The following is a 72,089-nucleotide window of genomic DNA, read 5'->3' as shown; positions in this document are numbered from 1 at the left end:
TGTGACCAGGTTATCTACATTCTGGGCAGGCCTCTGTTCCCTGCTGTTGAACGGCTTCTCAGTGGTGCCCAGTGGGCCTTTTGTCCTTGGAGAGGCAGTATACTCTCTTCCAAATGTACTCCAGGAAGGGGAATGTTCTCTCCCAGTCCGATCCAGGGGATCCCCACACCATGACATCTTGCATGAACACTAGAAGCTGTTCTCTCCCTGACTCTCCTCCACTCTCTCTAACTCCTTTCTGCAAAAAGGGCTCTCTTCTGTCCATGGCACCAGGGCTCTTCTCTTCCCCAGTTCATGTCTCCTAACCTTGCATCTGCCACATTCTCTCTCTTATTATGCAGGATGTTCTCTTAATCCTCAGATTGATTTCCTAGTTGTTCAAAATGATTTGATGTTGATCTAGCTCTGTTCAAGGGATGAGGCAAGCCCAGGGCCCTCCTCCTACTCCACCATCATTACTCCTCCCACAGATGTTTTACAGTCTTGGTGTGGCATAGCTTTTCTTTTGTCATAGCCAATAATACTGTAATATTCAAATTACAGATTAGGTATAATTATTCAACTGTGGGTACAATTTCTTTCTTTTCTTAAGATCCAGTTTTTCATTCATTCATTTATTTAAAATGTTTGTTAAATTCCCATTTTGTGTCAGGCAGTGTGCTAGATCCTCAAATTAATACAATTAAGGATACAAACACAATGATTTCTTTATAGTAAAATCCCCATCAATTCTTTGCTAGATGAAATAATGTTTTCATATGAATATTTGATGTATTTTGTTCAAACTTCATCCTTGTAGTACATCCTTTCTAAGTGTTGAGTGAGGCAGGTAGAGATTGCAAATCAATAAAGTAGAGTTAAATATATCAATACAACTAAGATGACCAAAGATTGGTGTCAGAAGCTACAGTATGAAGCAAAAGAATAAAAATTCAGATGATCATTGTTCAGTGAGAACTTGGTCTAGTCCAACAATCATTGCTTGTAACTGTTTTTACTACTCTTATTTTTATTCTCTGCAGTTTGAAGCACAAGCAGAACCTCTCTGTTTAAGGTCTGGCACAAAGTGACACTTTCATATAAAGAAGAAAAAATGATTAGCATATTACCTTAAGTTAATTGGCAGTATAGGAAAACATCTGATGTTCCAACATCTTTGAGGGTTCCCTGTATTCCCATTTCATTAAAAGGCATATACTTTTTTGGATAGATATACAGCAGGATAGATATACAACAAAAATTATACATATCCATTATTACAATTATATCCTATTACATTATTACAATTACATAATTACAATTATCAAGTGAAATTTCATGAATAAGCATCATGTTTTCCAAGTAATGCTTGCAGAGCTCACTTCACTTTTACATGAAAATAGATTACATTAGTGTATGAAAATCAGTACACAGTGATAGATGAATAAAGATGTGAATATAATGCAATATTACTCAGCCATAAAAAAAGGAATGAAATTTTGCCGTTCATGACAATGTGGATAGACTCAAATGGTATTATGTTAAGTGAAATAAGCCAGAGACAAATACCATATGATTTCATTTATATGTTGAATTTGACAAACAAAACAAATGAACAAATAATAACAACAAAGAGAAACAGATTCATAGAGAACAAACTGGTGGTTGCCGGAGGGGAGGGGGTTGGAAGATGGGTAAAAAGTGGGGAAGGGGATTATGAAGTACAAACTTACAGTGTAATAAGTCATGAGGATAGAAAGTATAGTTAGGGAGTAGTTCCTGGGTGGCTCAATTGGTTAAGTATCTCTTTTTTTTATAAAGATTTTATTTGTTTATGAGAGAGAGAGAGAGAGAGAGAGAGAAAGAGAAATCACAAGCAAGGGGGAGGGTAGAGGCAGAAGCAGACTCCCCACTGATGCGAGACTCAATCCCAGGACCCTGAGATCATGATCTGAGCTGAAGGCAGATGCTTAACTGACTGAGCCACCCAGGTGCCCTCATCTGACTCTTGATCTCAGCTCAGGTCTTGATCTCAGGGCTGTGAGTTCAAGCCCTATGTTGAGTTCCACCCTGGGTGTGGAGCCTACTTAAAAAGAAAAAAAAATAAGTACAACATAGGGAATATAGTCAACAATATTTTAATATTCCTGTTGTGGTGAGCATTTTGTAGTGTATATAATTGTTTAATCACTATGTTGTACATCTGAAACTAATTTAATGTTATAGGTCAACTGTATTTCAATTAAAAATAAACCAAGTCCAAGTATAAATCTACAATTTCGTGTTCTTTTCATTTGATTATTGAAGTAATAAAACATGAACTTTCTTGATATTTCAGCAGGAACAAACTTTGCAATATTTCCAGGGTGAAAATTAAGGGTGAAATTAGATGAAATCGAAGTTCAGAGATGAACAAGATGACACATGCCTAGAAAGATTTATGAAGAATTATTAAACAAGGAAAACTAAATTTGGAAAACCTGGAAAAGCAGATGCCTAACTAGAAGTATAATTATATACAGATATTTGATAGATGTCAAAGGAGAGAGAAGTGACACGTAAAAGCCAAGAATACAGAGAATTAACAATGTCATGTTGATTTAAAACAAAACAAAACAAAAATTAAAAGGAAAACTAAAAGGGAAAGCTAATGAAATAATCTGATATTAAAATTTTTTGCTAGATTGTAAGATGCCAAATATGTTTTTTATTATGTGTTGGTAGTAAGTACCAAAATTACAGTAACAATTACCTCTAAGACACAATGTTAGCATGCTCCCTATTACTTTAAGAAGCAAAAAATGAGGCAATTGAGCAGAGATGGGCATTGTACATCAATAATCACTTTTCAGAAGTATGACTTTGGGAGATGTTAAACAACCTCAGTACTCCAATTTTCAATAACTGTATCTCTTAACATTGGATTCCATGACTAGAGTAGGATGGATAATTGGAAGATGATTTTCTTCTTTTTCTGTTTTATTTTTAATTGAAGTACAGTTGAATAGGGAGTAGAAGTTTCCTCTGGGGATGATGACACTGTTCTCAAACTTATTGTGGTGATTGTTGTACAACTGTGTGAATATACTAAAAGCCATTGAATTATTAATTTTAAATGGGTTAACTGTATGGTATGTGAATAATGTCAAAATGAAGCTGTTATTTTTTTTAAGAGTATATTCTAAGCCTAAGTAGAAAGCAGAGGAGACATGGTAGAAGGAAGAGAAGCTATCAGAATAGTGTATTTTTTCCTGATGTGACACACTGAAAATCTAAGCAAGTGTAAATAAAGTAACACACATAAGACTTAGCATATTTTGAAAAGACAAAAGATGTTTCTCTTTTGAAAAATCAGAAATGAGTTTGTACTTTGGCATTTCTCCTATACAAAATACTGCGTTCTTATAGACGAATCTGTGCCTCTCATAATAGTTGAAAGCTGAACTTCATCTTTACTTAATTTCTAAAATTCACAAAATTTTGGTGATTATTGAAATCTGCTTGCAATTTTGCCGATTCTTTTCACCTATATAGTTGCATGTTACACAACATTGATTGTATATTCACAAAGTTGTACAATAATCACCACAATCAATTTGAGAATATTGTCATCATCCCCAGAGGAAACATCATATTTATTAGTAGCTATTCCTTATTTCCCCCAGATCTCTTAGCCCTTGGCAACCAGAGATCTACTTTTTGTCTATAGATTTGCCTATTCTGGACATTTCATATAAATGTAATTATACTATATATGGTCTTTTGTGACTTGTTTATTCTAGCTAGCAAAATGTTTTCAAGGCTCATTCATATTGTAGCATGTGTCAATATTTCATTTCTTTTTATTGCCAAATAGTTTTCCATTGCATAGATATTCAGCATTTTATTTTTTTCTACTGTGAATAATGCTACTGTAAATATTTACATGCAAATAATTTTTGTGTGACATGTTTTTTCATTTTCTCTTCATTATGTAACTAGGAATGAAATTTCTGGGTCATATGATAACTCTGTGTTTAATATTTAGAGGAACTGTGAGACTGTTTCAAAGGAGATGTACCATTTTACATTTTCAGTAGCAGTGAATGAGGGTTATGATTTCTTTACATCCTAACCAGCACTTGTTATTATTTGTCTTTTTGATGATAGCCATGCCATTGTGTGTGAAGTGATATATCATTGTGGTTTCAATTTGCATTTCCCTTATAGTTAATGATATTGTGCATTTTTTCATGTGCTTATAGGCCATTTGTATATCTGCTTTGGAGAAATGCTTATTTAGACATACTTTGACCAATTTTAATTGGGTTGTTTGTGTATTATTGATCTGTAAGAGTTCTTTATATATCCTAGATACAAGCTATGTATGATTGTAAATATTTTTTCCCATTCTGTGGGTGGTCTTTTCATTTCTTTGATGTTCTTTGAAGCATAGGCCTTTTATTCATTTTGAAGTCCTATTTATCTATTTTTTTCTTTTGTTGCTTGTGCTTTGATTTTAGTGTCATTTTTAAGAAACCATTGCCTGGTCCAAATTCACAAAGATTTATCCCTATGTTTTCTTCTAAGAGTTTAATAGGTCTATCTCTTACACTTCCATTTTGAATTAATTTTTGTATATGATGTGAGAGATGGGTACAACTTCATTGTTTTGAATGCAGATATTCAGTTATCTTAGCTCCATTTATTGAAAAGACTATTCTTCCTCCATTGAATTATTTTGGCAACCCTATTGAAAATCAGTAATATGTAATTGTGGAGGTTTATTTCTGGACTCTCCATCATATTCCATTAATCCATGTGTCTAGTTTTATACCCCTACCAAATTCTAATTTATCATAGCTTGGTTGTAAGTTTTGAAGTATAGAAGTGTGAATCTAAGTTTTATACTTCTTTCATTAAATTTATTCTTAAATATTTTATTCTTTTTGATGCTGTTGAAAGTTATTTTATAAATTTCATTTTTGAATGGTTTATTGCTAGTATGCAAAAATAGAACTGATGTTTCTTTTTTTTTTGGTATAATTTTTATTGGAGTTCGATTTGCCAACATATAGTAAAACACCCAGTGCTCATCCCGTCAAGTGCCCCCCTCAGTGCCCGTCACCCAGTCACTCCATGCCCCCACCTACCTCCCCTTCCACTACCCCTTGTTCGTTTCCCAGAGTTAGGAGTCTCTCACGTTCTGTCACCCTCTCTGATTTTTCCCACTCATTTTCTCTCCTTTCCCCTATAATCCCTTTCACTATTTTTTATATTCCCCATATGAGTGAAACCATATAATGTTTGTCCTTCTCCGATTGACTTACTTCACTCGCATAATACCCTCCAGTTCCATCCATGTCAAAGCAAATGGTGGGTATTCGTTGTTTCTAATGGCTAATATTCCATTGTGTGTGTATATATATATGATATATATATATATCACATCTTCTTTATCCATTCATCTTTTGATGGACACCAAGGATCCTTCCATGGTTTGACTATTATGGACATTGCTGCTATAAACATTGGGGTGCAGGTGTCTTGGATTTTCACTGCATCTTTATCTTTGGGGTAAATCCCCAGCAGTGCAATTGCTGGGTCATAGGGTAGCTCTATTTTTAACTCTTTGAGGAACCTCTACACAGTTTTCCAGAGTGGCTGTGCCAGTTCACTAACTATTGAAAGATATGAATTTAATGTCATTGTAATACCTATTCAGTCCCTGTTTTTGTGGATTATTTCTTTGGGCTTCCTCTTTCTTTTACAGGGTTCCCCTTAATATTTCTTGCAGAGCTGATTTGGTGGTCACATATTCTTTCAGTTTCTGCTTATCTTGGAAGCTTTTTATCTCTCCTTCTATTCTGAATGAGAGCCTTGCTGGATAGAGTATTCTTGGCTGCATGTTTTTCTAATTTAGTACCCCGAATATATCCTTCCAGCCCTTTCTGGCCTGCCAGGTCTCTATGGAGAGGTCTGCTATTAATCTAATATTTCTCTCCATATAAGGTAGGAATCTCTTGTTTCTCGCTGCTTTAAGGGTTTTCTCTTTATCTTTGGAATTTGCAACTTTCACTATTAAATGTCGAGGTGTTGAATGGTTTTTATTGATTTTGGTGGGGGGGATCTGAATGCCTCTCTCTATCTCCTGGATCTGAATGCCTGTTTCTCTCCTCAAATTAGGGAAGTTCTCAGCTATGATTTGTTCAAATATGCTTTCTTGCCCTCTGTCCCTCTCAGCACTCTCTGGAACTCCAATTATACATAGATTTTGACTTCTGAGGCTATCATCTATTTCCCTTAACCTTTCCTCATGATATTTTGTTTTTCTCTTTTATCCTCATCTTCCTTCCTTGCCATCAACTTGTCTTCTATGTCAAGGATTGTCGTCTATGTCACTCACTCTTTCTTCCACTTAATTAACCCTCATTGTTAGGACCTCCAGTTTGGATCGCATCTAATTTAATTGATTTTTAATAATGGTCTGATTATATCTAAATTCTGCAGTCATGAAGTCTCTTGAATCCTTTCTGCTTTCTTCCAGAGCCACCAGTAGCTTTATAATTGTGCTTCTGAATTGGCTTTCTGACATTCAATTGTAATCCAAATTCTAATTTTATGGCAGAGAGTACTGTTTCTGATTCTTCATTTTGTGGTGATTTCTTCCTTCTAGACTTTTTGCACAGTGCAGAGTGGCTGTTTGAACAGTCTGAGTTAAGAATATGAACCACGACCTAGGTAAATTTCACCCTAGATGATTCTGCTGAGGTCAGAAACTAGAAATTAAAAAAAAAAATCAGAATGATATAAAATAAAAGGAACACTAAAGTGAAAAACAAATTTTAAAACAAAGTAGTAGAAAGTAAAAGGCCAAGAATCCCAAAAAAAGGAGAAAAAAAGAAAAGAGAAAAAGAGAACAGAAAAAAAGCAAAAGTAAAGAGGAAAAAAAGAAAAGGAAAAGGGAGAAGAAAAAAAGGGGGGGACTTGGAGACAGTGGTGGTGACGAAGTTATGGTGGAGGGAGAATGTAGTCTACCTGAGGGGTCCTAGAGGGTGATCCTCTTGGTTCTGAGTATATTAAGTTCTGTATGTAGAAGATGCTCAGTCCCAAATTTATATAAACTAGAAATACTTGTAGAATGCCCCACCATTGACCACCAAAACATAAATGAGATAAAAGGAGGGGGCAGAATGGGAATGAAGAGAGAATGTAATCTCACAGAATGAAGCATCACGGTATACCACTTGGTTCTGGGTGCATGCTGGCCATGTTTTAGAAGGTATTAACTTCCACCATTGTAGAACAAAATGAGGTAGAGAAAACAAAAACACAAGACAAACCCCCCCAAACATATCTTGTATATCTCCCAAAATTAAGTTGAGTATGTTGAAGGGAATCTAGAAGTGGAAACTATATCTAAGACCTGTAATTGTAGAAATATGAGAGTCAAAAAGGAAGAAACTTAAAAATGAAGAGGTGGTAAAATATTGCAGTTAAGGTGGGAAAAGAGAAAAAAATTTGGAAATTTATAGTCTGGTATAAAAACGAGCTGTACTGGAAAAAGTAGGGCGGGGGGGGGTGGGGAGAAGGCAGGGTATCCTCTAGTTCTATATACTGTAGATCCCTCAACTTCCCCTGGACCTCTCCAGCTCTGCTTGGTCAAGAACTTGCTCTTCCCCTATCCTTCCACCTGGTCTTCTGGGGCAGGGGCCTGCTGTGCTGATTCTCAGGTGTGTACACTTGGGGGAGCTGCCCCGCACACCCCCCTCCCCCGCTGCCAGGTGCTGGGCTCAGTGGGAGCTGTTGACCTCCTGAGGCCCCTCTTCCCTAGTGGCCCCGCCCTGTCCCAGGCAAGAGGTGACACCAGGAAGAAACCACCACTGGCGGCGGTCAGCTCCCCAGCTCTGGAGGCAGCTCCCACAGTAACTACTGGCAGTCTCCCAGTCCGCACTGGCCTGGATGTTCCCAGGGTGGGAGGCGCTGACCTGCACAGCTTGGGGGCACCGGGCGGCAGGAGCGTCCTCACTGTCCTGTGCCCTCTCAGCCTCCCCCTGTGCTAAGGGGAGCGCAGGATCCTGGGCTGTGTCCCCCAGAGCCCTGAGATCTGGGGCCTGCGCTGCTGGAATCGGGCTCCCTGGTCTAGGCTCCCGAAGGCAGCAGGGCGCAGCCCCCTCTGCCCGGAGCCCCCGCGTGACCCACCGGCTTCTCCCCGAGGCCCCGCCGGGCACCCGCTCCAGCCCTTTACTGAGAGAATTGATGTTTCCATATTGGTCTAGTACCCTGCAACCTTAATGGATGCATGTATTAGTTCCAACCTTTTTTTTAGTGGATTCCATAGGATTTTCAATATATAAGATTGTATCATCTGCATTTTTTAATTCTTTGTTAACTTGGATGCCTTTTATTTCATTATTTTTCCTTTTTTTAAAAAAAGATTTTTATTTATTTATTCATGAGAGACACCTAGAGAGAGGCAGAGACATAGGCAGAGGGAGAAGCAGGCTCTCCACAGGGAGCCCGATGAGGGACTTGATCCCAGGACTCTGGGACCACACTCTGAGCCTAAGGCAGATGCTCAACCGCTGAGCCACCCAAGTTAATTATTTTTCCCAAGTAACCTGACTAGAACTTGTAGTATTATGTTTAATAGAAATAATAAGAGTGGCCATCCTTGTCTTGGTATTCTCATATTGTGGGCAAGCCAATCTTTCACAATTAAGTACCCTGTGATATTTTCGTAGCTATTTTATATATATTTTTTAGTGTTTTCATCTAGGGGGTGATGAAGGGGTGTTGAATATTGCCAAATCCTTTCCCTGTATTTATTGAAATGATATGTGGTTTTTGTCTTTTATTCTTTTGATAAAGGTGTATTATATTAGTTATGTCTTGGATGTTAATCCAACCTTGTGTTCATGAGATATATCTTATATGGTCATGGTATATATTACTTTTTATATGTTGTAGAATGTGGCTTGCTTGTGTTTTACTGACTTTTTCTTGGTGACAATAATCAGTTAATTTAGAATCCTATGCAAGGGTGATTTTTGAGGCCATTCCTTGAGGTTTGTTCTGACTCCAGGAGGGCTCTTCTTAGGTGTCTCTTTTCCTGCTAGTAAATTAGTTTGCATATGGTTTACTTTGAGGTTCTTAGTTACTAGCTTCCTTTTATTTGTTTACTACCAAAATCTCCATTATTGTCAAGAGCACCCATAGGTTTGAACTTTTTCAATCTCAGTCAGTTCTTTTGGGGAGAGCTTTGAATCTGTCTCTTTTTACAGACAACTTCTTCCCACTGGGAAAAATCTCTGTACCACTGTTCTGGAGCTGAGGACTGGCATAAAGGCCCTGCTTTGCAAGCAAAGTACTGGAGGGAGCAGTAGCCTTTGACCTTCCCTACTGCTTTCTCCTGGTGTGGAACTTCCACTCAATGAATGAGCTGGGGCAAGGGCCTCTAGTACCTGAGGATTTTTAGCCTGCAATGCTTAGGTTAGAGCTTTTGCTTATGATTTTCACCAGCTGTGATTGTTTTGCTGGAGGAATTGGTCCACTTTTCATCTCATCATTCCATAAATACTAGTGTGAGAATATTCTTGAGCTTGATTCTGACCATATAACTTTCTTTCTTGAATAATATTGCTTCTTTCTTACTCTATAAAAAAATTCTCATTTTCTAAATTGGGTGATGGGACATCTGCTTTCCAAGCCTTGTTTTCCATTTTTCTGCATGATAATCTGGGCACAGAGAATGACTGTTTTGAAAACACCTGTATCTTTTAGTATATGTACGTTTAAAATGAATCTTTCTACAATGCTCTTTTATCCACCTCTGTCAAAGAATTGTCAGTCTTTCATGGATCCTTCAAATACCACTTTATCCTTCATGAATCACTTTATAATCTCAGGAGGTAAAAGAAGTATTTCTATCACTGCCTATATTAGCAATTTGGAAGTCTTCCATAGACACATTCCATTAAAATTTGCTTTAGAATTATTTTCTGTCTGCTTTTCTAACATACTATTCTATGAGCTCTTTGTAGGCAAGATTTCTTTTTTATTGATACATTTCTACAATACTTGGCACAATTCTTTGCATATAATAGGATCTTAAATTTTTGTTGAATTCAAGTGAATAATTGTTCTGCCTCAAAGTACACATACTTTGCGCTCCTTAATCCTAAAACATAAAGCATTCAGAACTGATCATGGGGTAATTTAAATTTGCTTTTCATTAATTCTTTTACTGGGCTATTAAAACACTATATTTTGTCTTTTAATTCTGGGATCTAGCAAAAAGAACAAAGCTGGCCTTTCAGTCTTCACCATGACTGCAGCAACAGCATGGGTTGCAGGGTAGATTACATTGATTTACTGCTAAGTATATGGAGATTCGTGGACTAGTCATGTTAGATTGCAATGTTGCTTCTATTTGCAATAGATTCACTGAGTTAAGGGGAAAATAGAATCTTTTCCTCCTAGGAGCTTTAACAGATTATATTTACTTCTACCTCAGTTAAAATTAATTCTCATGAAAAAGTAAAATTTTCAAGGAATAGGTAGCATTAATAAGCACTGATTTACATTGATTCAATAATTTAGAGTATGAAATGTGGTTTGAGAAATGTTATGAGTATTCATAGTCATTTAGAGATTTTTGCCAGAGCTATTTGGAAATGTGAAATTGAAAACAGATGAGATTTGGACCTGATGGTAAACAGCCCTTAGATTTGCCATGAGACACCATAGTATGTATTTTCTTCTTCAATACAAAAGATAATGGGCAATTTTAGTATCATTTTGCACAATCTTATAGACTTGTTTTCTGATCTATACATTTCGTTTCTGTGGTAAGGCATGATTCATTTCAAATTCATGTTATACTTTATAATAGGTTTTTAAAAATTGGTTCATATTGTTTTGGTTTGTTTTGGTTTTTTCCTCATCTACTAAAATATATCAATGTAGAGTTATAACAAGGGACAATAAACACGTACATATACACAGACACACACCTACAGAAACACAAATAGAATACAAAATACTCAAAACCCTTAGGATCTTTCTAATATTATTCTAAAGTCATTTTTCACATTTCACCCTAAATCTGTGCTTGAACAACTTCATCAGAGAATACCTCTTTATGATGAGATCATGGTTTTTTTTTTCTGATTTATTGTCTTATGACAGTAATATAGCTCTTACATTCCCAGAATTGCCTTCCTAAAACTGGTAATTTTTGTTAGTGATATCTAATTGAGTTTTAAAAATGATTAAAACTGTGACTTTATAAATCAGGTGAAGTTGCTCCAACACATGCTATATATGTAATCCATAAATACAAGGTAACAATAAAAGTTTGGGGCTCAAGTAAAGCTCAGATTCAATTTAAAACAATAGTTCATTTTCTAAGAGAATTTCTACATGTCTTTTGCCTAACTACACAGTGCTAATAAATTCTGTTGTTTGTCTTTGTATATGTGTGTGTGTATTTACTTGTGTTTTACAAGAGAACTAGAAGTGATACAACATTGGTGGAGTTGAACCTCTTTGGATCTCCCAGCATCTGATGATATATGAGAAATTTTGCTTGTTGCCTATGTTACCTCCTAATGTTCTAGATTTATTTGACTGAACATTCTAGCTAGATACTGTTGTTCTTTTTCACTGTTTATTTGTATTCTTCTTTAAGCCAAGATCTAATTAGATGATCCAGCAACATGAACAAAGCTGGACTTTCAGTCTTTGCCATTGTTCAAATAATTATTAATTCAATTAAAATGAAATTATCATCTTAAAAGTCTTCATAACAAGAAAAAAATTTCCGTAACTATGTATGGTGATGGATGTTAATTACACCTATGAAGTGATTATTTTGCAATATATACAAATATCAAATTGTAACAAAACCCAAATTCGTCTGCTTGATGTGCAGGAAAGACAACAACTGAGGTATGGAGTATGCAGGGAGGAAAGGGTTTATTCAAGAGGCAGCATTGGTGGTCCCATTAACTCTTTGGTTACCAGTTTGAAAATCATTATGTTGTACATCTGAAACTAATATAATGTTATATGTCAACTATACCTCAAAAAATGAAGGCATATAAAAAGAAAAACCTGGACCTCAGTACCCTCTGACACCAGGTAACTTTTCTTTTCTTTCTTTCTTTCCTTTTTTTTTTTTAATATGTTTTATATCCTTGGAGCTGCCTTTCAAAGTAGCTAAAGTTCCTACCTCTCTACAGGTCTGGGAAACTGCTGGAGACACTCTGGATGTTGGAAGGAGAAAAGCTGATAAAGTTCAAAATTGACTAGACTGTGTCATAGTGGTCATGGAATATCTGTCTAGCTAAAGAGATGTCAGAAGAAAAGATTGAAAATAACCAGATCTTTCATAGGAAGCTTCCCTCCTTCCTCAGTGCTGACAATGGATGTCAAAGCAGATTGACCTGCACTCAGATTCCTGTTTATTAAGAAGTCAATATTCACATTCATGGATAAGAGTATGGATACTAAGCACTTAAAGAAGAGTTTCAACGCTTTGACAAATATCTCTGAGCATGTGAGTACATACACACACACACACACGTATAGTGAAAGCAAGATAGAGAGCAAGCATCTGTCTTACTGTTTCGCTGTCCTTATTCAGAAGAATGTGAGAAAACCATGTTTTCCTTAACCCTTCATATGTCCAAAGAACCAGACTTCAGGTTATCTGCTGCAGAATTTAGTACTTAATCACCCTTAATCAACCACTATCCACTATAATCAAATGTCTATTGAGTGCTCACTAAATTCAAGGGGTTTTGATACAACTTTGGGGTTGAATATTACATTTCCATATTTAAGCTTTCTTCTTCCTATATCTTTCATTTGTTATTTAAAATTAATCCTCTTAGTATTGCTCACATTTTGAGTTATCCCTATTGCAAATTTTCTTGACTTGTCTTTCCCACCTCTCACCTACCTGCTTCTAATTTTTGTCCCTCATTTTCTTTACATAAATTCATTCTGCAAAAGTTTTGTCAGGAAGCAACGTGGAATTTAGAATTCTAGAGGTCTATTTCAAAATTATTATTATAATTAATATATTAATACTATTTTATTATAGTTTCTTGAGCTTATGCCATATACCAGACATTGTAAAAAATGCTCTAAATATATTAGCTCATATAATCTCCATAAGAAAAAATATATCATAACAAGGGAATTATTTTTATTTTACCATCAGTTACATAAATATTATTCCTCTAGATCTTTATTTACTCAACTTAATAAACAGTCTTTATGTACATTTTGTATAAAGCAATGTATAAGTTACTGTTAAACAGTGATTGGCCTAATGATCTTTTTCTTAATAAGAAAAACAAATAAGCAGAAAACCACAATTATAATAGCAGATAATAAGTACAGTGGTAGAGATATACTTGGCGTCTCATAAGATAAAGATAGGGATGTCAGGAGAATGTTTTGGAGGACATAATATGCATTTCTTCTTGAAAGAGGAGTTAACCGGATAGACATGGTTGGTATGGATGTGGCCATGGGAAGTGTATCCCAAGTGAAAGGAAAATAATATTAAAGGTCTTGGAGACATGATACATATGACATTTTCAGGAAATTTGAAGGAAGACAATGAAAGAAGAGAGAACACCAGATCTTGTGCGCTGGTTAACAGCAGTTTCTTTCCCCCTCCCCCTCCAGCTTTATTGAAGTATAATCAACAGAAGACAGTGTGTAAATTTAAGGTGTACAAAGTGATGATTTGATAAACATATATTATGTGAAATGATCACCACGGTAAGTCAGTTAATGAGTTTCTGAAGTTATACAGCCTTGGTACAAATCCAAGTTCTATACATTGTTAACTGTTATTGAGTCTTTTTGAGCCTTAAATTTATATCTGTATAATTGAGATAGTTATAATACTTCTCTTATAAAGTTTTGTTAAGGATTAAATGAGGTAATAGCTTCAGAATTTTTTATAATAGCCTCTGTCATGTAGCAAATGCTATAGGAGTGTTGACTGCTATTATGCTCTACCAAAGAGACTAAACGGATATGCTCAGATTTTTGTTTAACAGAATATCTGTGGAATAACCAAGAAAAATAAACAGTGGGCCTCATAACTGCCCCCCAGTGAGACCAGACCAGTATAGTACATAGGTTAAGAATGTCGCATGCACCAACAAAGATAGAAATGTATGTGTATGGGGAAGAGGAATAGGTGTAGTTTGGGCCTGAATCAGGACATTTATTATATAGAAAAGAAAAATCTGTTCTGAAAAACTAGCTGTGTTGTGGTTCTGCTTACAGAAATAAGAAAAAAAGTAGGAAAAGGTTTTCTTTTGAATATCTTGTAATTCTCTTGTAGAGAATTTATATAACTTTTCAAAAGAAATTAAGATAGGAGGTCCTTAAAAGAAATAGTAAGATTGCAAAAAAAAAAAAAAAAGAAAAAAAAGAAATAGTAAGATTGCTGGTGGTGATGGTGATAATGATGGGGGAGATGGAGAATAGACAAGGAGTTGCTTTTAAAAGTTTGAATGGTTTAAATGAATATTTCTTAAATGCTGAAAGGGAAAGAATTAATAGAGGTTGAGAAAATAAGGATATCTTAATCTCTGCTTGAAGAAGTGAGAACATATAGAATCTAGAACACAGTTAGAAGGATTGTCACAGTCTTAAAGAATACTTCCTTCACTAGGACAGGAAGGAGAACTGGATGTGACTGCAGACATTTTAAGGAGATACACTACTGACACAGTAATCATTAGTCAGAAAGGTAAGCAATGCCTCCAGATGTTTCTTGCTGGGAAATTATCTGTTTAAAATCTGTATGTTGCTTGCCTGAGAAATAAAGGCTACTCACTAAACCTTTCCTAATTCCTCATATAAAACATCCAAAGGGAGGAGGATAGTTTATGAATAGGTTAGACTAAATAAGCTTTGCTTACTTTTAGAAATGGATGAAGGATTCAAATTTTAGTTTATCAGAGTTTTTTCTCTTTTACTCAAATGATTAGAACATTAAACAAACCAATGACTTATTTTGTTTTTCTTCTGCCTTTGCTTGCCACTCAGCTAGAATCTAGAAAGTAAGGAGGCTTGAGTTTGGACACCTGCCATATCATCTACATTTCTGCTTACTTGTTCTCCCTGGGAGCTTCCTGTGGTTAACTCCTATTGTCAGAACCAAGCAAAAATGTCCCTTCTTCAAAGAGATCTTCTAATCTTACAACTGAATCATGACTAGCGTTATATTTATGTGTCTTAAAATAGGCCATTTTTTTGTGTCAAACAATTATCAATATTTATGATTGCATATTGTTGGTATTGTTTCAGTGTTGCTTTCCCACAAGACTGAATTTTGGAAAGATAGGTACAGAGTATATTTTATGTAAGAATATATATTTAGCTTATAGCATGTAACTGGTCACATTTTAAACTTTCAGTAAAATGTGTGTTGAATAAATTAGAGAAGGATTAAAACAGAGTATGGTCTGCTTTGACATGAAGCTATTTAGGCCTACTTTAGGAAAAATGGATCTTTTTTATGTGGTCCATTTTAGTTTACCACACCTCACTGCATTGGGAAATGTGGCTAGGGATTCAAGTTGATAGTCTTACTGTGTGGGCTCTCTCTATAGTTTAGATATTGTTGATAATGCTGCTGTAAACATCAGGATGCATATATCCCTTCAAATCAGTATTTTTGTGTTCTTTGGGTAAATACCTAGAAGTTCAGTTGTTGGATTGTAGGGTAATTCTATTTTTAACATTTTCAGGAACCTCCATACTGTTCTTCAGAGTGGAGTTTGCATTCCCACCAACAGTACAAGAGGGTTCCCCTTTCTCCTCATCCTCGCCAACACCTGTTGTTTCTTTTGTTGTTAATTTTAGCCATCCTGACAGGTGTGAGATGGTATCTCATTGTGGCTTTGATTTGCATTTTCCTTATGATGAATGATGTTGAGCATCTTTTCCTGTGTCTGTTAGACATCTGGACATCTTTTTTGGAAAAGTATATATTCATGTCTTCTGCCCATTTCTTAAGTGGGTTATTTGTTTTTTGGGTGTTGAGTTGTAAATGTTCTTTATAGATTTTGGATATGAACCCTCTATCAGATATGTCATTTGCAAATATCTTCTCCCATTCTGTAGGCTGCCTTTTAGTTTTGTTGACTGTTTCCTTTGCTGTGCAGAAGATTTTTATCTCTATAAAGTCCCAATAGCTTATTTTTGCTTTTGTTTCCCTTGCCTGTGGTGACATGTCTAGTAAGAGGTTGCTCTGGCAGAGGTCAAAGACATTGCTGCCCTTGTTCTCTTCTAGGATTTTGATGGTTTCCTTTCTTACATTAAGGTCTTTCATCCATTTGGGTTTATTTTTGTGTATGGTGTAAGGAAGTGGTCCAGCTTCATTCTTTGGCATATTGCTGTCCAGTTTTCCTAGCACTGTTTGTTGAAGAGTCTTTTTTCCATTAGATATTGTTTCCTGCTTTATTGAAAATGAGTTGACCATAGAGTTGTGGGTCCATTTCTGGGTTTTCTATTCTGTTCCTTTGATCTGTGTGTCTGTTTTTGTGTCAATACCATACTGTCTTCATGACTACAGCTTTGTAATATAGCTTGAAATCTGGAATTGTGATGCCTCCAATTTTGTCTTTTTCAGAATTGCTTTGGCTATTTGTGGTGTTTTTGTGTTTCCATACAAATTTTAGGATTATTTTTTCTAGCTCTGTGAAAAATGCTGCTGGTATTTTGATGGACATTGCACTAAATGTGTAGATTGCTTTGGATAGTATAGACACTTTAACAATGTGTGTTCTTCCATGCACACTGATGTTTATAGTAGCATTGTCAATAATAGCCAAACTATGGAGAGAGTTCAAATGTCCATTGAATGATGAATGGATAAAGAAGATGTGGTATATATACACAACAGAATATCATTAGCCAATCAGAAAGAATGAAATCTTGGAGCTTCAGGTGGCTCAGTCGGTTAAATATCTACCTTCAGCTCAGGTCATGATCTCAGGGTCCTGAGATGGAGCTCCACATCGGGCTTCCTGCTCCATAGAGAGCCTGCTTCTCCCTCTTCTTCCTGCCCGTATTCTATCTCTGTTGCTATCTCTGTATCTCTTAAATAAATAGATAAAAATCTTTAAAAAAAGGAAGAATGAAATCTTGCTATTTGCAATGACATGGATGGTCTAGAGTATATTAAGTGAAATAACTCAATTAGAGAAAGATGAATACCATATGATCTCACTCATATGTGGAATTTAAGAAAGAAAAAAGATGAACATATGAGAAGGGGGAAAAGAAAAAAAGGAGAGAGGAAAACAAGCCCTAGGAGACTCTTATCAATAGAGAATAAACTGAGGTTTAATTGAGGGATGTGGCTGGGGGTTGTGCTAAATGGGTGATGGGTATTAAGGATAGCACTTGTTTTGATGAACACTGGGTCTTCTATGTAAGTGATGAATCACTGAGTTCTACTCCAGAAACCAATATTGCACTGTGCTAACTACCTAAAATTTAAATTTAAAAAATAATTAATAAATGTTTTACAAAAAAAGTCTTACTATAACTTTAAGTTCCCATGGTTTGTTTTACATTTATCTATTTAGAGCACACAATTTCCCTTGCCACCCAAAGATATGGCTGTGGTCCACAGCAAGATTAAGATGATTTTGATTCCTCTTTTTGTAATTCTACCAATAAGCACTGCAATATTACTGTAGGTTGTAAACCATTTGGGGAAAGGAGTAAGTGATTGTAAAAACAATCAGTAAATTTTAGGAGAACATTGGCTATATCTGATTGGAAAATTGAAATGATTTTGATAAATTCGTAAGTTTAATTCTATTTAATTGGATGCTCTCAGCATTTCCCAGTGTCCTTTGTTTTCTTTTTGTAATATAACTTGATTTATTGTTTCTTATTTAAAAACAATGTGTGGGGGAGCATATTTTGCCACCCCAGAATGTGTCTCTGGCATGTGAGTTATTTTAAGCTGATTACTTTTGGGAAACAGAAGATTCAAGACATTTTTCTTTTTTGCCTTTCTCATATTGCCTAAAAGGATTTAGATGGTGGGCCTGCTCCAGGAAGGGAGCTATCACCATAGATAACTATAGTATGATTTAAACTAGATGTAGATAGACAGGGAGGAACTGAGCAAGACCCTTTTGATCAAAGTCCACTCTGTGTTTCATTATTTCTGTATGGCCCACCAAACATTTGTTTACCAAACATTTATTCTTTCCATTCCTCCTGTGAATTGCTTTCATTCCTTTTGAAGCTGCAGACTCTTACTTCTTCTCCTTAGTCCAGAATGACTTATATGCATCATTTTTCCTTTATTTGAAATTTCTCATGTTTATGTAGATTCCCTGTATACATGTAATTACATATGATTTTCACCTGTTAATCTGTTTCATGTCAGTTTACTTCTTAAGACTAGCCAAAAAAACCTTAAAGGTTTCAGGAAAATTTTTCATCTACAAGAATTGTAAGCATCTGATTGCAAAAAGCCTAACTAGCTGAACACTAGACCAGCAGGTAAAGAATTGAACAACAGATTAAAATTAATTTTTGATGTCTAACACATCATTAGTCAGTAGGCACAAAGGCAAGTGATTATTTTTTTTTTACTTAATTCAGGAGCGCTAGACTGAAGAACACAAAATACTTTATCTTTGTATTTAAAATTTTCAGAGCACTGTAGGTAAACCTCAAAAATGATAAGTAACTTGGTTTAGAGGCATCAGCTCTGCTAAAATTAAGTCTAAAGTTACTATGAATCTTATAATAAAATTATATCATGCATTTTTAAGCCCTTCCCCATTATAAGGAATAACTCACAAGGCAAGACAAGATTTATTTACATAAAATATAGAAATAATTTCAAGCATACAGAGATTATTTCAGACTTTTGGGTTTCTATGCAGTAATAGCAGCTTCTTAAATCCTAATTTTCCAAACATGCTGCAAAAACCATAGAGATCAACCAGGAAAGAAAATAAAACCGCATAAAACTCATGCCAACAGCATAACTAGAAGTTAAAGAATACTATAACTTGAAATTACATGTAATAGGAAAACTCCCGAAACCAACACAACTGGGCTTTGAAGCCCAGGCTGAAGAGAAGATTCAGGTGAGACTGCTTGCAAATCATGGGCATGCAGCTGGATAAGGCGAGTGCCAGAACACAGATACATTTCTCTTGGAAAAATGAGGTCTTTACTTTGAGTGGGGAAATAGTAAGAACAGGTATGAAACAAGAAGGACCAGAACACTTGCTAGTGAGAATCCAAAGGAAGGAACGTATGAGTGTGGGACCAGTGATGACAATCATAGGAAGATACTCCTTCTGGGGGAAAAGGAGGAGTCCACTCCCTGGACTTTTGAAAATGAAGAGAAAGGGTAAAGTAAAGGGAATTAGAGGTTGTATAGGAAATAAATAATAATACAAAATCCAAATATATAATCGTCTCTTTATTGTCATTCATTAAAGGAACCACACTTCACTATGGTAATCATAGTCTAACTCTAGAACATAATTAGGACAAAAAAGAGTTATATATGATTATAGAGTTTTGACATATTGATTAGCTAGTACCAAGAGCAAAAATAACATTGAGATCTTGGTTTTTATTTTTTTTTAATTTTTTCTTATTTTTTAATGATTTTTTTTATTGGAGTTCAATTTGCCAACATATAGGATAACACCAGTGCTCATCCTACCAAGTGCCCCCTCAGTGCCCCACCCAGTCACCCCAACCCCCCGCCCACCTCACTTTCCACTACCCCTTGTTCGTTTCCCAGAGTTACGTGTCTCTCATGTTTTGTCATTCTCACTGATATTTTCACTCATTTTCTCTCCTTCCCTTAATTCCCTTTCACTATTTTATATTCCCCAAATGAATGAGACCATATAATGTTTGTCCTTCTCTGATTGACCTATTTTACTCAGCATAATACCCTCCAGTTCCATCCACATCGAAGCAAATGGTGGGTATTTGTCGTTTCTAAAGGCTGAGTAATGTTCCATTGTATACATATACATAGACCACATCTTCTTTATTGATTCATCTGTCGATGGACACCGAGGCTCCTTCCACAGTTTGGCTATTGTGGACATTGCTGCTAGAAACATCGGGGTGCAGGTGTCACAGTCTTTCACTGCATCTCTATCTTTGGGGTAAATCCCCAGCAGTGCAATTGCTGGGTCGTAGGGCAGATCTAATTCTCACTCTGAGAGGAACCTCCACACAGTTGTCCAGAGTGGCTGCACCAGTTCACATTCCCACCAACAGTGCAAGAGGGTTCCCTTTTCTCACATCCTCTCCAACAGTTGTTGTTTCCTGCCTTGTTAATTTTCCCCATTCTCACTGGTGTGAGGTGGGATCTCATTGTGGTTTTGATTTGTATTTCCCTGATGGCCAGTGATGCGGAGCATTTTCTCATGTGCCTGTTGGCCATGTGTATGTCTTCCTCTGTGAAATTTCTGTTCATGCCTTTTGCCCAATTCATGATTGGATTGTTTGTATCTTTGCTGTTGAGTTTAATAAGTTCTTTATAGGTCTTGGATACTAGCCCTTTATCTGATATGTCATTTGCAAATATCTTCTCCCATTATGTAGGTTGTCTTTTAGTTTTGTTGACTATTTCTTTGGCTGTGCAGAAACTTTGTATCTTGATGAAGTCCTAATAGTTCATTTTTGCTTTTGTTTCCCTTGCCTTCATGGATGTATCTTGCAAGAAGTTGCTGTGGCCAAGGTCAAAAAGAGTGTTGCCTGTGTTCTCCTCTAGGATTTGGATGGAATCTTGTCTCACATTTAGATCTTTCATCCATTTTGAGTTTATCTTTGTGTATGGTGTAAGAGAATGGTCTAGTTTCATTCCTCTACATGTGGATGTCCATTTTCCCAGCACCATTTATTGAAGAGACTGTCTTTTTTCCAGTGGATAGTCTTTCATGCTTTGTCAAATATTAGTTGACCATAAAGTTGAGGGTCCACTCTGGATTCTCTATTCTGTTCCATTGATCTATGTGTCTGTTTTTGTGCCAGTACCACACTGTCTTGATGACCACAGCTTTGTAGTACAACCTGAAATCTGGCATTGTGATGCCCCCAGATATGGTTTTCTTTTTTAATATTCCCCTGGCTATTTGGGGTCTTTTCTGATTCCACACAAATCTTAAGATGATTTGCTCCAACTCTCTGAACAAAGTCCATGGAATTTTGGTAGGGGTTGCATTAAATGTGTAAATTGTCCTGGGTAACATTATTATTTTCACAATATTAACTCTTCCAATCCATGAGCATGGAATATTTTTGCATCTCTTTGTGTCTTCCTCAATTTCTTTCAGATGTGTTCTGTAGTTTTTAGGGTATAGATCCTTTATCTCTTTGGTTAGGTTTATTCCTAGGTATCTTATGCTTTTGGGTGCAATTGTCAATGGGATTGACTCCTTAATTTCTCTTTCTCCAGTCTCATTGTTAGTGTAGAGAAGTGCCACTGACTTCTTGGCATTGATTTTGTATCTTGCCACACTGCCAAACTGCTGTATGAGTTCTAGCAATCTTGAGGTGGAGTCTTTTGGGTTTTCTATGTACAGTATCATGCCATCTGCGAAGAGAGAGAGTTTGACTTCTTCGTTGCCAATTTGAATGCCTTTTATTTCTTTTTGTTGCCTGATTGCTGAGGCTAGGACTTCCAGTACTATGTTGAATAGCAGTGGCAAGAGTGGACATCCCTGTCGTGTTCCTGATCTTAGTAGAAAGGCTCCCAGTGTTTCCCCATTGAGAATGATATTTACTGTGGGCTTTTCCTAGATGGCTTTTAAGATGCTGAGGAATATTCCCTCTATCCCTACACTCTGAAGAGTTTTGATAAGGAATGGATGCTGTATTTTGTCAAATGCTTTCTCTGCATCTATTGAGAGGATCATATGGTTCTTGTTTTTTTCTCTTGTTGATATGATCTATCACAGTGATTGCTTTACGAGTGTTGAACCAGCCTTGCCTCCTGGGGATAAATCCCACTTGGTCATGGCGGATAATCTTCCTAATGTACTATTGGATCCTACTGACTGTATCTTTTTGAGAATTTTTGCATCTGTGTTCATCAGAGATATTGCTCTATAGTTCTCCTTTGTTGTGGGGTCTTTGTCTGGTTTTGGAATTAAGGTGATGCTGGCCTCATAGAACGAGTTTGGAAGTACTCCATCTCTTTCTATCTTTCCAAACAGCTTTAGGAGAATAGTTAGGGTTTCTTCTTTAAACGTTTGATAGAATTCCCCAAGGAAGCCATCTGTCCCTGGACTTTTGTGTCTTGGGAGGTTTTTGATGACTGCTTCAATTTCTTCCCTGGTTATCTGCCTGTTCTGGTTTTTCTATTTCTTCCCGTTCCAGTTTTGCTACTTTGTGATTTTCCAGAAATGTGTCCATTTCTTCTAGATTGCCTAATTTATTGGTGTATAGTTGCTCATAATATGTTTTTACAATCGTTTGTATTTCCTTGGTATTGGTGGTGATATCTCCTTTCTCATTCATGATTTTATTAATTATAGTCTTTTCTGTCTCCTTCTTAATAAGGCTGGCTAATGGTTTATCTATCTTATTATTCTTTCAAAGAACCAACTCCTGGTTTTGTTGATCTGTTCCACAGTTCTTCTGGTCTCTATTTCATTGACTTCTGCTAAAATCTTTATTAACTCTCTTCTTCTACTGGGTGAAGGTTTCATTTGCTGATCCTTCTCTAGCTCCTTTAGGTCCAAGGTTAGCTTTTGTATTTGAGTTCTTTCCAGTTTTTGGATGGATACTTGTATTGCTTTTGCTGTATCCCAAAGATTTTGAATGGTTGTATCTTCATTCTCATTAGTTTCCATGAATCTTTTTAATTCTTCTAAAATTTAATGGTTGACCCTTTCATCTTTTAGCAGGATGGTCTTTAACCTCCACATGTTTGAATTTCTTCCAGATTTCTTCTTTTGATTGAGTTCTAGTTTCAAATCATTATGATCTGAAAATATGCAGGGGACAATACCAATCTTTTGGTATCAGTTCAGACCTGATTTGTGACCCAGTATGTGGTCTATTCTGGAGAAAGTTCCATCTACACTTAAGAAGAATGTGTATTCAGTTGCATTTGGATATAAAGTTCTGTAGAAAAAAAAAAAAAAAAAAAAAAAAAAAAAAAAAAAAGTTCTGTAGATATCTGTGAAATCCATCTGGTCCAGTGTATCATTTAAAGCTCTTGTTTCTTTGGAGATGTTGTGCTTAGAATAACTGTCAATTGTAGAAGGTGCTACATTCAAGTCACCAAGTATAAGTGTATTATTATCTAAGTGTGTCTTAACTTTCGTTATTAATTGATTGATATACTTGGTGGTTCCCACATTCAGGGCATAAATATTGATGATTGTTAGGTCCTCTTGTTGGATAGATCCTTTAAGTATGATATAGTGTCCCTCTTCATCTCTTACTACAGTCTTTGGGATAAACTTTAGTTTATCTGATAAGAAGATGGGTACCCCTGCTTTCTTTTGAGGACCATTTGAATGGTAAATGGTTCTCCAACCTTTTACTTTCAGGCTGTAGGTGTCCTTAGGTCTAAAATGAGGCTCTTGTAGACAGCAAATAGATGAATCTTTCTTTTTTATCCAGTCTGAAACCCTGTGCCTTTTGATGGGATCTTTAAGCCCATTCACATTCAGAGTTACTAGTGAATGATATGAATTTAGTGTCATCATAATACCTATTCAGTCCTTGTTTTTGTGGGTTGTTTCCTTGGATTTCCTCTTTCTTTTCCAGAGTCCTCCTTAATATTTCTTGCAGAGCCGGTTTGGTGGTCACATATTGTTTCAGTTGCTGCCTATCTTGGAAGCTCTTTATCTCTCCTTCTGTTCTGAATGAGAGCCTTGCTGGATAGAGTATTCTTGGCTGCATGTTTTTCTCATTTAGGACCCTGAATATATCCTGTTAGCCCTTTCTGGCCTGCCAGATCTCTGTGGAGAGGTCTGCTATTTCTAGTACTTCTCCCCATAAAGATGAGGGATTTCTTGTCTCTTGCTGCTTTAAGGATCTTCTCTTTATCTTTGGAATTTGCAAGTTTCACTATGAAATGTCGAAGTATTGAATGGTTTTTATTGGTTTTGGGGGGGTGTCTCTCTATCTCCTGGATCTGAATGCCTGTTTCCCTCCCCAAGTTAAGGAAGTTCACAGATATGATTTGTTCAAATACACTTTCTGGTCCTCTGTCCCTTTCAGCACCCTCTGGAACCCCAATTAAATGTAGATTTTTCCCTTAATCTTTCCCTCATGATCTTTTGTTTTTCTCTTTTTTCCTCAGCTTTCTTCCTTGCCATCAACTTGTCTTCTATGTCACTCACTCGTTCTTCTACCTCTTTAACCCTCATTGTTAGGACCTCCAGTTTGGATTGCATCTCATTTAATTGATTTTTAATTTTGGTCTGATTATATCTAAATTCTGCAGTCATGAAGTCTCTTGAATCCTTTATGCTTTTTTCTAGAGCCACCAGTAGCTTTATAATTGCGCTTCTGAATTGGCTTTCTGTCGTTGAATTGTAATCCAAATTCTGTAACTCTGTGGGAGAGAGTACTGATTCTGATTCTTTTGTGGTGAGTTCTTCCTTTCAGTCATTTTGCTCAGTGCAAAGTGGCTAAAAACAAGTTGTATTGGAAAAAGGAGAAAAAGAGAAAAGAAAACAAATGGGCGGGGGACAAACAAAAAACAAGGAGGGGTATCCTCTGATTCTATATACTGTACATCCCTAGACTTCCCCTGGAGCTTTCCAGTGCTGCTTGGTCAAGAACTTGCTCTTCCCCTTTCTTTCCAGCTGGTCTTCTGGGGGAGCGGCTCCTGTGCTGATTCTCAGGTGTGTGCACCTGGGGAGCTGCCTCGTCCCCTGCCAGTTGCAGGGCTCAGTGGGAGCTGTTTATCCTATGAGGCCCCTGCTCTCTTGCAGCCCCACTCAGCCCCAGGTACAAGGTGACACCTGAAGGAACAACAACAGTGGTGGCGGCCAGCTCCCTGGCCCTCGAGTCAGCTACCGCAGTAACTACCTCAGCTCCCAGTCTGCAGGGGCCTGGATGCTCCAGGGGCGGGGGCGCTGATCTGCACAGCTCGGGGTCACTCTGGCGGCAGGAGCGTCATTGCTGCCCTGTGTCCTCCCAGCCTCTGCCTGTCCCGGGGGGAGCACCAGATCCTGGGCTGCGTCCTCCAGTGCCCTGGGCTCCAGGGCCTGCGCTGCTGGAATTGCACCCCCAGGGCGCACAACCCCCTCCGCGGTGGAGCCGCTGCTTGAGCCGCTGCCTGAGCTGCTCCTGGGGACCCGCCGCGTTCGCCTCAGGCCTTTAGGGAGCTCAGCCTGCAGTGTGTGGTGCGTTCTCCCTTGGAACACACCTCCTCGGTTAGTGACGGGGAACCTGGGGGCTCCACTACCCCTCCTGGGATCGTGCCGGAGTTCTCTGCGAGCGCCTTTCCGTCCGGGAATATTGGTAAAGTTCCTGCTTCTCCGGGGCTGGACTTTCCTGCCCAGAGGCTCTCGCCGCCTGGCCTTAGCCCGGCTCCTTGCGGGGGCCCTCCCCAACTGGATGCTTTTTTATTTCTTTATTTTTTCCCGTCTTCCTACCTTGATAGAAACAGGAACTCTTCTGACTGTAGCATTCCAGCTGTTCTCTCTTTAAATCTCAGGCCAAATTCGTAGGTTTGCAGGATGATTCGAAAGTTATTTAGGTAAGTTGGTGGGGACAGGTGACTTGGGGACCCTACTCTTCCTCCATCTTGCCCCGCCTCAGTGAGATCTTGGTTTTTAAAAGTCATTTTCACTCCTTAAAGATATGGCTGATTATAGGAAAGGTCAGAGATAGTACAACTTGAACAAGCAAAAAGGAAGTACCCAAACACAAGTGACACCATATCAAAAGGATTCAGGATTTACCTTCAGCATGAGTCCAATGGATAAGTTTGGTACAATTTGACGATTAAAGAGAATAATGGTAGTAATGTATTATACTGCATTCAATATAATGAAGAATATAATAAATATTCATAATTATTTTGAAAAGAGAAAAGATACAAAAACTAGTAAATTATCTCTTAAAACACAGGAATTGAGGTTATACCAAATGATCTCAGCAAATAAATGTAGAAAGAATTTCAGAATTAGAAACTCACTATTTTGTAACCCCTGATGTAATAATTTATTCAGAGAGGGATCAATAGCTGAAACCATATTGTAAAAAACTGGAAAGAACAGGATATTCACAATCCCTCAGATTACTTACTAATTACAAATGGAAAATATGCCTTTACAACTGAGAGATTGGTGGTCACATCATAAATCACTGATAGCATGATGACCTGACATTATGTGCCTATTGATGAGATGCACAAGAAGTTACACAATATCACCTATATTGTATCCTTGCCAGATATATTTTACCTGAATCTAAATATAGCATTCAGATGAATATTGGATGTGTTTCATATTGAAGAACTGTAAAGGCCTTGACTCTGTAAAGGATTTAGTGCCTTTAAAAGTAGAGGGCAGCAGATAAACTCTTTTAGATCATGGAAGACTAAAGAGCCATCATAGCAAAATACAATGGTTGAATTGGATTGAATCCTAGGGAAAACAGCAGCTAAAAAGTACACTTTAGAGAAAATGAAGAATGTTTTAGTATTGTGGGAGAGGAAAGATAATTTTCCCTCTGCTCTTCTAGGTTCTTGGGTAAAACCCTCCTCCCCTCAGTATAATAACAGATTAACAGGAGAAACATGAACAGAAGTTTATTTATTTATTTATTTATTTATTTATTTATTTATTTATTTATTTAGAACAGAAGTTTAATAGCATACATACCTCCTGTATGCATGGAAGATACCCAGGAAAACTGAGTAACTATCTAAAATGGCCCAAGCCAGTACCTTAAGTAACATCTCCAGCTAAAGACAAAAGATGTTAGGGTAAGGAGGAGGCCAATTAAGGGAGGTTATCAGGAAAAGCACAGTAAACAAGGGTAAGGTTGATATGCAGATTTAAGTTATTGCCTTTTCCATTTGTTAAGAGTTTCTAGAGATTTAGAGTCATTCTTCTACTCATATGGGGAAACACCTTTACAAATGGAAATTTGTAACTGAATCAAATGAGATTTCATCCACCCAATGCATAACAGGCCGATGGGGGAAAAGAACCTGACACTGAGATTTTGCAGTGAAGAAAGGCTATTTATTGGTGCAGTGCCACCCAGGAGAATGAGGAGCTTATGTTCAAAGTCCCAAATTCCCTAATAATAGCTTACAAGTAAGGTTTTTGTTTTTGTTTTTAAGTAGGCTCCATGCCCAACATGGACCCTCAAATCATAGCCCTCAAATCAAGTCACATGCTCCACTAACTGGATCAGCCAGTCACTCCCAATTGAGGGTTTTTAAAGGCAATATTTAGAGTTAGGTCCTTGGGTGTAGTGACTTTCAATGATTGGTGGAGAATGAAGTTGTGTTTTTGAGGTGTTATCTTCTGTTCTTTAGCTCCAGCATGTCTAGAGGATATGTTCCACTTTAAAGATGACAGCTCTGAAAAACATCTCTATTCTATAACAGAGAGTTAATAAAATGTATATTCTGGCAATACATCCTGTGACTTCTATCAATAGTAATTTATTACATTTAAGTGATTGTGTACATATTCTTTATTTATTACTACCAATTATATTAAACAACACATACCTAAAATTCTACCACAGAGATCAGTGTGGCTTTTCTATAGTTTAACAAGTCTGACTTATATTCCATTCTCTAGTAGTATTTTTCCCAGACATTTTCAGATTTCTCTAATAAATGTGAATGTCCCTTACAAAAAGGGTAACTTTTACTTGGTTATCAGAGCTTCTTCTGTATCTGCTATTTCTAAAAAATAATCAGCCTAAAATAATCTATATTCCAAAAAGGTAAATTTGGGGGTGGCAAATTCTGTTTCCCTTCAGTATAACGGTGAATGGAATTGAATTAATGTTAATTTTCTTAAGTGTGGTAATGGTGATACGAGTTTTTTAATACAGGGAGAGATATGATGAAGCATTTAGAGGTGAAATATGATATCCTCAGGCTAATTTCACTTTGATGAAAGAGGTGTATATGGGCATGTGTGTCTGTGTGTTTGTGTGGAGACAGAGAGATGGAACTGGCATGGTGATTCATTAATAATTAGTATATTTGTTCATTATACTGGCCTTTCAATTTTTCTTTAGGTTTGAAACTTTCCCCTCATAATGTGAAAAATAAAATATAAATAGATCATTTGCTTTAAATACTTATAGACATTGTCAACTGTATGTATATTTATGAAACATTATAGAATTTAAAAATTTCATCTCTTTTCCATAAATAATTGTATACTGAAGATCCATGGAGCATCAATTTGAAGGAAATGCTGTATGCATGATTATCAAGAGTGTTGTATATAGTGACCATTAGCTTGTGATTTTTTGTTATGGTTATAGGCTATTCTCAGAATCTCTCCATGGACTCAGAGGATATTCTGATGTCAGCACTCAGTTTTTCTCTTGTATCCACAAATTAAGTGTATGGAAATCATAGTTGACTATTTTTGAGGAAGAAGAATTTTACTTGTACACTTTTAGGTCCTTTGGCTGCTCTAATAATCAAAATTACATAAGGCAGACTAACAGAACAACAAATTTAATTACATATATATGAAGTCCTCCATAAGAATATGAGATCTAAAGACAAGGTGGACAGTTGAGGCTTATATGCCATCTTGAGCTAAGGAATAGGAGCGACCTGGGACTTCAAAGGGACATTCAAAGGGGCTTCAAAGGGACTTCAAAGACACATGTATAGTAATTAGATGTTTGCCCTGAAGATATGTCATTTAGCCAAAAATTTATCTTTTGGTGATAACTCAATTTTTGTACCGGGCCCCCTGTCTGAGTTCTTTTAGATAGCTTAAGAAGAGGTAAAAATGTTTCTTGGGTCTACTAGGTCTTAATTGCTTTCAGCTCAAAATAGTCCATATGCCAAAGTGGCACATTGTGGGCGAGACTTGTTCTGAACCCCTGGACTATGACAGAAAGTTTGACTTAGAATAGATGTTTAAGAAAGGTTGACAATATTTTTAAGGGAGGGTAGTAAAATTAGTCCTAGAATAGATTAATGCCTATGAATTTGGAATTTTTTTGTCTTAAGACCGTAAATATTTTATGAATGTCAAGGGATTGTTGTATAATGTGTTACTCAAGTTGAACTAACTATAGCATATGGATGTTCATATGTTATTTCATTTCTGTTTTGTTCCCTGTATACTATGAAATCTCATTATGAGGATATTTGATAATAGATTTTACTCAATCTCACAATAATATTGGGCTTAAAATTCTGTTTATATTCTATGAAATATTGAAGTTTATAAATAAAATACATCACTTTTAGAAATCATAACCAAATCAGATATACAGAATGTAATGCAATTTATATTAAATGATCTGGTTAGAAGGATACTAGCAAGACCAAGTAACCAGAAAGAAAAAAAAAATGCAATGAAAACTATTACGTTGTATTTTCAGTTTCATTGTTAATGCATGTATTTCCTACTTTTCTTTGAAAAAGAAATTAAAATGTTATTCTTAAGCTTTGCATACTTGAGAAATCTATTTTTCTATGCCATTCTGTGGCCTACCTTATAGTAGTATCTCAAGTGCAATTCTGATAGCATTTATGCTGTCATAACAATTGTGCATCTATTTTCATCTGTGCTATGAATTATACTTAGATTAATAGACTGCATACTGCATACTTAATAGTTTCCCCATATGTTTCATATAATTGTGTGTCAGTACTTTATTCATAAATGCTTTGCTTCCACCAGTGTTCTAAAATGGCAAGGTCACTATAGAAGTGTTTATTTGCAAAAATATATCTAGAGGATTCATGTGTGGGGAAGGAAAAATAATTTTCCTTTTACCCTTTTAGGTTTTTGGCTGGTCTAATAATAAAATTTGCAAGACAGATTAACAGAAAAGCAAACAAAAGTTTAATAACATGTATACCTTTTGTATACATGTGAGAGACCAGGAAATCCAACTCCCCAAAATGGCCAAAGCCATGGCCTTAAATAGTATCTTCTACTAAAGACAAAAGATGCTTGGGGTCAGGAACCACTTGGGAGATTTCTAGAAAAAGCACAGTAAACAAGAATAAGTTCATTATGTAGATTTAAGTCCTTGTCTTCTCCATTGATAGGAGTTTCTAGAGATTGAGTCATCCTCCTGTTTCTGGTACAGCAAAGGAGACACCCTTCCAATTGGAATTTCCCTTATACATGTAAATGACTCTTGTAAGAATAACTTCTACTACATTTTCAGAGCTTCTCTCATATCTGTAGTTTCTTAAAAATAACGAATGAAGGATAGTTGGAAGAAAGGCAGGCAGGGACCAGCCCTCCTCCTCCACCAAGAAGAAACCAATCTTAAAATTATTTTATACCACCTTGGAAGGAGCCCTCCACTCTTTTCCATGTGAATGGACAGAAACCTGACTGGGTGATAGGTGCATGGAGGGTTAATCAGATTAAGACAGCCCACACCAAAGAACCCATAAAACCCCCTAGTACTACCTCGGCAATTCTCTCAGGTCCCCTACCTTTTGGGGAGCTTTGTACTATCGCTCAATAAACTTTACTTTGCTGTCCACCACTTTTCATTTGGTCTACCTCTTCATTCTTCCAAGTGGGGTGATCAAGAATCAGGCACTAAAAGAAAAATCCTGCAACATAACCAGCTTAAAGTAATCACTATGACAAAGAGGTCTATCTTAGGGTAGCAAAATTTGATCCCCTTAAATTTGTAAATACTGTTTTTACACCTTTTAATTTTGAGGTACTCTGTAAAATATTACAGTTTGCATTGGTTCAGTTCTTGGAAGGAAAATATGTGTTTTAGTGAGAAGCTTATATTTATCATAATGGGTTTAGTTTGCAAAGTATATTCATGTGCATTATTCATGTCAACAAATGTTTGATGTGTACATAACTATGTTCCATATGCAAGATTATATACTAGAGAAAAATTAGAAGAAGGAGGAGGAAGAGAGGAGAAGCCATGATCCAAGACTGAAGGAGGTAATAAAGGACAGATTCATGACAATTTTTTTAACTTTTACTAATTATAAATCAGTCTTACAAAAATCAACAAAGAATCACTAGTCTATCCAAAAGCCAGATTCAAGGGGTTATTTTTTCATATTTGATTGGTATCCTTTTGTTTTAAAATAAAGTACTGGCAGTATACTGAGAGCCCTCGAAGTCCACGACATTTCCTTTCCTGCTCAAAGCTACTACCTAAAGTTTCACTATACTCTTCCATCTATATTTTTATTAATCTAAGTATTTGTTTTCAGTTTAAAATGATATCCTAGGGGAGGAAGGGCAAGATGGCAGAAGAGGAGGGGTCCTCAATTCACTTGGTCCCACAAACTTACCTAGAAAACTTTAAAAACTTCCTGAACCTATGAATTCGACCTGAGATTTAAAGAGAGAACAGCTGGAATGCTACAGAGAGAAAAGTTTTCCCTTCTAACAAGGTAGGAAGGCAGAAAAAAAAGTTAATAAATAAAAAGAATAAGTGGGGGAGGGGAACTGTGAGAAGACAGGCTAAAGTGGAGCAGCAAAATCTTCCAGGACAGGAAAGCCCAGCCATGGAGAAGCAGGAACTTTAAAAATCCATGCCGGAATTTTCCCTGATGGAAACGTGCTTAGCAGGGAAGTTGGATGAAATCCCAGGAGGAGCAGTGAAGCCTCAAGATACCTACAGTTACTATAAGAAGAGGGATGCCCTGGGGGAAAGCTCACCATAAACCATGGGCCGATATCAGTAAAGGGCTGGAGTGCCACAGCCCTCCAGGGCATTTGGTCAAAGCCAGTTGGTTAGGTGGGCCTGCTCTGGACGTAGGCGGCTTTACTCAGTTCCCTTCAGGAGAAGTGGTCCCCCAGGAGCACGGATCCAGTGGCACAGAGATCCAGATCCCAGGGCGCCCTAGGGGACAAAGCCGGTGATCCTGCATTCCCCCTGAGACAGGTGGAAGCGGGGAGGGCACAGGACAGAAAGAAGTCTCCTGCTACTGGGCGCCCTGCAAACTGTGAAGATCAGTGCACCATTCAAATGGCTCTCAAAAGAAATCTAGGGTAGTAATCCTCATATCAGATAAATTAAAGTTTATCCCAAAGATTGTAGTAAGAGGTGAAGAGGGACACTATATCATTCTTAAAGGGTCTATCCAACAAGAAGACCTAACAATCATGAATATTTATGCCCCTAATGTGGGAGCTGCCAAGGTATATCAATTAATAACCAAAGTAAAGACATACTTAGATAATAGTACACTAATAGTAGGAGACTTCAACACTCACTTTCTGCAAATGACAGATATTCTAAGTACAATGTCAATAAAGAAACAAGGGCCTTAAATGGGACAATGGTCCAAAGAGATTTCACAGATATATACAGAAATTTCCACCCGAATGCAATGGAATACACATTCTTCTCAAGTGCACGTGGAACTTTCTCTAGACCACATACTACGTCACAAATCAGGTCGCAACTGATATCAAAAGATTGGGGTCATCCCCTGTATATTTTCAGACCACAAAGCTTTGAAACTAGAACTAAATAACAAGAAGAATTTTGGAAGAAATTCAAACACGTGGAGGTTAAAGACCATCCTGCTAAAAGATGAAAGGGTAAACCAGGAAATTAGAGAAGAACTAAAAAGATTCATGGAAACTAATGAAAATGAAGATACAACCATTCAAAACCTTTGGGATACAGCAACAGCAGTCCTAAGAGGGAAATATATTGCAATACAAGCATCCTTCGAAAAATTGGAAAAAACTCAAATACACAAGGTAACCTCACACCAAGAGGAACTGGAGAAAGAACAGGAAATAAAACCTACACCAAGCAGTAGAATAGAGATAATAAAGATTCGAACAGAACTCAATGAAATAGAGACCAGAAGAACTGTGGAACACATCAACAAAACCAGGAGTTGGTTCTTTGAAATAATTAAGAAGATACATAAATCCCTAGCCAGCCTTATTAACAAGAAAAGAGAAAAGCTCAAATTAATAAAATCACGAATGAAAGAGATCACCACCAATACCAAGGAAATACAAACGATTTTAAAAATGTATTATGAGCAGCTATATAGCAACAAATTAGGCAACCTAGAAGAAATGTATGCATTTCTGGAAACCCACAAATCACCAAAACTGGTCCAGGAAGAAACAGAAAACCTGAGCAGGCTGATAACCAGGGAGGAAATTGGAGCAGTCATCAAAAAACCTCCCAAGACACAAAAGTCCAGGGCCAGATGACTGCCCAGGGGATTTCTATCAAATATTTAAAGAAGAAACAATACCTATTCTACTAAAGCTGTACTGAAAAGATAGAAAGGGCAGGAATATTTCCAAACTCCTTTTATGAGGCCAGCATCACCTTAATACCAAAACCAAACAGAGACTGCACCAAAAAGAATTATAGACCAATATCCCTGTTGAAGACAGATGCAAAAATTCTCAACAAGAGATTAGCCAATAGGATCCAACAGTACATTAAAAAGATGATTCACCATGACCAAGTGGGATTTATCCCCGGGACACAAGGCTGATTCAACACTTGTAAAGCAATCAATGTGATAGATCCTATCAACAAGAGAAAAAACAAGAACCAATGATCCTCTCAATAGATGCAGAGAAAGCATTTGACAAAATACAGCATCCATTCCTGATCAAAACTCTTCAGAGTGTAGGGATACAGGGAACATTCCTCATCATCTTAAAAGCCATCTACGAAAAGCCCACAGCAAATATCATTCTCAATGGGGAAGCACTGGGAGCCTTTCCCCTAAGATCAGGAACATGACAGGGATGTCCACTCTCGCCACTGCTATTCAACATAGTACTGGAAGTCCTAGCCTCAGCAATCGGGCAACAAAAAGACATAAAAGGCATTCAAATTGGCAAAGAAAAGTCAAACTCTTCTCACTGTAGCATTCCAACTGTTCTCTCTTTAAATCTCAGACTGAATTCGTAGGTTTTCGGGATGATTTGAAAGTTAGCTAGGTAAGTTGGTGGGGATAGGTGACTTGGGGACCCTACTCTTCTTGTCCTGCCTCCAGAATGTTTTAATTTTAAAAAATGTATATTTAAGCTAGAGAAATTTCTTCCAATGGACTCTTGGCATTCCCTTCCAGAAATGTTTTATTTTTTTTTTTGCCTTGCATCACATTATGCTTTTATGATTACCTTTTTACCTCTCTTTTTTCTATCTTGACTATCTTTGTTATCTCCTTTATGTCTGTCTATAATTGCTCCTTTTCCAAGGGATTCCATCCCTTTCCTTCCTCCATTATTACTAAACATAATTTTACAGTCAATACTTTGCACTTCTTTGACTGCAATTAGCATCTTTGTTTTAATTTTAGAAGCTTACTTGATATTCCATAATAGCCAGCTAAACATTGCCACTAAAATATGACTGACATCTCAAATCTCAGAGATCCCAGCTGAATTGTCTTCTGTTCCTCTACCATGACAAACCAGTTATAATACATTTCTTGTATCACTGGATCTTCCCAATATCCATTCAGTCATCTAAATAAGAAATTTGAGGTCATCTCTAAATTATCCAAGCAGCCGCCAAATTTCATTCTACTTCTTTAATACTATGTACTTGAATCTGTATACTTCCACATATCAATCGACACACATACTTGAGGTCTTTATACTTTTTTTATACAATTAATGCCACAACTCTTTAAGTGGGACAATCTAACCTTTCCACAATCTGTTCTGCACTTCCCTGCTGGCATGACCATTCTAGAAATTGAATAATTTTATTCTTATTACTAAAATCACATCAACTGTGCATTGCTTAGAAGGTCTAGTTAGCCTTCATCATGATATACTGAAACCATTTGTTACCTCTTTGGCCTCCTCTCTTAATATTTTGCTAATGTGTTAGTTAAACCTTTTCCTCTTGTACCCCAGTATGTGATGATTCAGTCACAGTGTACTGCTTACTGATCCCTGAACTTTCAGCTCTGTTATGCATCTCCACTCTTGCATGCAATGCTTATTTTGCTTAGAATAAAATTAATGACCTCATTTTATTGGTTAATTACTACTAGTACTACTGGGTACAACTCAGATATCACCTAACTTTTGGAATTTTGACATATTAACGTAGATTGCTCCTTCTAGGACATTCCATTATACCTTGTATCTGGAAGATATTAGGGCATTCATCTATAAGAATATCCATCACACAGATTGTCAGTATATATATATATATATATATATATATATATATATATACCTGCCTTCTTTAAAATTCAATACATTTCTTAATCATAAGTGCTATTTTCTTTTTTTTTGTATATTTTTTTATTGGAGTTCAATTTGCCAACATATAGCGTAACACCTAGTGCTCATCCCATCAAGTGCCCTCCTCCGTGCCTGTCACCCAGCCACCCCAACCCCTGCCCACCTCCCTTTCCACCACTCCTTGTTCGTTTCCCAGAGCTAGGAGTCCCTAATGTTCTGTCACCCTCACTGACATTTCCCACTCATCCTCTCCTTTCCCCCTTTATTCTCTTTTACTATTCTTTATATTCCCCAAATGATTGAGACCATATAATGTTTGTCCTTCTCCTATTGACTTATTTCACTCAGCATAATACCCTCCAGTTCCATCCATGTCGAAGCAAATGGTGGGTATTTGTCATTTCTAATGGCTGAGGAATATTCCATTGTATACATAGACCACAGCTTCTTTATCCATTCATCTTTCAAAGGACACCAAAGTTTCTTCCACAGTTTGACTATTGTGGACATTGCTTCTATAAACATTGGGGTGCAGGTGTCGCAGTCTTTCACTGCATCTGTATCTTTGGGGTAAATATCCAGCAGTGCAATTGCTGGGTCGTAGGGTAGCTCTATTTTTAACTCTTTGAGGAACCTGCACACAGTTTTCCAGAGTGTCTGTACCAGTTCATATTCCTACCAGCAGTGTAAGAGGGTTCCCCTTTTTCACATCCTCTCCAACATTTGTTGTTTCATGTCTTCTTAATTTTCCCCATTCTCACTGGTGTGAGGTGGTATCTCATTGTGTTTTTTTTTTCATTGTGGTTTTGATTTGTAGTTCCCTGATGGCAAGTGATGCGGAGCATTTTCTCATGTGCGTGTTGGCCATGTCTATGTCTTCCTCTGTGAGATTTCTGTTCATGTCTTTTGCCCATTTCGTGATTGGATCATTTGTTTCTTTGCTGTTGAGTTTAATAAGTTCTTTTTTTTCTTAATCACAATCCTATCATCCTGTGCATCAGACCTGGCACATTTTGGGTAAATATATATGTGTTGAATGCATGAAATAATGATTTGGAAAAGTTTTGGCAGATATTATAACTTAACAGGCAAGAAATACTACACAGATATGTTAACTAACTGAAAGAAGCTTACACAGAAGTAGATCAAATCCAGAGTGCTGGGTAACAATATTAAAATAAGTTTTTTCTGGAGAATAAAAGGTGAAAAAGAAGTCTGGGATGCTGACATTAGCCAAAAATTCTGCAAACTAAGAACTTTCTTTGGTAGAATTTTTGTTTGTTTGACATGTTTTAATTTTGTATATGCTATACACACACACATAAAGATGCACAAATACATACTGAGTATTGTATATATTTACACACTGATCCCATAACTATTATACTCTTTAGAAATGTAGCAATAATAATAAAAATAAAGGTCTTCTGGAGCTTCTATTTTGGAGTAGGAGTGGAGAGGAAACAGGTACAAGTTAAATTAAAAATATATTTTAGAAATAAGTGCCATAACAACAACAAAAGTTACACTTCCAGAATAGATGACAAGGGCAGGGGTGGTGGATAGCTGTGTTATGACTAGTGATGTCAGAATGGGTAACCCAGAACCCAGAGTTGGCTGATAATTAGTGTCTGTCCTATATAAATGGTGGATGAGAGAAAAAGGAATTTCCTAAAAATGCTTTTCCACCCCCCCATTTTTGTAGCAATATTAACGGTGCTGGTTTAATGACTAAAAATTAAGAGTTTCTCATGTTTTGTCACCCTCTCTGATTTTCCCACCCATTTTCTCTCCTTTCCCCTAGAATCCCTTTCACTATTTTTTATATTCCCTGTATGAGTGAAACCATATAATGATTGTCCTCCTAACTCTGGGAAACGAACAAGGGGTAGTGAAGGGGAGGTGGGTGGGAGTATGGGGTTACTAGGTGACAGGCACTGAGTGGGGCACGTGGTGGGATGAGCACTGGGTATTATGTATTGGCAAATCGAACTCCAATAAAAAATACATATAAAAATAATAAATAAAAATTAGTTTCAACTGTCACATAAAGGGAGACTCTTATTATTTCACAGTGAAAAAGCCCAAGTTAGGATGGGAAAGAATTTTCAAATCTTAAAATTACAAAAAATAAAATTCAGATTTCCATTCCAAATTCTCATACTGGAAAATTTCTCATAGAACATATTGTACATTTACCTCTTGTGTAATGAAAAGATGTAAATTGTTTGGTTAATTATTTTAAATATACTGAAGATAAATATACTGATATCTCAAAGCCAGTTGATGACAGGTAATACTACTCAACAGAAACATTATGTCCCTTTGTGAAATTTTCCGTACATGTAGTGTTTTGATTTTCATATTGTTATATACTCAAACTTGTTTGCTCTTATAGAAGAATTTTTATACTTAATTCTTTATGGAAGATTGAGAACATAACTTATTTTTATGGTTAGCCAAATAAAGATATACTTTGTGTTGCTAACAAAGGCCTATCCATTGGCTATACCTATTTTCAAAAAGTATTGTTCAGAGAAGGTTTTATTTTTTAAGTAGGCCAGAATAAATAAATAAATAAATAAATAAATAAATAAATAAATAAAATAAATAAATATTAAAAAACTAAAAGAAGATAAAGCAGAAAATTGTTAAGAAGGAAATATTTATGTTCACACTCATGAGAATAATTGATGCTCTGGATTTAAACAGATAAATTATGTATATATTTTTTAATACTAAATTTATTTTTTATTGGTGTTCAGTTTGCCAACGTACAGAATAACACCCAGTGCTCATCCCATCAAATGCCCCCTCAGTGCCCATCACCCAGTCACCCCCAACCCCCGCCCTCCTCCCCTTCCACCACCCCTAGTTTGTATCCCAGAGTTAGGAGTCTTCATGTTCTGTCTCCCTTTCTGACACTTCCCACCCATTTCTTCTCCCTTCCCTTCCATTCCCTTTCACTATTTATATTCCCCAAATGAATGAGAACATATAATGTTTGTCCTTCTCCGATTGACTTATTTCACTCAGCATAATACCCTCCAGTTCCATCCACGTTGAAGCAAATGGTGGGTATTTGTCATTTCTAATGGCTGAGTAATATTCCATTGTATACATAGACCACATCTTCTTTATCCATTCATCTTTCGATGGACACCAAGGCTCCTTCCACAGTTTGGCTATTGTGGACATTGCTGCTAGAAACATCGGGGTGCAGGTGTCCCAGCGTTTCACTGCATCTGTATCTTTGGGGTAAATCCCCAGCAGTGCAATTGCTGGGTCGTAGGGCAGGTCTATTTTTAACTCTTTGAGGAACCTCCGCACAGTTTTCCAGAGTGGCTGCACCAGTTCACATTCCCACCAACAGTGCAAGAGGGTTCCCTTTTCTCCGCATCCTCTCCAACATTTGTGGTTTCCTGCCTTGTAGAATTTCCCCATTCTCACTGGTGTGAGGTGGGATCTCATTGTGGTTTTGATTTGTATTTCCCTGATGTCAAGTGATGCAGAGCATTTTCTCATGTGCATGTTGGCCATGTCTATGTCTTCCTCTGTGAGATTTCTCTTCATGTCTTTTGCCCATTTCATGATTGGATTGTTTGTTTCTTTGGTGTTGAGTTTAAGAAGTTCTTTATAGATCTTGGAAACTAGCCCTTTATCTGATACGTCATTTGCGAATATCTTCTCCCATTCTGTAGGTTGTCTTTTGGTTTGGTTGACTGTATCTTTTGCTGTGCAAAAGCTTCTTATCTTGATGAAGTCCCAATAGTTCATTTTTGCTTTTGTTTCTTTTGGCTTCATGGATGTATCTTGCAAGAAGTTGCTGTGGCCAAGGTCAAAAAGGGTGTTGCCTGTGTTCTCCTCTGGGATTTTGATGGAATCTTGTCTCACATTTAGATCTTTCATCCATTTTGAGTTTATCTTTGTGTATGGTGAAAGAGAGTAGTCTAGTTTCATTCTTCTGCATGTGGATGTCCAATTTGCCCAGCACCATTTATTGAAGAGACTGTCTTTCTTCCAGTGGATAGTCTTTCCTCCTTTATCGACTATTAGTTGACCATAAAGTTGAGGGTCCACTCCTGGATTCTCTATTATGTTCCATTGATCTATGTGTCTGTTTTTGTGCCAGTACCACACTGTCTTGATGACCACAGCTTTGTAGTACAACCTGTAATCTGGCATTGTGATGCCCCCAGATATGGTTTTCGTTTTTAAAATTCCCCTGGCTATTCGGGGTCTTTTCTGATTCCACACAAATCTTAAAATAATTTGTTCTAACTCTCTGAAGAAAGGCCATGGTATTTTTATAGGGATTGCATTAAACCTGTATATTACCCTGGGTAACATTGACATTTTCGCAATATGAATTCTGCCAATCCATGAGCATGGAATATTTTTCCATCTCTTTGTGTCTTCCTCAATTTCTTTCAGAAGTGTTCTATAGTTTTTAGGGTATAGATCCTTTACCTCTTTGGTTAGGTTTATTCCTAGGTATCTTATGCTTTTGGGTGCAATTGTCAATAGGATTGACTCCTTAATTTCTCTTTCTTCAGTCTCATTGTTAGTGTATAGAAATGCCACTGACTTCTGGGCATTGATTTTATATCCTGCCACAGTGCCAAATTGCTGTATGAGTTCTAGCATCTTGGGGTGGAGTCTTTTAGGTTTTCTATGTGGAGTATCATGTCATCGGCGAAGAGGGAGAGTTTGACTTCTTCTTTGCCAATTTGAAAGCCTTTAATGTCTTTTTGTTGTCTGCTGAGGCTACGACTTCTAGTACTATGGTGAATAGAAGTGGTGAGAGTGGACATCCCTGTCTTGTTCCTGATCTTAGGGGAAAGGCTCCCAGTGCTTCCCCATTGAGAATGATATTTGCTGTGGGCTTTTCCTAGATGGCTTTTAAGATGTTGAGGAATGTTCCCTCTATCCCTACACTCTGAAGAGTTTTGATCAGGAATGGATGCTGTATTTTGTCAAATGCTTTCTCTGCATCTATTGAGAGGATCATATGGTTCTTGTTTTTTCTCTTGCCGATATGATGAATCACATTGATTGTTTTACAAGTGTTGAACCAGCCTTGGGTCCCGGTATAAATCCTACTTGGTCATGGTGAATAGTTTTCTTAATGTACTGTTGGATCCTATTGGCCAGTATCTTGTTGAGAATTTTTGCATCCATGTTCATCAGGGATATTGGTCTATAATTCTCCTTTTTGGTGGGGTCTTTGTCTGGTTTTGGAATTAAGGTGATGCTGGCCTCATAGAACGAATTTGGAAGTACTCCATCTCTTTCTATCTGTCCAAACAGCTTTAGTAGAATAGTTATGGTTTCTTCTTTAAACGTTTGATAGTAGAATTCCCCAGGGAAGCCATCTTCCCTGGTTTTTGTGGTTTGGGAGGTTTTTGATGACTGCTTCAATTTCCTCCCTGGTTATTGGCCTGTTCAGGTTTTCTGTTTCTTCCTGTTCCAGTTTTGGTACTTTGTGGCTTTCCAGAAATGTGTTCATTTCTTCTAGATTGCCTAATTTATTGGTGTATAGCTGCTCATATATGTTTTTAAAATCGTTTGTGTTTCCCTGGTGTTGGTAGTGATCTCTCCTCTCATTCATGATTTTATTAATTTGAGTCTTCTCTCTCTTCTTTTTAATAAGGCTGGCTAATAGTTTATCTATCTTATTAATTATTTCAAAGAACCAACTCCTGGTTTTGTTGATCTGTTCCACAGTTCTTCTGGTCTCGATTTCGTTGAGTTCTGCTCGAATCTTTATTAACTCTCTTCTTCTGCTGGGTGTAGGATCTATTTGCTCTTTTTTCTCTAGCTCCTTTAGGTGTAAGGTTAGCTTTTGTATTTGAGTTCTTTCTAGTTTTTGGATGATGCTTGTATTGCAATGTATTTCCCCCTGAGGACTGCTTTTGCTGTATCTCAAAGATTTTGAACGGTTGTATCTTCATTCTTATTAGTTTCCATGAATCTTTTTAATTCTTCCTTAATTTCCTGGTTGACCCTTTCATCTTTTAGCAAGATGGTTCTTAACCTCCACGTGTTTGAGGTCCTTCCAAACTTCTTGTTGTCATTTAGTTCTAATTTCAAGGCATTATGGCCTGAGAATACGCAGGGGACGATCCCAATCTTTTCGTATCGGTTCAGACCCGATTTGTGGCCCAGTATGTGGTCTATTCTGGAGAAAGTTCCATCTACACTTGAGAAGAATGTGTATTCAGTTGCATTTGGATGTAAAGTTCTTTAGATATCAGTGAAATCCATCTAGTCCATTGTATCATTTAAAGCTCTCGTTTCTTTGGAGATGTTGTGTTTAGAAGACCTATGGAGTGGAGAAAGCGCTAGATATAAGTCACCAAGTATAAATGTATTGTTTTTTTTTTAAATTTTTTTTAAATGTTTATTTATTTATGATAGTCACAGAGAGAGAAAGAGAGAGAGGCAGAGACACAGGCAGAGGGAGAAGCAGGCTCCATGCACCGGGAGCCCGACGTGGGATTCGATCCCGGGTCTCCAGGATCGCGCCCTGGGCCAAAGGCAGGCGCCAAACCCCTGTGCCACCCAGGGATCCCTATAAATGTATTGTTATCTAAGTATGTTTTAATTTTTGTTATTAATTGATTGATATATTTGGCAGCTCCCACATTCGGGGCATATATATTGAGGATTGTTAAGTCCTCTTGTTGGATAGATCCTTTAAGTATGATATCGTTTCCCTTTTCATCTCTCATTACAGTCTTCTGGGTAAATTTTAGTTTATCTGATATAAGGATGGCTACCCCTGCTTTCTTTTGAGGACCATTTGAATGTAAATGGTTCTCCAACCTTTTATTTTCAGGCTGTAGGTGTCCTTCTGTCTAAAATGAGTCTCTTCTAGACAGGAAATAGATGGTCCTGCTTTTTTATCCAGTCTGAAAGCCTGCGCCTTTTGATGGGGTCATTAAGCCTGTTCAGGTTGAGAGTTACTATTGAAAGATATGAGTTTAGTGTCATCATGATATCTATTCAGTCCCTGTTTTTGTGGATTGTTCCATTGGACTTCTTCTTAAAGGGGAATTTTAAGAGTCCCCCTTAAAATTTCTTGCAGAGCTGGTTTGGAGGTCACATATTCTTTCAGTTCCTGCCTGTCTTGGAAGCTCTTTGTCTCTCCTTCCGTTTTGAATGAGAGCCTTGCTGGATAAAGTATTCTTGGTTGCATGTTTTTCTCATTTAGGACCCTGAATATATCCTGCCAGCCCTTTATGGCCTGCCAGGTCTCTGTGGAGAGGTCTGCTGTCACCCTAATACTTCTCCCCATAAAAGTCAGGGATTTCTTGTCTCTTGCTGCTTTAAGGATCTTCTCTTTATCTTTGGAATTTGCAAGCTTCACTATTAAATGTCGAGGTGTTGAACGGTTTTTATTGATTTTGGGGGGGGGATCTCTCTATTTCCTGGATCTGAATGCCTGTTTCCCTTCCCAAATTAGGAAAGTTTTCAGCTATGATTTGTTCAAATACATATTCTGGCCCTCTGTCCATTTCAGCGCCCTCGGGAACCCCAATTAAACATAGGTTTTTCTTCCTCAGGCTGTCATTTATTTCCCTTAATCTATCCTCATGGTCTTTTGTTTGTCTCTTTTTTCCTCAGTTTCCCTCTTTGCCATCAACTTGTCTTCTATGTCACTCACTCGTTCTTCCATCTCGTTAACCCTCTTCATTAGGACTTCTAGTTTGGGTTTCATCTCATTCAATTGATTTTTAATTTTTGCCTGATTAGATCTAAATTCTGCAGTCATAAAGTCTCCTGTGTCCTTTATGCTTTTTTTTCTAGAGCCACCAGTAGCTTTATAATAGTGCTTCTGAATTGGCTTTCTGACATTGAATTGTAATCCAAATTTTGTAACTCTGTGGGAGAGAGGACTGTTTCTGATTCTTTCTTTTGAGGTGTGGTTTTCCTTTTAGTCATTTTGCTCAGTGCAGAGTGGCCAAAAACAAGTAAATTGGGAAAAGGAGAAAAAGAGAGAAAAGAAAGAAGGAAAGAAAAGAAAAAAAGAAAAAAGGAAGAAAAAAGAAAAAAGAGAAAAAGAGAGAGAGAAAAAAGAAAGGATAAAAATGGATGGGGGAAGCAAACAGAAATCAAAAAGAAAAAAAAAATCACGGGGGAGTATCCCGATTCTGTATACTGTAAATCCCTTGATTTCCCCTGGAACTTTCCAGTGCTGCTTGGTCAATAATTTGTTTTTCCCCTGTCCGTCTAGCTGGTCTTCTGGGGGAGGGGCCTGTTGTGCTGATTTTCAGGTGTTAGCAGTTGGGGGAGCTGCTCTGCCCCCTGCCTGGTGCAGGGCTCAGTGGGGGTTGTTTACCCCGTGAGGCCGCAGGAGGAACAGCCCCAGTGGCGGGGCAGCTCTGGAAACCTGGATTCACCCCCCGCAGGAACTCCGGAGCTCTCGGTCTGCAGGGCCTGGAGGCTCCGGGCGGGGCCGCTGATCTGCTCAGCTCGGGGCAGGAGCGTCCTTGCTGTCCTGGGCCCTCCCGGCCTCTGCCTGTCCCGGGGGAGGCCGGATCCTGGGCTGTGTCCCGGCGCCCTGTGCTCCGGAGCCTGCGCTGTTGGATTCGCGCTCCCGGGCCGCAGCCCCCTCCGCGGAGCCGCCGCCCGAGCCCCGCCGAGCTGCTCCCAGAGCCACGCAGCCCCCTCCGCGCGGAGCCTCTTCCTCCGCCCGAGCCTCTCCGAGCTGCTCCGGGTCCTGCCGTGCACGCTGCAGCCATTAGGGAGCTCGGCGCACTCTCCTGGGCGCGCAGGTGTGTGTTAGTGTCCCCGGGAGCCCGAGGGCATCCCCGCCCTCCTGGGTCCTGCTCCAACTCCCTGCGAGCCCCTTTCCGCCCGGGAAGATTGGTGCAGCTCCTGCTTCTCCGGGACGGGGCTCTCCTGTCCTGGGGACACTCGCCCCGGCCTCAGCCCGGCTCCTCGCGGGGCCCCTCCCCCTTGGAGGCCTTTGTTTCTTTACTTCTTTTTCCCCGTCTTCCCACCTTGATAGAAGCGCGAATTCTTCTCACTGTAGCATTCCAGCTGGTCTCTCTTTAAATCTCAGGCCCAATTGGTAGGTTTTCAGGATGATTGGAAGGTTATCTAGGTAATTTGGTGGGGACAGGTGACTTGGGGACCCTACTCTTCCACCATCTTGCTCCTCCCCTCTGACCTAAACAGATAAATTATAATGTAAAAACAGATCAAGTGGAGATTAGAAAATTCAGGTACAAATCTTCCCAACTTCTGATATTTGGCAGGGCAAGTATAGAGGAATATGATTTGGGAGCTCAATCTAATACTCAGCAGTTGCTTTGAGACAAAAATAAGTGCCTTCATAATTTGAAAGTCAGGGTATTAAATCATGCTTATTATATAAAAAGCATACACTGATAGAGTGGAATCGGTTGATGTGAAGTAAAGTTAAACTGTTAAGATATTGGCAGTTGTTCAAACAGGAAGGATATTTTCTTCTTGAAGCTTCAATAGCAAGAATTAGTTAGGGATTCCATTCTAGGGGAAAATGGTGCCCAAAGGTCAAGAATTGTATTTTTTGCAGGACCAATAATATAATAAAGTTATAGTAGAAGCAAGACACTGAACATTTTAGGACTCATTATAATATTTGTCTGGGCACAGGGTGGATCATAGAAGAGAAGTTTATTAGTTTTCTGTTGCTTCATAAGAAAATAGCACAAATATAGTGATTTAAAACATCTCTTTATTAGTTCAAGGTCTGTAAGTCAGAATATCATCATGAAGTGACTGGGTTCTCTGTTAAAGGTCTTAAAGGCCTGAAATCAGTATTAAAAACCTTGTCAGATGGGATCCCTGGGTGGCGCAGCGGTTTGGCGCCTGCCTTTGGCCCAGGGCGCGATCCTGGAGACCCGGGATCGAATCCCACGTCGGGCTCCCGGTGCATGGAGCCTGCTTCTCCCTCTGCCTGTGTCTCTGCCTCCCTCTCTCTCTCTGTATGACTATCATAAATAAATTTAAAAAAATAAATAAATAAAAACCTTGTCAGATAATTCAAACATCTAATTCATTTTGGGATTGGCATCATTCATTTCTCATTCAAGTTGTCATGCATCTCATTCTTGGTATGAAATGTGACACTTTACTGTCTCTTGAACACTTTGGTTATTATGTTAGGATACTGTTCCTGTTAAAGTTTGTTTTTTGTTTTGTTTAAATTTTAGGAGGTTTTTTTTTTTTTTTAGATTTGGCACACAGTCCCTCTTCTACTTTTGTGGGCTATGGTTTCATGACACTCTATTTTCAGAACCTTTGCAGTACTACTTTGTTTGATTTATCTTGTGCAGGTGGGGTTAGTACTGGTCTGTGCTTGTGCTGCTTAAGGGGGCAGAAAAATCTTCCCAGGCCAGGGCACCTGGTGCTTCTAGATGGGGGAAGAGAAACTCTCGTCCACAAGCACTATGTCAGGATCTCCCTTATCTATAAGGAATGGTGAATACTTACCAGGTTGAAATCCTTTTGTGGTATTGGCTGGTACAGGCAAGTTGCCTGGTATCTCTGTGTATGGGAGAGGAGTCTAAGGCCCAGCTAAGGAGAAGAGCATTTCCCAGGTGGGAGCTTTATGCTATGGGATCACTTTTGCTGGTACCCTTGATTACCAGTATGTCTGGGTTGTAAAAGGAGACCTCAGACCCAGTGGGGAAGAAAAGCACTCTTTCAGGTCACTTATTGTTAGCAGGGATTCCAATTGTTCCTTTTTACAGCTTCTGCAGAGCTCACCTGAGTATTTTCGGTGGGATTCCCATTTGATCTGGTGGGGGAAGAGCCTGTTTGAACTGCTTTCTGTTATTAAGTTGAGAGTAAGTGCTGAGCCTGGGTCACCTGTTTCTTTTGGGTGGGGATCATAAGATGTCCTTCCATGAAGTTGTTCATCCATTCCAAAAGTCCCTAGCCAATTAAGTTTCTTCTTTAGAACTTTCAGAGTTCTCCTTTGGTTGTCTTGTGTATTTCTCGGATATATAGTTGTACTTACAGAGTGGGGAGCAGGAAGAGAGGAGTATAAACCATCTTATCTGGACAAATAGTCAAAATTCTGTGACTTTTAAGGGCTCACCTGATTAGGTCAGGCTCATTCTGGATAATTTCCCAATCAACTGTGCCATACATCATAACCTAGTAATGGGTATGATATTCCATCACATTCACAGGTAGTATTCCAGGGGAAGGGCTACTATGAAAGTCAGTGGGTAACATTTTAGGATTCTACCACAGAAAGCATATGTGAATGTACTGAAGCATTGATTAGGCAATTGTTATCCTCTGGAAGGTTGGAACACGTTAGGATAGCAAGAAGAAAATTCGTGTTATAATTATTCCATTCACTTTAAATGAAATATATCTTGTATAAGAAACAGTAACAATCAGAATAGTCAAACAACTTTCAGAATTTAATGTGAATCTTAGAGGTTCATTTAAGACTTCATTTCTGGCCATGCAAATATCTTCTGTGTGAAAAATATACCAGCTCAAAGATACATTAAAAGACTTCACCAGCACACTCCATTTATGTTTCCATGTAATTACTGTGGTTGCCAGCAATTCACACAGAAAACAAAAGTCAGTGATGATTCTGACTTTAAGTTTTTAGAGAAAGTTTAAACTTAACATACTTAACACTGTCCATATTTATATATGTTACACATTGTGCAAAATTTATGACTGTTGCTTTGGTTATAATACAGTGTATTCTCACCTAAATCAGGATTGAAAATTTAAAAGCAAAATTCGCTGGTTTGGCCAATATACAAAAAAACAGAAACAAAAATTTAAAAAACTCCAGTTTCCAGACTGAATTAGGAAAAAGAAATCCTTCACTATGTTTAGATTGGAATACAAGCATGGCCTAGATTTGATTTTAAAGTGTCTTGGTTTTGGGTAATACTTTGATGAGGACAATTAGAATTGAGTTTGGTAGGCATGGTTTTGAACTCAAGTTTTACCTTAAAGCTTTCAGATTGAAATTGGGAGGCTGTAAGCAGTAATTGGATACTTTGGATCATTCACATGAAAATTAAGATATATAAACTATATGACACTTTATAAGAATTAGGCTATTTTTTTAGGCTATGTTTTTAAAAATTATATGAACTAAACTTATAAAAAGAAATTCTGGGCACCTGGGAGACTAAGCCAGTTAAGCGTCGGTCTCTTGGTTTTGGCTGAGGTCATGTTCTCAGAATTGTGAGATTGAGCCCCAAGTCAGGCTCTGCCTTCAGCATGGAGTCTGTTTGAGTTTCTCTCCCTCTTCCCATCCACCCCCCACTCACACATACTCTCTCTCTAAAATAATCTTAAAAAAAAAAGACTGTATCCTTTGCTGTACAAAAGCTTCTTATCTTGATGAAGTCCCAATAGTTCATTTTTGCTTTTGTTTCTTTTGCCTTCGTAGATGTATCTTGCAAGAAGTCACTGTGGCTGAATTCAAAAAGGGTGTTGCCTGTGTTCTCCTCTAGGATTTTGATGGAATCTTGTCTCACATTTAGATCTTTCATCCATTTTGAGTTTATCTTTGTGTATGGTGAAAGAGAGTGGTCTAGTTTCATTCTTCTGCATGTGGATGTCCAATTTTCCCAGCACCATTTATTTGGAGGGTATTATGCTGCGTGAAATAAGTCAATCAGAGAAGGACAAACATTATATGTTCTCATTCATTTGGGGAATATAAATAATAGTGAAAGGGAATATAAGGGAAGGGAGAAGAAATGTGTGGGAAATATCAGAAAGGGAGACAGAACATAAAGACTCCTAACTCCGGGAAATGAACTAGGGGTGGTAGAAGGGGAGGAGGGCGGGGCGTGGGGGCAAATGGGTGACGGGCACTGAGGGGGGCACTTGACGGGAAAAAAGAAATTGAGACTAGAATATACTTACAAAGCAAACATTGAAGCAATACCTATACTGGATTTTTTTCCTTAGTTGTTTATAATCACAGCAATCCAAAATGTGAGACATTTAAGAGCAATATAATTAAATTCTATGGGTTTGTCATGTCATCACTTCTAAAGATAAAATGTACTTGTTCTCTTCTTCATGGTATCAGTTCTGAGTAGATGAAAGGAAAATTAAGAGAAGACTGTTAAAGAGCTGAGTCAAAGCAGAATGAAGGGCAAGGGGATGAGGCAAGAAAGCATACACAGACCGGGTTTGAAGAGAATTGGGAATGCTGGTTGTGGTAGATGGTTTCTGATTTGCTCTTCGGATCCACTGGCCATCTTGCTCTGCCCTGCTTTAGGATTCCAGGAGGCCGACCCTTATCAGCTTTATCAATCAGTATCTCTGTGTCCTCAGGTTGGGCTTGGCTAATGGAAACTACCAACAGAAGATTAGCAATCTGGAGCAAAGGAAGGTAAGGGTGTGTTTATTTCCATGACACTTTACCCTAAGTTTTAGGTTGGCATTGCTGCCTTTTGTTTATCTAAGGTCACAGCTCTTGTTGGATGGCCTTCTACTACAACCACAGGACACTCTTTGTTGCAGGAACTACTACCTTTCTATACCCCTTCAAGCCTAGTGGTGATAATACAGGCTTCTCACAGTTGTTAGCCTCAGGGTACTTCATCATCTCTTGGCTTCCTTTCATTCTTTACACACTTTTAGTAAATAGCCTCTTTGTTAAACTTTTTCCATCACCCTTTTCAAGTGTGCCATCAATTTTTGCCCAGGACCCTAACTGATACATTGGTAGTAGAAAATGAGAGAAACTTTAAGACAGTATGAAGAAGTGGGACAAACTGTTGGGAAGAGAAATAGGAAGACAAAATTTTTAAAGCTTTTTATAGCAAATTATGAATGTAATGACTTCATGTGAGTGTCTCTAATAAACTATTTTTTCCATTGGAAAGTAGTTGTTTATTAACTGATCAGATTACAAAAATGTTCATGTTATATACCTTAGTTCATCCTTCTAATAAGCCTGTTGATCTGGTCTTCCCTGTTGCCAGCATCTCCACCTTCTACAAAATGGGTGGTTTTTTTCTTCATTCCCCCGTGTGGAGAAGATAATTTGAAGAGCCATAAAAAGTTGTTTGCTGCTTTGAGACGTTTTCCAACAGTATAGATCTTGTGAATCAGATCCTCCATGACATATTTATGATGCCATACTTACCAAGAGATCGGACTATTAATGTGTTACCTGTCAGGGCAATTCTCTTGTTGATCTTGCCATAACCGTGCTTGTACATCATTTCATTCACCGACTTCAGGTTAGGGTAGGCCCATGCTATATGTGGTTCCACAATCCTTAGCATGTTCACTGAAGCCTTGTTGAGCTTAACAAAGATGTCATTGAAGATCTGGCGAAGGCAAAGAAGCTGCAACACCTTTCGAACCTTTGGGCTCACACCATTGATGCCTTTGATTCTGATGACAAATGCCCATTTGAGTTCTCTAGGCACGTAGAAGTTGCCAGCTTTTCTCTCCATCCTCACCATTTGAATATCAGTGCTGTACATCTGCCTGTATTCCTTGTGGTAATGCTTAGCTTTTTCATAGATAAATCTTCCTCCTTGTTTTTCGAAGCATCTTTTGGGCAAACTTTTTTCTCAGATGCTTGATCTTCAACTCTGAGAAATTTCTTCACTTTTTTAAGGGTTTCTTGCACAGCAGGAACCTTTTTTTTTTTCTTCTCTTCTACACCCTCCATGGTTCCAGTAGGAAAAGAGGTCTAATAAATTCTTTACTCGCTTAATTATTTTGGTTGTATTCTGTCTCTTTGTATGCACATCTAAGATGGGATAGGGATATGAGACGTCTGGGATTTGCATGACTAGATAAGACTACTAGTTTCTATCTGAATTGGTTATATATTCAGACATTTTTTTCATGGAATCAGGAACATTCCTCCTACCCCAGTGTACCTGCTAAGTTTCTTTTGAAATTCAGTGATCCACTGTAGTGTGAAATTTGTTTTTCCTGTCAGACAGGATAGTATTGTTTCGTTTTTAAACATATCCTTTTATTCTGGAAGAGAAATTGGAGAAAGTCCAGTCATTCCTTCAGGAACCAATGAGTCAGTTCAGATTGTTACATTGGGACTCGATTTTAAATTAGATTCAGATTGTTATATTTAAGAATCATTCCAAAAGTGGACATTAGGCAGGTGACTACAGTTTGTCCATCACTATAACAGTTTATATAGATAAGGATTCAGATCTCAATTAGAATTTTCTTTTTCACCAGAACCCACTACTTGCCCACGACAGATAGGACAGGTGGAGTTCTCTGACAGCCAGTGATCGATACAGTGGACATGGAATTCATGGGAGCAAGGTAGGATGCGAAGTCTGTTGCCTTCTGTGTACTCTGTGATGCAAATGCTACAGGCTTTTAATGCACCACTTCCACCAAAAGATCTTACAGCCAGGTTGTCAATTTGTGCTTTGGTGAGTCCTGTAGGTTGGTCGTGATTGTCTTCATTCAAGACGAAAAAGTGGTCCAGATTAAGAGAGGTCCAAGAGTCACTATCATCAAATGTTATTGAGCTCATAGATGTACTTTCTTGCCTGCTTTCTGATGGTGAGCCTGATGGTGTCCTTATTTCATTACTGCCTTCAAACATTATTGAACTAATTGTTGAATTTTCATCACTGGAGCTGGAACTGAAAATAGGACTAGAATTGAAACTAGACACATAGCTGGAATTTGAACTAGAAATCAATGCAAAATTTGGATGGAAATCAGAACTAGTCCTACCATCAGAATCATCTCTTTCATTTGGTGACTCTGCCCTTTCCATGTTTTGACTTGAGGGTGAGACACTGTACACTAAATCACTGTCACTGTCCATGAAGTCACTTGAGTCACTAAATACTGTCACTGTCTCTGTAAATGTGCTCTGAATTGTAACAGATGTTGTATCATTTAAACCAGTATTTAAAATGCTATGAATGGGAATTCTGATGGTACTGACATAAATTCTTTCTTCTGTCTGCTCAAAATATGGAAACATGTGCCCAAATCCTCCTTGTTCACTTTGTAAAATGACAGTGTTGTTTGGTGTCTCAGATATTAAAGGAGTTCTGCTAGCTCTCTCATCTCTATGAGAATATGCCCCAGGATGAACTTGTCCTACTTCAAGATGAAATGGTATGATTGGATTTATCTGTTCCAATTCCCAAGATTCATCATCACTGGTTGTGTCTGACCAACTTTCTTCTTCAATAGCACTCCTTGTTCCAGACGTTGTAAAAAGGTCACTATTTTGCAGCTCAAGTCCAGTTATTTGCTGTCTTGATGTTGTTACTTGTTGCTGAATTCTAGAAAATATGTCAGCCTCATTTACCTGAAGGTACTCAAACGTCTCAGGTGATATATTCTGATGAAATCTTAGTAAACATTCATTCATTGAATTTGGAGCTGAACTACTTTCAGTTCTTGCTCTGGTTCTCCGATGCTCTGGGCTCCTGCTTCTTGCTCTTCGCCGAACTCTGGTAACTGGGACTTCTATTAATGTTTCAGTTGTACTTTGTTCTGATCTAGGTGGTCTTATAAATGTTGATTCAGATTGTGGATTTTCCACTTGCCTTTGGCTGTTTTCCATATTGTCTCCTCTGGTAAGTCTTGTAGATGGTACATATAGGTTCTCTAGATTTGGGCTCCCATTATCAAGGTTAAAATTTATTTCTGAATTGAATCTGGAATCATCACTGTTTGAATTAATCCAGCTCGATTCTTCCCAAGATTGGTTTTCACTTTCCTCACTTGTCACATTTTCAGTTTGCTCGAAAAAGTTAAGCCATTCTAATAGAGAGTCACTACTAGATACACTGTCAGAAGAATGTCTTCCACCTGTTAACAAAAACGGGGGGGGGGGGCAGAAAGGAACTATCAAAATTAGAACTATCAAGCAAACAAAAAATTAGACTTTTAATACTGAGATGTTTTAAACAGATTTCACATTTATAGAGTTAATATTTTATAAACTACATTTTCTAAATTGACAAGTTTGAGTTCCTTCTGAAAAGAGCTAGCTAATCTTAGATAAATTGAGAGAATTGTTTGTTTGTTTGTTTGTTTGTTTTTTTAGGAATCTGGAGGAAGTTTGTTTTCAATATTTCATCATATTCATGGCCTTGTGTACCACTGTGGGAGGAAAGTCAAGAGACAACATTTTTTTCACTCCACTGTCAAAACACTAATACAATTAAATAAGGTTAAGGTACAGTGCTAGTATTTTATTTTATTTTTTTTTCAGTGCTAGTATTTTAGTTCAATTTACACTACTGCCTAATTCTCATTAGTCTACAACAGTACTTCTAGGCTCTTAAATTATTATGGTAATATACAAAGTTGTTTAAAAATATAACACTATTGTAGTCATTGCCCAAATTTAAATAATATGTATAGGTTTAAAATTTATTTGAATACTTCTTAATGTTACCAAGATTTTGAGGTGACATGAAACTGAAGGTGAGATCAGATGAATAGACTGAACCTGGCATAGTATATATGAGGCCATGCTTAAGAACCAAACTATTATGTATCATCTTCATTTGATAGTAAAATTTTCTACTTCACACTAGGAGAGAAGCAGCAGACCTGATTAGATCAGGGTTTCTCAACCTTAGCACCATTGACATTTTGGTGTTGGATAATTCTTAGTTTTGGGGAGCTATCCTATATTGTGAAGTGTTTGGTAGTATCCTTGGCCTCTGCCCGCTATTTGCCAGTAACACCCACCCATCATTTTTGACAACCAAAAATATCTCCAGATATTGTCAAATGTCCCTTGAGGGGTGGGAGCAAAATTACCCCCAGTTGAATAGAATATATTTGTTCACTGGTGAAGAAGTCTATGTCTTTATAGAAAAAATAGCTCAGGAAGTAGGAGGAACTTTTAGTTGAGGTGGAAAACCAAGAAAAATATCAATAGCCTATTTCACACTTGTTTCTCAATTAAAGTGACTCAAATGTGAATTGGGGGAAAAACATATTTTTCCATTCTCACCAAAAATCAAGTAAATGCCAGTTCTTTTTAATGAGAAGTTACTTGCTACCAAATTAAAGTATTTGATACTTTACTTGCTACCAAATAAAGTATTATGAAGTTCCTTACCCATCCCATTCTATTCTCCCTAAAAATGAAATATACCTCTATTTTCATCTGAATTTTGTGCTACGTTGTCTTTAATTCGTTGAAGTCTCCTCAGCAACTCTTCTAATGTAGTTTCACCTGGGATGCCTAGCAAATTGTTATCCCTCATAAGCTTGTAATCTTCTTCACTCAGATTATTTACAAATTGATAGAAATCTTCTTCCCGGAGCAATCGGGTCATCTGCCTTCTGCGCCGGGCAGCAGATTCATCTTCTTCATCATCGGAACCTGAATTTTCCATCTTGATGAACAAGTGGAAAGATACCTGACTTTTATGGCATGATGTTGAAAAACAATAACTGGATCTTACATATGGTTACATATGAATACATAATATGAATAATATGAAATACATAATATGAAATACAATAACTGGATTCTCTTTCTGTTATGGTTACCGTGTCAGGACCCGCCCGACATGGTTGGATCTGCCTCCGCTCAGGCTTCTCCTGCAGCCCTGGCTGCAGTCCTATAGCTTCTGCTAAGCCTTAGTTGAGAACCGCCCTTATATGAGAAGTTGCTAGGCACCGTTGCCTGTTGCCTAGGTATCTATTATGTACGTCATTGTTACCAACTGGGGACCGTGATCAGGGTAGGTTTCACCGCTTTCCAAACCAGTAGATACTGCGGAGGCTCACTGTGTGCCTAGCACTTCCCTTCACCTCCTTTTATCTGCATGAGCCTGTTCTCCGGCTTTCGGGGAAGCTTTTCCAGGCTTTGCTATGCGCTAGTTATTTGTATGTCAAGTTAAAGAACCCGAATGCAGCTAGTTATATTACATATGACTGCCTTCTTCAAAATGCCACGCCAAAGTCATGCTAGTCAAATGCAGCAGTTCTCATTTTCAGGTGCCCAAGGAGCTCTCTCTTTTTTCCTCATGAATTCCTCAAATCATAGATACTCACTAAGAAAGCCCACGGTTTTTGATAATTTGCGAAAGCCATAGCTGAATTTCTGTAGTTGGCTCTTTTATTATTATCTATTATTTTTTTTATCCTTTTCATTCTTAATGGCTTCATCTTGAATTACACAGTCTCTCAAGCTTCCGTTAAAACAAAACAAAACAAAACAAAAACAAATCTGAGTAAAAACTTTGGCAGGTTTTCTGGTCAGTTCCTTAAGGAATTCTCCACAAAAGCATTGTTTCATTTTTGTTCTCCTTTCTCATACATGAGAATTATATTTATATTATAAAGAAATACTATGAACAAATATTATGAGAAGTATATTTATATTATAAATATTTATATTGTTTATCTAGCCATAACATCACAGGTACTTTTAAAACAGATCTATAATAGGTATTTTGCCTTCAATCATGTATACTGATTTTGCTGATTCTGTTCCATATGTGTTAGTCCAGCCAGGATGGTGTGGTGAGAATCATGCTCATTTGCAGTGCTATTTGAAGGAGACCTCTAAGAGCTTTTGGACTAATTAATCTTACCAGACCCATTTAACGTTTGTTTTGGAATCTTTCATTCAAGTTGTTCATGTAAAGATAAGATTTGGCTATGGAATTTGAAACATTATACAATTGAACTTATTTATAATGAATCTGTCCAGCATAAACTGAATCAGTTAATATCTACTAGAGATTTGTCAAATATTGCAGAAGTCTGTTCTCCCACATTATTTATATTCCAGGTGATGGAAGCATCACATAGAAACTGAAAATATAATATATTATATGTGATAAAAGATTTATATCTATAATATTATATAAGTACAAGGGAACTGTGTGATTAATGGGAGTTGGGAAATATTTCACAGAGATGGTACATTTAAATCTGGATCTTTAAATATAATTATGAGTTTCTATTGGTGGAAAGTGGCAGTCGGGTATGTGTTGGTGAAGAGAGTATGTCAGGCTGAAGGAATATATTTGAAAGACCTTGGCTTCTTTGGGGAACTGTGGCCACAATTTTGGTGTTGGGGTGGAAATGACATGAAATCTATCCTAGAAGGACTAATTGACACAGAATAGAAATTGAGTTTTGAGTTCTTCCTGTAAGAAATAGGGCACAGGTTAAGATGTTTTATTATTTTTTGGGAACAGTGGATTTTTTTTGTCTGCTTAGTGTCCACTTAACATACTTATGACAATAGCAACTTGATTTTCTTGAAGGAGAAACCCACTCTTCAATCTTGTCCATTTGGTTTAGGTTTAGCTGAATTTACTGCCACAGATAAAGGAAAGGACACCTGTTGCAGCCATGTCTAATCAGCCCATCTCAAATTGTTGGTCACAGTAGCTGTTTTCAGCATGGGCATGTGGCCAAAAGTGTATTTAAAAGTTAAATTTGGGGTGCTTGGGTGGTGTAGTTGGTTGCACATTTGACCCTCGGTTTTGGCTGAGGTCATGATCTCAGGGTTGTCAGATCAAAACCTGTGTTGATGCAGGGCTCCCTGGTCAGCAAGGAGTCTTCTTGGGTTTCTCTCTCACTCTCTCTCTGTTCCTCCCCCTACCCCATGCTTTGTCTTTCTCAAATAAATAAATAAATAAATAAGTCTTTAAAAAATTTTAAAAAGTTAAATCTGAGATGTTACCTTTAACTGTTGAAAATGAAAAATTATTTTTTGTTGTGGTTGCTAAGCTAGTAGGATTTCAACCTAAAGACGCCTGTGCCTATCTTGTATACCAGAGAATGAGGAAAATCAACATAAAGAGATAGAGTAAAGTAGAGAAAAGGCCAGATACCTAAGAAAAAAATTGAAAAATACCTGAAGCTAGATGTGCCTTAGGATTTTTAAATCTGTAAACCAATGTATTTCTTTTTTTTTAATGTAAAGCTTGTGTAGGATTTATGTCACTTATAATTAGATGGTTCCTAATAGTTGCAACAAGAGAGTTATATGATCAGTAATCTAGTCAGATGTCAAAAAGTAATTTTTAATAAATTTGCCACATAAAACTTATTTGCTATTGTCCATTTTATCATTTCTATAAGTTTAATTGGATTTAGACTTTTATGAAAAAAATAAGAATACAGATTTTTCTGTCATTTATTTAATAAGTATTTGGCACTGAAATTGTAAATAATTAAGTTGAAATAAATGAGCAGTTATTTTCATTTGATTATGAATCAAATCTGGTTAGGCATATAATGTTTATCTTTTAGATAAATTCCCTACTTCTCTGTATCATTAGATCCTTTTAAAGTGTCCCTCTTTTCGTATGTGTTTCACATATTATACAATGAATTCTGATACCTTGGCTCAATAATGCTCATTTAATTGTCAAATGAAGAGAAAATATCCTGAAGTAAATTACCACTGAACATTTGGTTTATATTAAGAAACGAAATGGTTCTGGTGGGAACTAAAATGTCTTTCACTGAGACCTTAATAAAGAGTGAGATAATGTTTTGTGACCAATTAGCTCCCTGGTGGGATTTTTAGGATGCTTAAGTTTAGCAAAGTCTTAATTAGTATGAATAGGTGTATGCTTGTGTGTGCACATACACATATAGGTGTGATGTGTTTGAAAAGTTTAAACAGTTGTTTGGTTAGGTAGTTTCTGGGTATTAGTAATAGGTCTATTTCACTTAAGTTTTGAAATTTCCTTTGCAATGTGAATGTATTTCATCTCAAACATTGAGTTCCTACAGCATTACCATTATTGTCTGCTTTGAAGTCTTGTTTTTAGTATTTGTTATCAAACATCACAATTGGTGTTTCCCAAACTATTTGAATTCAGTGTATTTAAAAGCAATATACTTGAAGCAATTCAGTAAAAATGAAAGAGTATTAGGTTGAGAATTTAGAGACCTAGATTGAAGACCAATCATTAATTTGTTATTTGATCAATCATTTAAACTCTCTAGACTCCAATTTCTGAGACTCTAATATGAGAAAGTGGAATCTATTTTTCAAAGTTTGATTTAGCCAGTTGCTTAGACAGAAAATTGGGCAGTGGGAATTGAAAAGAATACCTGAAGCATAGTGCTGGATTGGCAACCATGAAGCCAAGAGGAAAGGTTGAGTGGGGATTAAGTTAGTGCAGCAAAGCTGAGCTAACAGAGAAGCAAGGGAGTCAGAGCAGGTCCAAATTCCAATATCAAGCTAGGAATAACTATCTCCCAGAACATTAATTCAAAACCAATAAGTTGAAACGGAGTGTTGAGCCATAGAAGGCAATTCCAGAAGATTCAGAGCATAGCCAGGGCAAGGTTATGACAAGGTTGGCAATCAAAGCTGTGAGGTAGCAGCATATGTGTATGACTTTGATTTTAGCTTGCTAAGTTAAAATATTTATACCTTGGATCTCTGAAGGTTAGTCCTCAGGTGTCTTAATATCTTTGTTTCTAAGACTTTTGAGATAGATGACCTCAATTTTTTTTTATTTCACAACTTTATGAATGAGAATATAATGGCAACAAATTTTAATTTTTAAGACACCAGGAGAATGTTTTAATTAAATTTTAGAAGGTAGTTATAGTACAATATAAGCATAAGTGAAAAGATACAGCATGTTATTAGTACTTATAAAGTTACAGATTAATTGCTTCTTAACATTTTTCATATTTAAATTCAGAAATAAAGATGATCAGATTTACCATTTTGCGGGTGAGGGGAAAAATAAAGGCATATTTATCATCTGCTATATGTGCTCACTGTATGCTTTGTTATAATACATGCAAGGCCTAGGTGACTGGAAGTACAATTGTTAGACTTTTTAGTAAACTGGATATCCATTAGCTTCTTTGCAGCATGTCATCCTTACATAGGAGCAATCAGGAAATAACATGAAATAGCCAAGCATTCTACACTGGGAAATAACACCTTAGTAGCCAACCAGCATTACTCAGCTGCTATACAACTGTGTCTAGTGCACAAAAATGCATGAAAGATTAGAACTGTGTTTGATAATCCTTTAAAAATCAGTTCTTTTCACTTGAAGTGTTTTTTTAAGATATTATTTATTTGAGAGAGAGAGAGAGAGAGGGTGCATTAGTGGGGGAGGGGCACAGGGAGAGGGAGAGAATCTCAAGCAGACTCCCTTCTGAGAGGGGAGACAGAGGTGGGGCTCCATCCCAGGATCCTGAGATCATGACCTGAGCTGAAATTAAGAATTGGCTGCTTAACTGACTGAGCCACCCAGATGCCCCTGGTAGCTCTCTCTCTCTCTCTCTCTCTCTCTCGTAGGTCTTTCTTTGAAAAGGATGATGGCAATGATGAGTCAATCACTAGATAGTTTTTAACTACTCAACAAGAAAAGGCTTCATCTATTTTCTTAAATCAGGAGGCCACAAATTAGATTAACAATCTGCTTATAAAAAACAAAAACAAAAGCAAAAAATCAAAACAAAACAAAAAACAATCTGCTTATAGAGCAGCGCTGGTGGTGCAGCGGTTTGGCGCCACCTGCAGCCCGGGGTGTGATCCTGGAGACCTGGGATCGAGTCCCAAGTTAGGCTCCCTGCGTGGAGCCTGCTTCTCCCTCTGCCTGTGTCTCTGCCTCTGTGTGTGTGTGTGTGTGTGTGTGTGTGTGTGTGTGATGAATAAATAAAATCTTTTTAAAAAACCAATCTGCTTACATTCAAGCACAAAGTCAGCGGTATATAAGGAAAAATATAACTTTACCTGAAATATCCAAATCAATGATAACTTCAGTTGCTCACTTCACTAACTTATAAGATATTTGAATAACAGCAAGGGCAAAAAGAAGCATACCACTTGAGGTAAAACTTAAAACAGGTAGAAAGTTAGGCAACATGTTAAAGAATGAACTTTTCAAGCTCTACTGGCTTGTTCTAAGGACTGTTTGATCAACTGAGTGTGTTGTTGCCCTTCCCTCCTCTTCCATGAGTCCTCAGTTAGGTTGCTTCCTGACTCATAACCTTAAGAGGGCACCACTCCTTCCTCTTCTGGAAATCTGAGGAGATCTTTAAATTGCAGTCTAAACTTGGATTTCCTTTCTGGTGGAAGGCTTCTGGATCTAGACTTGGACCTAGTTGGGGAGGAAGAACTGGAAACTGAGGGTGACTTGTACTTGGATCATTGGGTAGACCTGGATGTAGAAGTTGATGGTGAGCTACTGTAAGAGTGAGAGCAAGACTTTATGTGGCTGAAGCCAGATCTGCCCTGAAATCAGGATCAGCTTCTACTGTTGGAACGGTATTGATGCTTGGGGCTTTGGCTCTGGCATTTACACCTGTGGAGAGAAGCTCTCTGGCAGCAGTGGTCATGATGGGAACCTAGTGCTGACCATCATGTGCCACCTGTATCTGCAGTTCTTGGCCATCCAGCATGATACTGTGAAGGGCATCCATGGTAATGTGGCACTTGTGGAAGCGGGCGAAGGCAAAGTCACATGACTCTAGTGAAAACAGCCCTGTGGGATGTACACATTGCCAATGCACCCGTACTTCTCAAAGACTTGCCACAAGATGTTGGCTGAGGTATGGTAAGTCAGATTGTTCACCTTCAGAATGATTAAGCCCTCCACATTGGAAGAAGAGTGACTATAACTCATAGCCTTTGAGAGCTCCACCTGGGCACTGCAAACTGAGCCTTAGAAATTGAAAATGAGGGAAGACTACAAGTTGGCCCCAGGCAACTGCAACAGTTTTCTCAAGTTAGTTCTGCTTGAGGCTCCTTTTGTGTGTGTGTCACTTGCCTACTGCGCGTAGGTGCTTAAAAATGCTTAGAATGTTTGACACAGCTCTGCCTATCTCCAGAGCTGAGACTGCCTGAGAAACAGCTCCTTACCAATTTTTTTCAAGTTTTTATTTTCATTTTATTTTAATATGTATATATACATACATAAATATATATATATATATGAGTTCAATTTGCCAACATATAGCATAACACCCAGTGCTCACCCAAGTGCCCCCCTCAGTGCCTGTCACCAAGTCACCCCAACCCCCCGCCCACCTCCCTTTCCACTACTCCTTGTTTGCTTCCCAGAGTTAGGTGTCTCTCATGTTTTGTCACCCTCACTGATATTTTCACTCATTTTCTTTTTTAAAAATGAATGTTCAGGACTATAACATATCATTTTGTGAGATTTTCAGTATATTTCTTAATACTCGGTTGTAATTAAAGATACAAGTATATAGTAGATATAATTATGTGATATGAAATGCATTGCAATGCTGACTCATATAGGCTATAAATATTTGTCTACTTAGAGACAAAAACAAAGAAAAAAAATACCAATCAAATCATTAACAGATAAGATGATTCATTTGTAATAACAGGCAAAGAGAGATTGAGAACTACTTGCAGGGTGTGAACTGCAATCAGAGTGGTCCTGGCACAAAAACAGACACATAGATCAATGGAACAGAATAAAGAATCCAGAAGTGGACCCTCAACTTTATGGCCAACTAATATTCGATAAAGGAGGAAAGACTATCCACTGGAAGAAAGACAGTCTCTTCAATAAATGGTGCTGGGAAAATTGGACATCCACATGCAGAAGAATGAAACTAGACCACTCTCTTTCACCATACACAAAGATAAACTCAAAATGGATGAAAGATCTAAATGTGAGACAAGATTCCATTAAAATCCTAGAGGAGAACACAGGCAACACCCTTTTTGACCTTGGTCACAGCAACTTCTTGCAAGACACGTCCACAAAGGCAAATAAACAAAAGCAAAAATGAACTATTGGGACTCCATCAAGATAAGAAGCTTTTGCACACCAAAGGATACAGTCAACGAATCCAAAAGACAACCTACAGAATGGGAGAAGATATTTGCAAAAGACGTATCAGATAAAGGGCTAGTTTCCAAGATCTATAAAGAACTTATTAAACTCAACACCAAAGAAACAAACAATCCAATCATGAAATGGGCAAAAGACATGAACAGAAATCTCACAGAGGAAGACATAGACATGGCCAACATGCACATGAGAAAATGCTCTGCATCACTTGCCATCAGGGAAATACAAATCAAAACCACAATGAGATCCCACCTCACACCAGTGAGAATGGGGAAAATTAAGGCAGGAAACCATAAATGTTGGAGAGGATGCGGAGAAAGGGGACCCCTCTTACACTGTTGGTGGGAATGTGAACTGGTGCAGCCACTCTGGAAAACTGTGTGGAGGTTCCTCAAAGAGTTAAAAATAGACCTGCCCTACGACCCAGCAATTGCACTGCTGAGGATTTACTCCAAAGATACAGATGCAATGAAACGCCGGGACACCTGCACCCCGATGTTTATAGCAGCAATGACCACGATAGCCAAACTGTGGAAGGAGCCTCGGTGTCCAACGAAAGATGAATGGATAAAGAAGATGTGGTTTATGTATACAATGGAATATTACTCAGCTATTAGAAATGACAAATACCCACCTTTTGCTTCGACGTGGATGGAACTGGAGGGTATTATGCTGAGTGAAGACAATCGGAGAAGGACAAACATTATATGGTCTCATTCATTTGGGGAATATAAATAATAGTGAAAGGGAATAGAGGGGAAGGGAGAATAAATGGGTAGGAAATATCAGAAAGGGAGACAGACCATGAAGACTCCTAATTCTGGGAAATGAACTAGGGGTGGTGGAAGGGGAGGAGGGCAGGGGGTGGGGGTGACTGGGTGACGGGCACTGAGGGGGGCACTTGACGGGATGAGCACTGGGTGTTATTCTGTATGTTGGCAAATTGAATACCAATAAAAAATAAATTTATTATTAAAAAAAAGAAACTTAATATAGGGGGCGCCTGCTTGGCTCAGTAGTTGAACATCTGCCTTTGGCTCGAGTTGTAATCCTGGGGTCCTGGGATGGAGTCCTGCATCAGACTCCCTGCAGGGAGCCTGCTTCTCCCTCTGCCTATGTCTCTGCCTCTCTCTGTGTCTCTCATGAAATAAACAAGTGAAATCTTAAAAAAAAAAAAAAAAACTCAACGTAGGCCTCCTTTTCTGCTTGAAAAATATAATTAAATGAGTCAAAGACATTATGATCTGTGATTCCAAATTACATAATTGAACCTAACCCAGCTTATTGGAATTTATGGCTTCCTCATTAACTGACCCAATATACTGTCCGATAGAGTAAGTTCCTTTAATGGGACTTTCATTTTAAAAATAGTTTTTAGAACTAATAATTATATTTCACCAAATTATTAAAAAGACATTTTTACATGGATCATATCCATTGCACTCCAATAAATGATCCATAATCACATACTCCATAATCACAGGGAGTAGAAAATAATATTTTATTAAGTATTTCTCATCTTCAGTGAATATTGTGTGCTCTTTGCAAGCCACGACATATTTTGCACATTGTTATTTCATAGATATGTGCTCTAGTTATCTATTGTTGCGTAACAACCTACATTGAAACTTAGTAGCTGAAACCATTGATATATCATTATTTTATCACATAATTCTAAAGTACTAGAATTCTGACACAGGATAGTAGGGCTTGTTTCTTTTCCATTATATCAGCTGAATTAGCTAGGGTGACTGGGATAGCTTCTCTGGAACTACTGAATATCGGCTGGTTCCAAACACCTTCCACTGCCACCCACCCCCTTCAACTTTGGCTCCTTTTCTGGAGCCACTCCATGTAGTTAGACTAGCAGATTTCTAGTCTTACAACTCAGGTTTATAAGAAACCATAGTAGAAGCACCGGTCCTCTTAAAGTCTAGGTCCAGGGCAGTATATAGTATCAGTTTTGCATTACTTCTAGGATATTCTATTGGTCAAAGCAACTATAGGCCAGACAGGCTTCAAAGAAAAAGAAAAAGAATCTCTCACTGAAAGAAGTGTGAAGGATTTACAGCTATCTTTAATCTACCATAGTCAATCCTCTGGACAGATATTTATATTTGTCTCACATGAAAAAATACTCCCCTCCTTTCAAGACCATCAAAATATGAACATCCAGGACCTTGTCATCTTAATTAGGTCTAGGTTAGAAGAGACTCTTTAGGTACAATTTTTTGAGTTTATTCCTCTCAATCAAACCTGTGAAATAAAGAGGCACGTTATCTGCCTTCCTCCCATGTAACATACACTTTTGACCTAGACATAAGATAGCCTTAATGTATAATTCTGCTTAATAGGAGCATTAGTCCACAGTAATTCCAAAATTCACTGGGAACATGTTTTCAGGTCTTTGATTAAGGCCTAGGACCATTCCCTGAGTCATCAACTGGTCCTTTGGTATCTTAGTTCAGCCTTCTGGTCATCCTATCACCCTTCAAATAGTCCATGTTTGTAGCATAGTAGCTTTCTTAGTGTGTTCCTGTGTGTACAAGGTTGAGAGTACCACTAACTTTTCTCATTCTGAACTATATCTGTTCTTTTTAGTCTAAGCTCACGGTGCTTCCAATGGCACAAATCCTCTGTCAGGTTGCATATGATTCTTACTGAGTGTTCACTCCATTAAACAAAATCCACACCCACATTTCTTTCTGAGACAAGCTCTTATCTGCCTTTGGCCATGTGAGGCTGATGTGGGTTGCCTAAGCAAAGAGTCAGTGAGGAACGTTCTGAAATCTTTCTGAGATCTTTAAAGAGAGATTCGATAGCTATATTCTTTTCTTCTTTACACTGAGAATGTGTTTTACTGTCCAGGTTTTGTTCTTTGCTCTGAGGCCATTGTTTACCTTTGGATCTTTTCTTAGATGGAAAGGCTGTCCTGGGCAGCCTATTTTTGTCAAATTTTTGTTCTAAAACCAAACAATTTCTTCTTTCATTCTTCTTCTCTTTTCTCATATATGATTAGATGCATTTAAAGAAGCCAATTGAATTTTCTTTTTACTCTTTCTAGACATATCCTTGGCCAGATTTATGAATTAGGTACACTTGCTATTTTCCACAATATTCCAGGTGATAGTTTTGCTAATCATTTTGTAGTAGATAATTTAGGTAGCCAGTTCTCCAGTACTTTATTTCAGCTCTTTTGAATTTTGACAAGTATGCCATGGCCTACTAAGGGACACACAATAAGCAATTTTTTAGTTCAAGCTCCTTATCACTTTCTCAGTAAAAATATTTCAGCTCTTTCTCAATTAGAAACATTTTAGCTCTTAGTTACATGACTTTGCTTAAGAGAAACCATTCTAAGGTAAAGGTGAATTGATGGACCTTTTGTCCCAATTAACAAAAATACATGTATATGTGTCAGAAGTCTTAAAAATTATATGGGCTTTTATCCATTTAAAGAAATATGCCTTTGTATAAATTAGTTTTATGAGAATAAATAATATATTTTTCATGAAACTCAGATTTGACTTATGTCAGAGTAAACAGCACTTAACCAGCATTTGGGGACTTATATTCCTATCCTGGCTTCACTACAAATAAGCCACAATATCTGATACAATCAGCCCCTGGGATTAGGTTTTAATCTTTCTTAAATGAGGGAGTTAGGCCAGTTGATCTTTGTTCTATCGCAGCTTTAAAACATCACCTAAAATTGTCGAAGTGTTCTTTTTTTAAAACTTTGACAAAAATTCAAACAAATTTGGGGCATCTGGATGTCTCAGTCACCTAAGCATCTGCCTCTGGCTCAGGTTATGATCCTGGGGTCCTGGGATGGAGCCTCACATTGGGCTCCCTGATCAGTGGAGAGCCTGCTTCTCCTTCTCCCTCAGTCCCTTTGCCCTGCTTGTGCTCTCTCCCACACACACACACTCTCTTACGTAAATAAATAAAATCTTTAAAAATTCTAAAATTTATTGAAACTAATATTACAATTAAAATACTAAAATTTCTTTTCAAAATGATAGTTTGCAGGCTGTGCTGGATTCAATTCTCTGGTAACAATTTATTCATTTAAAATCATTATCCCTATATGAGTTGGATCAAGTAAAGAATGACTTCAGAAACTTTAGATGTTTGTTTTCTAAGGCATAGCTCTCTAATTTGAAAATCAGGAAACATATGTTCCTGTTTTACTGTGCCCTTTCATTGTCTATAATTTGGGGCAATAATTCTTTTTTCTTTTTTTTAAATTTTTTTAATTGGAGTTCAATTTGCCAACATATAGCAAAACACCCAGTGCTCATCCCGCCAAGTATGGGGCAATAATTCTTAACAAATTCTAACACCATTGTAGTTAACAGGGTCTAATACTTTGTGAGGTGATTTGAGAATTTCTAAATTCAGAATCAACTTTGGCCTTACAATTCAAATAATTTGAAGTCCAATAGAAACTTTTCTCCATGGAGTTTCTCCTCCTTGCTCAATATTCCTATTTCCTTATTGTCCACAAATATCTCTAGACTTACTACTACAGACCTTTTCTACATGCCATATGTTTCTCAATTTATTTATCCTAATGAAAGCATTAAGATGAATTGGTTAAATATACTGAGTGGCTGCTCTAAACCTTTCTTCTTGATATAAAGTATTATAAACCTGAGCTACCACAAGAAAGCTGTACTGTATAGAGGCTTACCAAGTAGATAGATCTCCTGGCATAAAATGTGTGGATCCAAATGTATAAGTAATGGAAATCCATTTTAAAGCAATGTTTATAAATATAGCTCAATAAATTAATTTTTTGAGTTTCATTCCCAAATTTCTTGATTTCAGAGTTGTAAACCAGGATTCTAAAACCAATAACCTCTGAGTTTAGTGGCTAATAAGTAATATAGCCTAAAAAGCCTATATGTAATCCTGGAAAATGGTGACTCAGTCAAGGTCTTTTCACTTTCTAGCCCTGTGTGAGAGGCTGGTTTAGCCTTTCCCAGTCAAAGCTCCCTTATTGTCTTGTTGCCATCCTGAAACTGTAATACTCAGCATAAACTGAGTGGAAGATATTATCTTAAGGCAGGGCTGTGATTCGCTTGAGTCAAGGCCCTGAAAAAAAAAACTATGTTTCACAATGGAATATTGTTCATCCTTAAAAAAGGAAATCCTGCCCTTTGCAACAATATGTATGAATCTGGAAGATAATATGTTAAGTCAAATAAGCCAGTCACAGAGGGACAAATACTACATTCCACTTACATGAGCTACCCCAAATAGTCAAACTTAGAGAATAGAATAATGGTTGCTAGGGGCTGGGTAGAGGAAAGGGGAAAAAGGGAGTTCAATAGGTACAAAGTTTCAGTTATGCAGGGTGAATAAGTTCTAGAGATATCTCTGTTGTATAACACAGTGCCTATATTTAACACTACTGTATTGTATACTTAGAACTATATTAAGTTGGTAGATCTCATATTAAGTTATCTTATCACAAAACAAAATGAAACAGAACAAAAAGCCCTAAAGAGACTCAAGGAAACTTTTAGGAGTGAGGTATATGTTTATTACGTTCATTGTTATAATGATTTCATTTGTTTTGTCTTGTTTTCCTCCTTGAAGTCCCATGTTCTTTTTTTTTTTAAATACTTCATTTATGTGAGACAGAGAGAGAGGCAGAGACATAGACAGAGGGAGAAGCAGACTCCCTGTGAGGAGCCTGATGTGATACTTGATCCCAGGACCCTGGGATCAGGTCCTGAGTCAAAGGCAGACGCTCAACTGCTGAACCACCCAAGCGTCCCAAAGTCCCATGTTCTTATTGAATGAACTGTCTACCTCTAAGTCAACTGTGTTTGTGGTTTTATTTTAAAGCGTTGTTGAGTGAAGAAAACTTTCAGATTAAATCTGGTGAGTGGCATTATAATAATGCAATCTGGAGGGTCTTTTGTTTGTTTGTTTGTTTGTTTTTTTAAATTATTTATTTATTTATTTATGATAGTCACACAGAGAGAGAGAGAGAGAGGCAGAGACACAGGCAGAGGGAGAAGCAGGCTCCATGCACCGGGAGCCCGACGTGGGATTCGATCCCAGGTCTCCAGGATCGCGCCCTGGGCCAAAGGCAGGCGCCAAACCGCTGCGCCACCCAGGGATCCCTGGAGGGTCTTTTGTAGCCATTGCTGAATCCTTCTGATTTTTTTCAGGTTTGTATTTTCTACATTGATCTTCAAGCTGAAATGAAGATTTAAGCCTTGCCTTACTGGCTTCTATTGGTCAATAAGATGAATTTGCTCATTTATCAGCATCAGCTCCATGGCCAGAGTTGATTTTGATCTCATGTGCCTTAATTTTGAAGTAAAGCTTATGACTTATTCTGTCTATTGTCATCTCTCTAGAGCCTTACCAGAAAAAAAAATAAATCTCATCCACTAAGGCAGAAAAATGGATTGGATTCTCCCATTTGATGTTTTATACATTGATATTCCTTGTTGTCCTAATTTTTTCTTACCGAGAAACTTGATATAAAGCAAAAAGTAGAGTCCCAATTTAGTTCAGAGTGTGATCAAAATAGCATGGAACTGACATCTGTGTTCTCAGGTCTGATTCAATGATCAGTTGTGTAATCATGGGAGAGGTGCTTTACTCTTCTAGGTCTCAGATGCTACATCAATAAAATATGAGAATTGAACTATTTTATATTTAATATTACATTCAACTTCTAATATTCTTAATTAGGAGCTGAATTGAAGGTTATGGAAGACTTTTTCTTCCAGTCAATACCCTATAATATGAATGATGAAAAAGGAGGTGATGTTACATTATAAAATGATTTTTATTTCCAGATAAAAAGGTGTTTACTCATTCTGTTCAAACACTGTTCTCTTACCTGATTTTAAAAATAAATAAATAAAGCATGCTGAGCAATAGGTCATTAAACTTCTGATTTTTCCTTTACCTGTAGAGAAAAGTAGTTTCTTAAAGCTTGTTCATCCTCCCTGGTCAGCTGAACCAACTCAATTTATTATCTCTTTTAGCTTAGCACCAACATTTTATTGCAGTGACTGTGATGATCACAGTGTCAAAAGTTTGACTGATGCCCTCATTATAAAGGATGGTGTAAATATCCACCAAAAGTTAAAAATGATGAAAAGAAACTCTTTGTGCCACTTGGCATCAAAAAACCTTAAGAGCAGATAAAGTACTGAGGTCAGGAAAAAAATAGCAGTAAGAAGGGGAAGAGAATGGAGAGTAATGAGAGATGAGAGATCCTCAGGAATGCAATAGGATTCTTGCTTTTTAAAATAACTTAACATGAAAGAGAAAATAATTCCTAGCCCACTATACTTAACTGTTTTTCCATTTTCCTGATTACTTAGAACTAGTAAGTTTGTATTAACAACTTTTAAAAAGATTTTATTTATTTATTTATGAGAGACACAGAGAGAGAGGCAGAGACACAGCCAGAGGGAGAAGCAGACTCCCTGCAAGGAGCCCGATGGTGGGACTCAATCCCAGGACCCCAGAATCACACCCTGAACCGAAGGCAGACACTGCCAGTTAGCCACCCAAAATAAAAAGAATAAAAATTATATTCTTTTCAGTAAAATATCTCATTGAAGGGATCTTATTTGGTCATTAAGTATTTTAGGCATTTCAAAAACAAACATATATCATAGCCAGACATGGCTGTTTGAAACTAACCCTAATAAACTGTCAAGAGAGTTTGGTCTGGAGGCTGATGTTTAAACTCACTTTTGCTTTCTTCAGCTTCTCATTTCCCTCAAGAAACTTTCTAAGGGCTGTGAGGCATCCCTCCCTAGAATCTATTCATTTTTTCCAAAATTTCAATTTATTTCTTTATATTCTTGGAGTTTATAATTAAAACCAAGCTCTCCCATGCGGATGGAGTAGCACATTAGTTTTAATGAAAGGCGAAGACCAGTAACTCTTTCTTATTATAGAAAATTGATAATCCTCAAATGCTGTGGGCTTTCCTTTTCTCAATCAATCTCTGGAGGGATGAATGAGAGGTTAAGTAATATTGGAAGATATTGGTGTCTACTTTCCTAAGAAAACAATAAAACAATTTCAGTTGTAGTTGTGCGAAAGTTTTCCCTTCTTCCCTTCTAGGTTCTTTGGCTGGTCTAATTAAATTGATATAAAATAGATTAACAGAAGGAAAACAAACAGAAGTTTAATAACATGTATCCCTCCTATATACATGCGAGAGACTCAGGAAAACTGAGTAACTCCCCCAAATGGCCTAAGTCATCACCTTAAATACCATCTTCAGCTAAAGAGAACAGAAGATGTTTGGGGTGGGGAATCAGTTATAGGAGGTGACCAGGAAAAGCAAGTCAACAGAGGTAAGGTTGTTGTGCAGATTGAAGTCCTGGCCTTCTTACTGGTACTGAGAGGGAGATACCCTTTCAATCTCCAACGGATATTTTCCTTTTATATGTGTATGTTTTTTAGAGAAAGGTAACATCTACTCACTTTTCACAGTTTCACCTGTGTCTGCTGCTTCCTAAAAATAACCAGTTTAAAATAATCCTCATGCCAAAGATACACATTTTGAGGTGGCAAATTCAGCCCTCCTACAATCCTGCCTGTGAAACTTTAAATAAGTTTCACAATCAAGAAACTGAGTTGCCATATCTCATTGAACCAGTCTGTTGGTTCAGAAAATTGGTGAGTTGATTTGAAAAGTTTTGTCTCATTTCAGGAGGTGGTCTTGCAAGTAGGTTTCCAAGGTTAGGCCTATATTGTACAAGCAATCAGATAAATAAGTAGCATTTCTAGATATGCCTGGCTGGCTTGGTTGGGAAAAGCATGCAAACTCTTGATCTCAGGGTTGTGAACTTGAGCCCCATGTTGGGTGTAGAGATTACTTAAAAAAAAAAATCTTAAAAAAGGGCATTTCTATGAAAACAAAAGGAAAACAAAGATTAATGGTTGGAATAAATATAAACCCAGTGCCTGAGTCCTGAAAACTGCCAGTTGAGAGGGTTTCTAGATGTCAGGGTCTAAGCATCTTCAGATGGAGTAATAGCAGGCAATGACAATCAGACAAATTTTCCTGGTTTGCAGTTTGAATGCCTCCGATGAGTCATTGGGTATATCAGTAAACTTTCCGGGTAGCTCATAGAGCAACAGGAATGAAGTAGATTGTCTAAACATGAGCTGTTCTGATTCTCTGAAGTTTCTGTCAAATCATCATGCTTCACTTAGCATGGCTTCGAAAAAGGTTGATTTTAGTTCTCAGTGATTCCAAGTCAAAGGAAGGGGGAAAATTGGAAACATTAGTTTGGAGATTTGCACCCAGATGAGGAAACTACAAGAATTTAGGATCTAGTCCAGTTTACACATAAATACCAAAATCTCAAAGACAATTAACATGACTTGAAGTAACAGGACTAGAATCTAATATCCAAACAAGTATTCTAGTTTCTAGTGAAGCATAATTTTTCTATTTACAATCATGTTCATTTTTACTGAAGATAATTATGGAAAAACTAATTTGTTTGCCAAATAAGTGTAGTCTCAATAGATTTGGCTTGATTATTTACATAATTGCAATAAGCATAGCAAGTGATCATAAAATTGCAGGCTCTTTTAAATCTGCTTTACTGGTACTTTTCATAAAGAATCTCAGATTGGACTTCTAAAAGCCTCTTGAGGTCAGGAAACTGCAATAACTGTAGATGTGGGTGAATTCTTCTTTTCTAGATCCCTCAAATATCCTGGGGTTACTGTACCTGCTAGGAAGTGATTTTCCTTATTCACCTGGTTAGGTTGTTGGGAACCCTGTACGCAAGGTAACAGGCTATTTTTCTGAAGGGGTTTATTGCCTCCATAAAGTCAACCATAGTTCCTTAAAACTGTCAGGCATATCAGATTCTATGCACATCCATAAATTTGATATTCTAGTGCAAAGCCTTGACGATATAACCAGTTTCCAATTGTGTCCTATTACAAGAATAGATTCTTACTGAACTTACATAAATAACTATATTGCTATGAACATAACAGTACTCATGGAGAATTTTCAAATTCTGGTGGGATCACGTAGAGAGAAAAAGATTAATGTTTCATCTTTGTTCACAAAGGTATATCTTACCAAATTGCTCTAAGTCATAGATACCTCAAGAGAAAAGAATGTTTCAAACAAAATGTCATAAAAATGATCATCATCTCATCAGTTCATTCAATCCCATGTAATTAATTCTTGTTCTGTCTGAATCCTTACTCAGTTCCATGGTGTGATCTTAAAGTTATCCTAAACCTATACTCAGAATTTTTTCCATAAATCTCACTGAAGATGAAGCTCTTTTGCGGAAACCTCAGAGTAAAACAACAGTAAATGACAAAAGGCTTAAAAATTGCCATGATTAAAGATCTAATAAGAGTCCATTGTAATGCAGTTGACAAGAAAATTTACCTAATTCTGTGACAACACTTCAAGATAATAACCAGAATTATAAGATGTAACATACCAGAACATAAGGAATTTCTAGGAGTTTCATACAGTTCCTCGAACAGATACATTAAGAATATATCCACACAAATATATTCTAAAAAACTTTAGTATCATTTATTTGACAGTGTCTTTCATGTAATTTAACATACCAAATGAGCCTGTAAGGAGAGAGAGCAAATCTTTAGAGATGTTGCAGGGAACTTTTATAAAATCCCAAAGTTAGTTCAAGGAAAAACAAAACAAAACAAAACTCTTCATTTAGAATTCGATTTTGGGAAATTTGTCAAAAATATCAAAAGATTTGCACACTCGATGAAAGAAGATCACAGATAATTATGAAATAATACTTAAATAGCCACTTAACCAAAGTGACAATAGAAGATATCAAAGGCAAATACAGAAAGTCACAAACTG

The 72,089-nt window shown here is 37.4% G+C and overlaps 1 protein-coding gene, 1 long non-coding RNA gene and 1 pseudogene across 2 annotated transcripts; 1 reads left to right on the top strand and 2 right to left on the bottom strand.

Moving 5' to 3' along the window:
• The first annotated feature begins 11,646 nt into the window (after positions 1 to 11,646).
• On the top strand, positions 11,647 to 53,650 carry LOC112654910 (uncharacterized). The gene is made up of 5 exons (XR_003133465.3): positions 11,647 to 12,102; positions 12,204 to 12,520; positions 48,726 to 48,783; positions 50,616 to 50,705; positions 52,462 to 53,650. It is a non-coding gene; the product is annotated as an uncharacterized LOC112654910 (long non-coding RNA).
• Positions 45,528 to 50,079, bottom strand: LOC112654893 (60S ribosomal protein L7-like; annotated as a pseudogene).
• Positions 50,590 to 53,994, bottom strand: LOC112654890 (E3 ubiquitin-protein ligase RLIM-like). Its single transcript, XM_025439563.3, has 2 exons — positions 53,527 to 53,994; positions 50,590 to 52,223 (listed from the first exon to the last, which is right to left on the bottom strand). Exons 1-2 carry the CDS (start codon positions 53,768 to 53,770, stop codon positions 50,590 to 50,592), a joined length of 1,878 nt encoding a protein of 625 aa, XP_025295348.1. The 5' UTR covers positions 53,771 to 53,994.
• Positions 53,995 to 72,089: the final 18,095 nt, after the last annotated feature.

This window comes from Canis lupus, chromosome X, assembly GCF_003254725.2.
Source record: "Canis lupus dingo isolate Sandy chromosome X, ASM325472v2, whole genome shotgun sequence".
Classification (NCBI taxonomy): Eukaryota; Metazoa; Chordata; class Mammalia; order Carnivora; family Canidae; genus Canis; species Canis lupus.
Note: the sequence above shows the minus strand (reverse complement) of the source record. Positions and strands in the feature narration are given on the sequence as shown.

Coding starts and splice junctions, on each gene's coding strand:
- LOC112654890 (XM_025439563.3), bottom strand. CDS start 53,770: ATGGAAAATTCAGGTTCCGATGATGAAGAAGATGAATCTGCTGCCCGG. Junction 52,224..53,526: donor AAATTCAGATGAAAATAGAG/GTATATTTCATT, acceptor TTTTGTTAACAG/GTGGAAGACATTCTTCTGAC.